This window comes from Glycine soja, chromosome 5 (genome assembly GCF_004193775.1).
Source record: "Glycine soja cultivar W05 chromosome 5, ASM419377v2, whole genome shotgun sequence".
Lineage (NCBI taxonomy): Eukaryota > Viridiplantae > Streptophyta > Magnoliopsida > Fabales > Fabaceae > Glycine > Glycine soja.
The window spans coordinates 38,455,159-38,515,296 of record NC_041006.1 but is presented as its reverse complement, the minus strand read 5'-3'; the positions used below and the strand labels follow the sequence as shown (position 1 = coordinate 38,515,296).

General features: G+C 32.4%; 7 protein-coding genes, 1 long non-coding RNA gene and 1 other non-coding gene across 15 annotated transcripts; 5 read left to right on the top strand and 4 right to left on the bottom strand.

Annotated features, from left to right (window-relative positions):
- The first annotated feature begins 4,109 nt into the window (after positions 1 to 4,109).
- On the top strand, positions 4,110 to 5,241 carry LOC114413103 (protein SENSITIVE TO PROTON RHIZOTOXICITY 2-like). Its single transcript, XM_028377310.1, has one exon. It carries the CDS (start codon positions 4,210 to 4,212, stop codon positions 5,191 to 5,193), a length of 984 nt encoding a protein of 327 aa, XP_028233111.1. The 5' UTR covers positions 4,110 to 4,209; the 3' UTR covers positions 5,194 to 5,241.
- A 6,143-nt stretch (positions 5,242 to 11,384) lies between these two features.
- LOC114413102 (probable LRR receptor-like serine/threonine-protein kinase At5g10290) lies at positions 11,385 to 18,170 on the bottom strand. Of its 3 annotated transcripts, none has more exons than XM_028377307.1 (12): positions 18,019 to 18,170; positions 16,721 to 16,854; positions 16,312 to 16,444; positions 16,085 to 16,156; positions 15,809 to 15,952; positions 15,625 to 15,696; positions 15,463 to 15,528; positions 14,892 to 14,962; positions 14,648 to 14,791; positions 13,728 to 14,069; positions 12,442 to 12,836; positions 11,385 to 11,936 (listed from the first exon to the last, which is right to left on the bottom strand). In XM_028377307.1, the coding sequence occupies exons 2-12, from the start codon at positions 16,797 to 16,799 to the stop codon at positions 11,622 to 11,624; spliced, it is 1,833 nt and encodes a 610-aa protein (XP_028233108.1). In that variant the 5' UTR covers positions 16,800 to 16,854; positions 18,019 to 18,170; the 3' UTR covers positions 11,385 to 11,621. The 3 variants fall into 3 exon arrangements, with proteins under 3 accessions (XP_028233108.1, XP_028233107.1, XP_028233109.1); XM_028377306.1 differs by having other exon boundaries at positions 17,992 to 18,158; XM_028377308.1 differs by lacking the exon at positions 18,019 to 18,170 and adding an exon at positions 17,731 to 17,961.
- Positions 18,171 to 21,680: 3,510 nt separating this feature from the next.
- LOC114411554 lies at positions 21,681 to 22,199 on the top strand. The gene is made up of 2 exons (XR_003666483.1): positions 21,681 to 21,857; positions 21,948 to 22,199. It is a non-coding gene; the product is annotated as an uncharacterized LOC114411554 (long non-coding RNA).
- Positions 22,200 to 23,475: 1,276 nt separating this feature from the next.
- LOC114413099 (monoacylglycerol lipase ABHD6-like) lies at positions 23,476 to 26,335 on the top strand. Its single transcript, XM_028377301.1, has 4 exons — positions 23,476 to 24,266; positions 25,224 to 25,316; positions 25,417 to 25,484; positions 25,692 to 26,335. Exons 1-4 carry the CDS (start codon positions 23,640 to 23,642, stop codon positions 25,849 to 25,851), a joined length of 948 nt encoding a protein of 315 aa, XP_028233102.1. The 5' UTR covers positions 23,476 to 23,639; the 3' UTR covers positions 25,852 to 26,335.
- Positions 26,336 to 26,606: 271 nt separating this feature from the next.
- LOC114413100 lies at positions 26,607 to 28,683 on the bottom strand. 4 transcript variants are annotated; one of them, XM_028377302.1, is made up of 2 exons: positions 27,671 to 28,683; positions 26,607 to 26,971 (listed from the first exon to the last, which is right to left on the bottom strand). In XM_028377302.1, exons 1-2 carry the CDS (start codon positions 28,551 to 28,553, stop codon positions 26,916 to 26,918), a joined length of 939 nt encoding a protein of 312 aa, XP_028233103.1. In that variant the 5' UTR covers positions 28,554 to 28,683; the 3' UTR covers positions 26,607 to 26,915. The 4 variants fall into 4 exon arrangements, with proteins under 4 accessions (XP_028233103.1, XP_028233105.1, XP_028233106.1 ...); XM_028377304.1 differs by having other exon boundaries at positions 26,607 to 26,920; positions 27,671 to 28,682; XM_028377305.1 differs by having other exon boundaries at positions 26,607 to 26,911; positions 27,671 to 28,682.
- A 1,944-nt stretch (positions 28,684 to 30,627) lies between these two features.
- Positions 30,628 to 36,383, top strand: LOC114413098 (chaperone protein dnaJ A6, chloroplastic-like). Of its 2 annotated transcripts, XM_028377300.1 has the most exons (9): positions 30,639 to 30,783; positions 31,514 to 31,653; positions 31,836 to 31,977; positions 33,372 to 33,495; positions 33,670 to 33,727; positions 34,278 to 34,320; positions 34,868 to 34,916; positions 35,002 to 35,082; positions 35,164 to 36,383. In XM_028377300.1, exons 3-9 carry the CDS (start codon positions 31,871 to 31,873, stop codon positions 36,001 to 36,003), a joined length of 1,302 nt encoding a protein of 433 aa, XP_028233101.1. In that variant the 5' UTR covers positions 30,639 to 30,783; positions 31,514 to 31,653; positions 31,836 to 31,870; the 3' UTR covers positions 36,004 to 36,383. The 2 variants fall into 2 exon arrangements, with proteins under 2 accessions (XP_028233100.1, XP_028233101.1); XM_028377299.1 differs by lacking the exon at positions 31,514 to 31,653 and having other exon boundaries at positions 30,628 to 30,783.
- Positions 36,384 to 43,331: 6,948 nt separating this feature from the next.
- Positions 43,332 to 46,863, bottom strand: LOC114413097 (haloacid dehalogenase-like hydrolase domain-containing protein At4g39970). Its single transcript, XM_028377298.1, has 11 exons — positions 46,357 to 46,863; positions 46,177 to 46,270; positions 45,474 to 45,518; positions 45,345 to 45,395; positions 45,074 to 45,148; positions 44,964 to 44,997; positions 44,453 to 44,508; positions 44,295 to 44,354; positions 43,934 to 43,993; positions 43,747 to 43,793; positions 43,332 to 43,663 (listed from the first exon to the last, which is right to left on the bottom strand). Exons 1-11 carry the CDS (start codon positions 46,716 to 46,718, stop codon positions 43,615 to 43,617), a joined length of 933 nt encoding a protein of 310 aa, XP_028233099.1. The 5' UTR covers positions 46,719 to 46,863; the 3' UTR covers positions 43,332 to 43,614.
- A 1,164-nt stretch (positions 46,864 to 48,027) lies between these two features.
- Positions 48,028 to 49,369, bottom strand: LOC114413096. The gene has a single exon (XM_028377297.1). It carries the CDS (start codon positions 49,249 to 49,251, stop codon positions 48,271 to 48,273), a length of 981 nt encoding a protein of 326 aa, XP_028233098.1. The 5' UTR covers positions 49,252 to 49,369; the 3' UTR covers positions 48,028 to 48,270.
- Positions 49,370 to 53,115: 3,746 nt separating this feature from the next.
- On the top strand, positions 53,116 to 53,306 carry LOC114413910. The gene has a single exon (XR_003667051.1). It is a non-coding gene; the product is annotated as a U2 spliceosomal RNA (small nuclear RNA).
- Positions 53,307 to 60,138: the final 6,832 nt, after the last annotated feature.

The window sequence follows — 60,138 nt, the reverse complement described above, 5'->3', positions numbered from 1 at the left end:
CCTAAAATTAAACAAGTATGAAATTTCAATTTTACCTGGTCCTAATTATTTGACGATTTTTTAAAAATTAAAAGGAATATAATTGATCATGCCTCATTTTTTTATATAAATTGAATGGACATAATCGATTAGGTTAACCATAGTCATTCGATTATGTGCTTGTTAATTTTTTTGATTAAATTACTCGTTTGGTGTTTATAGTTTTATGATTCTTATATTTTTAGTCTCTATAGTTTGAAAGTGATCTTTTTAGTCCCTATAGTTTACATTTTAAGTTTCATTTAGTTCCTCAAGATTACAAGTGTTCTTTTAGTCCCTGTAATTTACATTTTAATTCTTTTTAGTTCCTCTAATTTGAAAAAATATAGGAATTAAAATAGTAAGAATTATGAAACTATAAAGACTAAAAAGATCATTTTCAAACCTATATGAATTAGAACTAAAAAAAAATTAAAATGTAAATTATAGAGATTAAAAAAGTAAGAATAATGAAATTATATGAATCAAATGAGTAATTTAACCTAATTTTTTTTAAAAATGTTTTAAATTGCATTTGAAATGTGCTTCTGAAAGTTTTCACAGATCTCACAGTGACTATATCACGAGAGTCACAAGCATGTAATGAAGGGCAATGTTAGAATGTTAATTTTTACAATACATTACAGTTTGGCAGTTGCTTTCACCTCATTTTTAAGATGAAAATATTTTGAGTGGACCCCATATCTCTTGGCCTACTTTCTGCTGAGCTTTCAGCTGCATCATCCAAACAACACAATTGAAAAGCTTTCATCAGCTCATTTCACTGATGATCAGCTTTTAGTTGCTGGCTTTCATACGTCTCAAACAAGCTGCATGTAAATGAGTGAAACTGAATAGAGTATTTAAAGTTTAGGTTTGATTTGTAAAAAATGAATTATTTAATATTTTATTTAAATGAGTCCATCTAAAGTTTATAACTTAATCATCAGTTGTCTATGTTCTATCAATGAAATGCCTTATACACTAATCAATTAAAATTCATTTCAAGTATAATTTTTGAAACTCAACAATCATAATATATAATAATTAATTTGCGAATGGATGATTATAATTTTTTATGCTAATTTTATATATAAAAATACTTGCCACTTAAGATCATCCTAACACATAAGAATATTAAAAAAATACCAACAATATACTCATTTACCGTGTTAAGTGTTAACAGTTCCATCTTCATTTCGAAAAAGAAAAGAAAAAAACAGTTCCATCTTAAAAATATATCAGCCTTTGCATATGCATTATGCATGCATGCAGCACTTCCATTAATTTACTTTTATTGGACATTTAATATTTATTTAAGCAAAAGCAAGTGTTATTGTAAGCTTTATATATGATACTATTCTTACGAATAAAAAAAATAGATGAATACATGCACTTAATATTTGTTTAAATAAAAAAAGTATATATTGTAAAGGAGCAAGAAACATACCTAATAAGGCAAAAGTTGGCCGTCAGTTATGACTAAATCTCCTCGAAGAAGTGAGAAAGCGAGTCCTCAACTTGATTTTGATCATTGAGGTTTCGTTCATAATATAATATTGCAGAGCAGAAATCTGGGAGCACATTGTCGAGCTTAAGCTTAATTTTTAATCAAATTATACGTTACCATTAACTTTTAAAAAATGTAACCACTTTACAATTATTGGTTTTTTTGATGGTGGCCGGTTTGGATACTTTTTTCTAACTTTGAAATTTCATTGCACGATTCATGCGTCAAATTAACATAGGACTGACTGTAATCATTTCTACGTACTATTGTCTATTTTTTACTCGGTCAAAAAAAAATATTATAATCGTTTTAATTTAATAATTATATTTATATATATTATCGATGTACAAAAATTTACATTATCAATGAAATAAAATTTATGATAATTTTTTTATGATGATATTATATAATTTAATAAATTTACTATAAATAAATTAATAACAATTTACTATATATGTGTGTAAGACTATAACTTAGTTGTCATATCATTGATACACTATCATATCGTGTGACGCTAATGGAGGAGTGGCAAAGTGAAGACAATCGCCCAATTGATACATCTGACTGGAAGATCAAACTTGCACAATTAGAATTTAAAAAATCAAAATTTTAGAATTATAATATAACTGAGAGGTCAAATACACATACAATTAAGTCTAAAATTAAAATAAAATATTAAAGTCATTTTACTTAATAGAATCCATGTAAATTTCATACAATAATACAAACTATATTAAAACATATATATACTCCATTTTTATTCATTTTGATTTGGATTTGGATTAAGATTATAAGAAAATTTGATTTGCTATACAAAATATAACATAAAAGACTGCGTGTGTTCCTGATGGGCGATGTCATGGATAAGATTGAAAAAATAGAACTCACGGTTAAGAATTAATAATTCAGATATGGCTGCGGGCGCTGACAGTATAAGATTGAAAGGTCGATGGTCTTTTAAGAATATGTTCTATTATGAAAATATTTTATTAATTAAATTCGAATAAAAAATATTCGTGTGCATATAAGTTTAATTAGAATATATTAGTAATATAATTTTTTTAATGTCATTTAGTCATAAATTATTATATAACCAAGGAAATATTAATTTAATATTTATTTAAAAGTTATAAGATCTTTACAGTAACACAATATATCAAAACTGAACTCTATTTCTCTGATCTCTATATATATTTAAACCATAAATAATAATTATTTCTATATGTAATAAACGTAGATTTTTTAATAATAAATAATGAACTTATAAATGAATAACTTATATTTTTTTATCAGAGCATCCTCCTATAAATTATTATTAATACAAAATCAATCCTACTACCAATTGCCAAAACTAACTTGCAAAGGTTTTTTGAATTAGTTGACGCACACATATGGAGAGAAGAAGGACCAATTCAGTTCAAGTTGATTAACAAACAATCCTGTATAAACGATTAATTAATAATACAAAATCGTTACAAGTACTATAAAAGTCTAAAACTAACTTACAAAATTTTATTTTTTGTGTTTTTTTTATACTTATTTAACAGATTTATTGACGTGTGCCTGTATAGACACATACATGAAGAAAGATTAACTTATATATTTTATAAAAATTGATATTATTTATCTTTTGTATAAATGTTGTGTGTAGACTATTTTCTTGTTCTCACTGAAAAACAAAAATTGGATCCACCACTGTATATCACATTGTAATTTGCAAGAATGAATAAAAAGGTATAGATGAATAAAATAATATTGTAAATTGTAAATGAAGTAACCAGCCATCTATATTTGTATGTCAACATTGATAGCACTATGTATATAGTTTACCAACATAAATTAGATTTGGCGGAAAGAATTGATCTCCTACAATATAATTGAATCAAGATTTTCAAGTCTCACTAAAAAAAAATGTCTACTTTTCTAATGATAATCTTAACTACTTTTTTAAATAATAGAATATTAATTTTAGTATACAATAGTTGTACAATAATTAAAATCTATAATCTTACGTATACTATCCAAATATTTCACCTCAAGACCAATTCTCTTGGGTTAGAGAGTAGAATGTTTATCTATAGACAAATGATTCTTGTATAATAAAATGTGCAATTCAGTGTTGGAGTTTAAAATGTAATAAATGATAAATTGTAGCGGTGAGATAAATACTTAGTGTTGTATAACTTTTATTTATAATGATTCTGATTTCTTGCAATCCTGTGTGTTTTTTCTTCAAAATTTCTAACGACACTCACAAAAAATTTATGAAATAATAAAATACAATTGACATTTCCATGACTTTTCGTGTAACAACTAATAATAAAAAAATACTAATAGTAATTAAAATGAAGTCAAAAAAGTTGCAAGACCAGTGCTGTTTTGTTTTGTGTCAATTGACATAACGTAATCAACACGTGCAGCATGTATCGACAAAAGCAACTTTCCCTTATATTTTCAAGTTTGTACAACAATTATGATTCACAGTTATTTCAAAACCTATTTGTGAAAATAAATATTTATTTTAAAATTATTAAGCTCACCCCATGTCATACCACATATATAAGTAGTATATATTTGCTGGATCATCTTACTCATGAAATCACTGAGTCTCACACCAACCAACAATCAACAACAAGAACTTAGCCACATACATACAGAATACAGATTAATAACCCAACCACATGCCAAACACCACTGAAGAATTCCATAACAACAACTGCTTCGAGTCTCTCCATGTTTCCCTTCGCAACCTCTCCCAACTCAGCACCCGAATGGATTCCCTTCAAAGCTTCCTGTCCCATTCCATCCAATCCCACACTCTCCTCACTCACCACCAAATGAGCACAGTCTCCAACGAGATCCTAACCGCCATTCGCCACGTCATCACCAACAGCGCCGCCCTCGTCGCCGCCTCGGGAAACGTGCTTCCTCTCTCGGAGACTCCGACTTTGGACTCTCCGAACCTCAACAACAACAACAGCAACGACAACGTGGTGGAGCTCGACGCGATGGAGCTGCTGGCGAAGCACCTTCACTTCTGCGAGGTGTGCGGGAAAGGCTTCACGCGCGACGCGAATCTGAGAATGCACATGCGCGCGCACGGGGACGAGTTCAAGACCCCGGAGGCACTCGCCAACAAGGCGCGTGGGGAGACGCGCCTCAAGGCGGCGCGGTTTTCGTGCCCCTTGGAGGGGTGCAACCGTAACAAGACGCACAAGAAGTTCAGGCCGTTGAAGTCGGTGTTCTGTCTGAGGAACCACTTCAAGAGGAGCCACTGTCCCAAAACGCTGTCGTGCCAGCGGTGTCGGAAGAAGAGCTTCGCGGTGCTGTCGGACTTGAGGAGCCACGTCAAGCAGTGTCGGGGAGAGGCCACGTGGAAGTGCTCATGCGGGACTACGTTTTCGAGGAAGGACAAGCTGTTGGGACACGTGGCGCTGTTCGAGGGGCATTCGCCGATGCTTGAAGAGGAGGCCCCAGTGGCAGTGGCGGTGAAGGAAAGTGAGGGTGGTTTGGATGGGTTACCTGAAGGGTTCTTTGATGGTTTGGATGAATTTGGATTTGGATCCATTCAAAACAACTGTTCACATGCAGGAGCAAGCTTAGCCTTAGGGCTTCCCTCAAATAATTTATATGCATGGGAACTCTCTTTTTCTAATTTAATCTAGAAGCTAAATAATCAAATTCAACACTGAAAAGTGTGATATAATGTAATCAATTCTTTATAAATTTAATTTATAAATATATTAAAAATGTGATAGATTAGCTTTATTATTAAATTTGTGAGACTTCTCATCATTAATTTATAATGTTTAAGAATTATTTTAATAATAAAATAAAATAAATTTTTTTTATCATATGTCAGATTAGACTAATTTGGTATTTTTTATATATTTAAAGATTAAATTTAAATTTTTTATCATTTAAAAATAAATTTATTAGCGTCTGTTACTTTTTGTTATACTATAAAAATATTTAATTATTAACTTTTAAAATAATAACAGTCTAATTTCAAAGCAAATATTTGAAATATGACTTTTAAATAAATATTATAAGATGAGTGTTAACTATGTGAATTCAAAATTTCATTACTAACGTGAGGATTTTGTAGATAATTTATAAGTACTCTTTTATTCTTGAAGTAGGTCTTAATTATGGCGAATCAAGATTTAACTCATTTTAATTTTTAACACCTCAAATGAAAATATTAGATTGTTAGCATTTTACTTATTGGGAAAGTCAACAATATATATAACCATACTTAAGTTTTTAACCAGATGACAATGTTAACAGTTTTACATGATGTATTTATATTAGATCTAAAATGACTAAAATATGGTTGAAAAAAAAACACAACAAGATTTTATACTTTTTGTGATTAAATTTTCAAATCTTATGATATAATTAGAAAACTAATAAGTATTTTGTGGACAAATTATCATAAGTTATTTTTATAAATTTTTCAATCATATTAACTACATAACACTTAATCTTAATATGGTCGACCTGATATTGTTTTGTTTCAAAAATACATGAAATAATCACACTTAAAATAATATAAATGAAGAAAAACATAACACTTAATCTTAATATGTTTAAAACCATTACAAGATATTTTAAAATTTTTTTAAAGAAGATCTTCTTTGTTTCTGTACAAACAACTCCATAACTATGGAATGTATTAACTAATGATGAATTACTTGAATAATTTATTGTTTATAGGATTTGATCAGCTGTGTCACATTCAAGTAAATTTGTAAGAATATACTGAATTAATTTGTGAAACTTTTGCATATATTAGGAGATAATTTAGGAGCTAAATAATATAATAAAATTATATATATTTCAGTGCAGCATATGAATAAAAGGTAGAAATTTATCTTAATTGTACTCTGATTAGTTCACATATTTTACCTTAGAAGTTATTTCAATCTTTCTAACTTTAATTACTCATTTAATTTTTTAAATATTTAATTAAGCTCTCCCCTTAAAAAATTTAATCGACAATTAGTATAAATATAACAAAAATGTGGATATCACTAATTTATATAAAGTGGCAAAGAGAAAATATATAAATAAATAAATAAAATGTTATGAAAACAATATGTGAGGTGCAGAATACAATAATTATAGTCTGGGTATCATTCACAACTTCATAATCGACACTTGTTCTATCCCACATATTTCAATTTACATTTACATATTACGTATGTTGAACTTTGAAACATGGCAGCTTCCGAAAGGCACACATCAATGGTCCAGTTTTCTATTTTCTTGTTTGGAGGAACTAGTCCTCATCCTGCAACGTACGTGCCAGCATCACTATCAATAATGCATGTGAAATCCATTAAAAAAAACAATTTCATTTGTTATCGCAGCACTCTTAATTTTGGAGTGCGTTTGAATTGAGTCAATTGTTGCCCCTGCAGCCATATCTCAAACCCCGGTGTCATCGTCAGCTTTCAAAATTGAATAAGAGCATCTTTGAAAATCATATGGAAAATAACTTAGGTAAAAAGACTTTTTGCATAAAAGGATTAGAATATTTATTTTTGCTTTTATTCATTAAAATTACATTGGAATATGCATATATGGTAACAATTTCAAGTATAAACCAATCATATATTAACGGTTTTGGAGGATATCCCACCTTCAATCCGGTTTTAACCCTTTTATTTCGAATATTTGTATTGGATACCTATCAATTTCAAATATTTTATCATTACATTTCAATTACTTATCTTTTTATCTCTCTCAAAGTGGAAACATCTAAGAGAGTTTTCAAGAATATTTTTCTTTTATTTCAGAACTGTAGTGTATGGGTTGAGCTAGCCCCTAGTTATTACATTATATGGGATAGAGATGCCTAAAAATATTATATGGGACACTTTATGGGTTTAAGACTGAATTAGCAGTTCTACCTATATAATAAAATAAGTTTAAACAAGTTATATATAAATAAGTTCAAACTCATCATATATAATATATAAATTTTTAGGTGTCAAATAAAACGTGTGTCTTGATGCATCATTATTGTTGACTAATGCCAGAAAAGTGATGGTAATAAAAGGATCTAATGGTGTGCTGACGGCCACGAAACGGAGGGTATTGAACGCGCTAATATATGATGGTGTGCTGACGCCTGACGGCCACAAAATGGATGGGAATTTGGAGGGTATAGAACGCGCTCCTATCTTTTACACCAGAGTGAGAGAATTCATAACAAAAATAATATTTAGACACGCAAAATCATAATTGACACCTAATGAAAAATATGTATAAATATAATGAAGGATATGATGTAATAAAGAGAGATAAAAAAAAATAATAAATATTACTTAGATGTTTTAAAAAATAGAATATTTCAAAAATATTGTTCAATTCACCAACTAAACAACTCATATAAGTTATTTTTTTTATTGATAAATATTAATCATTAAAATGTTACTTTTATTAGCAAAGGAAATTAAACCTGAGATATTTTTCTATTCCTTTTCTTTTTTACCCATTCAATCCATCTTTTATCACCCTCTCATAATCTAGTTGTGTAGTTTGTGAATTCAACAATGTTTTTGGAATATCTTGAGGCATCTAATTTCTTCATTAACAATCATCAATTATTTATGTATTTTTTTATCGCATTATATCACTTATAATACTTATATTTTTGTTTCTTTTATCTCTTTAAGTGCCAAAGGCTGTTGAGTGTTAAAAATCGTTTTGCTTTCAAAAACAGTCATACATACGGTCTCACTAGACCCACTTCCAACACGATGTTATCTGATTTAGGAAACGATATACTTGTGAGCTTGTAGTGTATATATCCCCAACACGTACACACGAAAGAAAATAACTTTAGACATTAATTCAGAGTTCCGTATTATAAATTATTCTCAATGGCAATAGTGTTACACTCTCGAGACATTCATGATAGGTACTTATCCCTCCAACTCGACTTTCAGATGTCAAATTCACCTTTGAAGAATAGTCTCGAGATGTAAAATTGAGGTCAGGAATGGAGCTAATTAATTTGCACCGCTACCTGCCTCAATTATCCATATATGTCATGTGATTCATCAGCATAATCAAACTTGAAGCTTGATCTCCAAGCAATATTCCGCACCCGATTGCATTTAATTTATACAACCACGTGAAATGTATTGAGGGCACAAAGTGCTCTACCTATATCTTTATAAATTGTTGTGCACAAACTTCACATCACATCACATCACTACATATGCTTTAGTAAACTACAACAAATTGTTTCTAGGTACGTAGTGTTGTCAAGTGACAATGTCGATTTCTTTAGAGGCTTTGGCGATGGCAGGCGCAAGTAATGTCCAATTTGCCATGGATATTGAAGAATGGGAACTTAGAGATTCGGAGCAGAATCCACCACCCCATTTGCTGACTGAAGAATATTACAACGAAGAATACTTTGTCACCTTCACAAATCATCAAGAAAAGGTAGATAGGACTGGGGAAACGAGGAAACGAAAATGCATGAGGTCAATAAAAACAGCACTGCAAGCACTTGTAACATCATGCGTGATCATGAGTGATATATGCGTAGGTGGTTCACGTCCTAGTAGGCAGAAGCATTAATATTAATAATTTGAGGTATAATATGTTTATTGGGAAACAGGGATGGCAATGGCACTTAGGGTCAAGGCCAATTATGGGGACCCAAAAATTTCTGGTACTGGTTAGACAAGCTATATATCCCTGTTGAGAAATGGAAACGAATGGCAGGCTTTTCTTTCTTTCATTGGCAACATTAGGTATTGAATTCTTGTATTCAAAATAATGATTTTGGTACCCACAAATTGTGGCACAAGTAGTCAGTGGCTTGGGTCCTTTTAGCAATGGTCAGCAGTTTGATTCCTGATCATGTGAATAGAACAATACTCACTATTTTTTGTTATTCCCATCTCAGGGTAGGCAGCTGTGAAAATTCGAGTGAAGATAGGTTTAATCAATTTTGGTATCTACGTTTGTGTCTTCACAGGCCACTAAGAAAAATGATAAGAAAAATCAAATGAAAACCACTCAGAAAAATGGTAGATTCACTAAAAATATAGGATATGGAACCAATTATTTTACCGACTTTTGTGCTTTAGCTAAGGTACCTAGCTGACCTTGAACTACATTCCAAGAACACAGTTTCTCTTTCAGAAAGGCCAACTAAAATTTAGGGTTTTTTTTTATACCGAAAAGTGTTTTTTTTTTTCGTTTTTTTTAAATGAGGGTTGTTTTTGAATTATTTACCTAAAAGGGGTAAGTCATAATAGGTGTTACGACTTCTGAATTAGAAATCGTAACATGTGTTACGATTTCTGAATTAGAAGTCATAACATGTGTTACGACTTTAATTTTTTTTAACTAAAGTCATAAAATTATTTACGATTTTAGTGTAATTTTTTTTATTTTACAAATTTCTTTTTGGTATTATGACTTCAAAGTTGTAATACTTATTTTTTAATTTTGAAGTGCATGAAGGTGAAGTCGTGAGCTTAGCTACGACTTCATTGTGTTTTTTTTTTCAAATTTTATGATATTATATATTATTTTATAAGATTAAGAATTTTTTAGACATTTTCTTATTTTATTTTGTTTTGTTTTCAATTTTTTTAAAATTGCTAACAAAATTTGTTTATTTAATTATTAAATAAATAATTTTAATTTTACTTATTATTAATTTTATTTAATATGTTATATATTTTTGCAATATTTTATTATTTAAAATATATTATTTTATTTAAATATTTTTGTCGTAACACTTGTTACGACCGGTGAATAACTCAAAAATAACTCCATCTAGAATAAACAAAAAAATACTCCTTTTATGTAAAATATCCCTTTTTTAAATTTTATAATATTATATATTATATATTATATATTAGAATATTGTAGCTCATATTATTATTTTAAGGTTTAATGTGTTAATAAGTTATAAAAATCTTAAATAAAAGATTATCTGAATTTTAATTAGACAAAAATATTTAAATAAAATAATATTAAAAAGAAATAATATATTCTAAATAGTAAAACATTACAAAAATATATAACATATTAAATAAAAATATAAAAAAATACAACATATTAAATAAAATTAATAATAAGTAAAATTAAAATTATTTATTTAATAATTACTTAAATAAATTCTGTTAGCAATTTTAAAAAAATTGAAAACAAAACAAAATACAATAAAAAATATCTAAAAAATTCTTAATATTATAAAATAATATATAATATCATAAAATTTGAAAAAAAAAACACAGTCATAGCCAAGCTCACGACTTCCAAATTAAAAAATAAGTATTACAACTTCAAAGTCGTAATACCAAAAATAAAAACTTTTGTAAAATAAAAAAATTAGACTAAAGTTGTAAATAATTTTACAACTTCAGTTTTTTTTTTAAAAGGTTAGTACTTCAAAATTGTAAAATAAAAAAAATTTACACTTAAGTCCATAAATAAGTTTACAACTTTAATTAAAAATAAATAATCGTGGCATGTTATCACTTTTAATTCAAAAGTCGTAATACCTGTTAAGTAAATAATTTACATCATTTAAGTAAATAATTCAAAAACAACCCCATTTAAAAAAAATGAAGAAAAAATATCCCTTTTTGGTAAAAAGAAGCCTATAATTTACACCACTTTGCACATCTTGTCCAGCGTCCCAGGTTTTGTTATTCCTGATACAGCAATACTTTGATATTCGAGTTTTAGCAAATGTACGCCGAAAAAAGTTTTATGCCCATCTACTAGAAAAATCTACTACCGCACCAGGAATATTTTGAGATTCAGACAGCATCCTTCCTTAAAGTGCCAAATCATTGTTGACAAGTCGCAAGTGTTGAAAATTGTAATTGATAGGTACCCCGTAATGGGATCAGATCACAGCTGAAATCTCAACAAACAGATTTTTCAAATAAATTCCTGATTTATCCACAAAAAAAGAGCAGAACAAAAACACGTTGGAACATCAAAATTTTACAACTATTTCCCCCTTTTTACAGTTTTTACAGTTGGAAAACAAGGAAAATTACATTTCTAGATCCTCTCATAATTTAATAATGTATAGATCCTCTCATCTCCCACCAGACAACTCAATGGCATCTTGATTATAGACCGAATCTTCTCCCCAATCAAATCTTCTTTGTAATCTCTCGTATTCTTGCCTCCGATTGACCTCCACATGCTGCCATTCCTCCCACCTTTCAGCCAACCCTTCTCCTTCTAGCATTCTTACAACCTCGGACATTGGTGGACGATCCTCTGGTGTTGCTTGCGTACAGAGTAATGCAACTTGTATCATCATTTCTACCTCTTGTATGTTGTAATTTTTATTTAGGTTGCGGTCAACAATTGCTTCTAGTCTTTTCTCCCGTTCTAATTTCTTAACCTGTAGAGCACAAAAATACAGGCAAAAACAGTAACCAACAAGTATAAACTGATAAATCACGTCAGACAAGAAAAAAGTATAAACCGATAAATGGTAGATTTTGGATTTTGAATAATAACACAAGTACCATGAAGGCAAAGGCAGAACTCTATAAAACACTGCAGTTCACCTTTTTCTTTATCAATATTGTCATATAAACAACACACTTCAACTTATCTACAGCTTAATAAAAATGCAGAGGTACAGTTATAACTACATGAACTTCCTTGGCTCACTGCAACCATTACTCCTGTAAAGAGGGGTTAGGATACTCTTTAGGTGGAGCAACTATGACGGGCTGATCCTTATTTTATGTGATGAAATACTAAAAGTGAAAAGTGATATCACCATTCACCAAACCACCGAAGAGGGACACACAAGTTCTAAGCATGCTACACAAACAAGAAACAGACCAAAAAACACAGAATCAAACAAAGAGGCTATGATGTTAGAAAAGAGATCTTACATGGTCAAGTAGCAGCACATCATCTTCCTCTTCTAAACGTGAAAAGTCAATTGCTCGTTGACCTGTAACAAGCTCCAAAAGCATAATCCCATAACCAAAAACATCAGTTCTTTCTGAAGACTTTCCAGTGGACAAATACTCTGGAGCTATGTGGCCCATTGTTCCACGAACTTGAGTTGTCACATTAGTTTTTCGAACATCGACTAACTTTGCCAAGCCAAAATCACCAACAACAGCTTCAAAATCTTCATCTAGTAATACATTAGCTGCCTTCACATCCCGATGAATAATCTTAGGATTGCAATGCTCATGAAGATATTCTAAGCCACGGGCTGTTCCCAGCGCCACTCGTTTTCTTGTAGGCCAGTCTAGAACAGGTTCACCAGGTTTGAGTTCTGCATCAGTATTAGTAAAACATCACTGGAAAAGATGCCAGATTTTACATGCAAATAAGATATGGAAATCCAACCTACCCAAACATATTAAACAAAGTATACAAAAATCATATCTATATTGTTAATCATTTAATATCCATGTTAATTTATGCTTATGATATTATGATGGCAGTGTTGGTGATGAAACACATCTGACTCAACTTTCACAAGTAATTTACAACAAAAGAATTTTCTTTTGAACAGATCAACCGGACAGGTGGAACCACTAAAAGCAACCCATACATTAGAGGGTTGAACAGTCAAACTACCCTGGCATTCACAAAACAAGTGAAAAGCAGCAAAAAAAAAAGGAGAACTAGATTGGTTTACAAAACCAGTTCAGCAAAACTAAAATTAGGACTTGGTTGGATCAGAAATCAAGTCAGGATAAGGGTTTGGTTCTCAACGTTTTCAATGGTTTGTGGATTTTCAGTTGAGTTTAAAATCATACAAATAAATAGAGGAAAAATAGAAATACGGTTATCTAATTCTTTGATGTTATTCTTTCCTGTCATTTTGAAGCTTCCATTTGCTGATAATCTACATGCATACATATATGCACTTTTGTATATATATTATATAATTTATCTAATTAAGTTCAAATGTATTTATGACTTGCCTGGTTCAACCACCAAAATACCCTTTTATCTAGTTCTCCAGTTAAACAATTCTTCAAATCCTAAAAATTGTTGGCATATATCCTAAAATGTGTAGTTTAAATTTCTTCAGCCAATTAATCTCTATCCAGTTCCAGTTACAAAATAAAGAATACTTTCTATTTTGTAGCAAATCAAATTGAATACTTAGCATACCAGTGATGCCAAAATGCATTGTAAGTTTGTAACAATTTACCTCGAAGACGATAGGCTACACTTAAGTTCTGCATAAAGGGATAAACTAAGAGGCGCTCGGTTGGGGTAGTACAAAATCCAATCAGCCGTAACAGGTTCCTATGCACGGCTACACTTATCATCTCAACCTCACGCTGGAAAGCTGCATCACCCCCAGGACTTTCATAATCAGTTAACCTTTTGACAGCAACTTTTGTGTTATCAGCAAGAACACCTTTATAAACCTTTCCAAAGCCTCCCTGTCCTAAAACATTTTTCTCACTGAAGTTGTCTGTAGCTATCTGTAGTTCTCTCCATGCAAATCTTCTTAGTTGGCCAAATGCAATTCGCCGATCAACTTCACCTGATGAAACAAGAAAAAAAGATAATGATAAAATAGTAATTTATAGTTAGCATTGACTATTTTAAAAAGGAGGAAGTTCACATTTATCTCAATTTTAGTGTAGCTAGCTATTACATTATTTCAACAAGCATTCACAATTAAAAGATTACAGAATACGTTCAACCAGTAAATTCTCTTCTATCACTCCAAAATTTGATCATATCCCACATTCATTGGACATGTAAGGTTTAGAGTAATAGAGATACACAGCTATATTCCAATGTTTAGTTTTAAGCAACAGTTATCCAAAATCCAAATGCATAACATAAGAGGGGAGCCAAGATTGGTATTAAATCCCTAACATCTAGCAATAAGGTCCTGGAGGCCACAGGAGGTAAAGACACTAAAAAGTGGGAAAACCATAACAAAAACATATTCACAATAAAAGGAGAAAGTTACTTGAAGAAGAATGCATAGGTAGAGTTTATAAATCAATATTTTTAAATGCTACAACTACAGTCATATTAATGTCTATATCCACATTTCACTTAAGAGAAACCTAATACAATAACATTGCAATCTAAAAAAGAAACTCAAACCTGCAACATCTACAAAAACTTCACGTCTGTAGCTCTTGTGTCTACCCTTGCACCAAAAGAACAGCAGACCACCAAGGAAAAGGATAACAACTAACCCTATCACAATGCCAACTATGAGGCCAGTTTTAGGTTTATGGGATGAACCTGCCAATAGTAGGAAAATTAGTATTCAGCTTGTACAGAGGAAGTGGGGAATAGATAACAGCACATCAAAAGGATGGAATAAATATTCCCATCAAGTAACCTTGATCTGCATTATCAGTTTCACAAGGTTGATGATAACTCGCACCACAATTCAAATTATTTCCAGTGAAACTGCAATAAGGAGCACAGTTAAAATAGTGAAATGTAACGGTATAAAATACATGTTAAAATTTGAAAAATATCTCATTCACCTAAATTCAAATAATTTTCTATCCAAGGACTTCATAGACAACATGACATATGGTCACGCCAGATAATAGGGGAAATGTAAAGGTAAAAGCTCTGTATTTTAACCACCACCAAACAATATAATGAAGCATTTTTTTTATCATTATTGCTCCAATTTGTTGCACTTATGATGTTGAGTTCCTAAACATGGTATTGGATCCACATTGAACAAGCGGTTGAGATTAGAATCATCTACTACCGGTTGATTGGAATAGGTTAGTAATTGTTAAATGAAATTCTATATCTGGACTCTTTGGATGTATGTCACCACTATTTTAGTGTTTCATGGGAATACATTGTCCTTGTAGTCAGGGTTAGAAAGACAAGTTTAATTGGTGCTTTAAATGCATCATATACTAATTTTATGGTTTTACCATCCATACTTGTATTTAGGAACCTTAAATAACTGCTCTGGGATTTGGCCACTCAGATTATTTGAATCTAGCAGACTGCAAAAGAGAAGTTTGAATAATCAATCAGATACTAAATTAATGAAATATACTTTAAAAAAATGGCAAAGTTCTAGAAACCATTATTTTACATACACATTGATTAAGATTGGAAGACTGGCAAGTGATTCAGGAATAGTCCCACTGAGATTGTTTTGGCTCAATGTTCTGGTAGCAGGACAAGAAACAGACACTTTTAAACATTGCACAAAAAATACATGCTAAGGCCTAAGACTCATTATATATATGTAGAACCTAGCAAACAGAATGCCATACTTACAAGAATTGAAGCCTTTTAAGATTACCAAGGGAGGAGGGTATTTCTCCAGTTAATTTGTTGCTTTCCAAATCCAACCTGCTCAAGCTTGTCAGGTTTCCTAACTCTTTTGGTATGTTGCCAGTGATTCCATTCCCTTGCAAAGATCTAATACAAGTATAATATGCATCAATTTACTTTCCCGTCATCAAAATTTGAGTTAGTTAGAATGCAAAAATAATTTTTAGTATTATGGAGTTGACCAAGATTGTGTGGATTTTTTGTGATAGAAATCCTTACAGAGCTGTAAGATATTTTAGAACTCCTATTATTGGGGTCAAGTATCCTGTGAATCCCATATATGCTAGTGATCTGCAATGAAGCAATTTATATATTACACAGCAAGCAGGAATTCAAGATTTAAAAATGTGAAATATAACACTTTCTACAATGAGTAATGACAGCCAACATCTTCAGCAAATCAAATAAATTAGAAAACAACAACATAAAATATTAAAATATCTTACACTTGCATGACATTGTTGTTTGAGTCACAGTAAACACGTGACCAAGTACAAGGATTCACTTGATTTTGATTCCAGTCAGTAAGCTGGTGAGCTGAAGCATTCAATGATATCTTCAATGCAAATAGTGCATCTCCTGAAATGAACAAGAACATTTACACACCTACTAGAACCAACAGCAAAAGTCCAAAACCCTAGCAGTTTTGGAAAATATGAGGCATCCATTTAATTCTGTAATAAACAGTTGTATGTGTCTATGGATTCCTCAGAAATGAATTGGAAATTAAAGTTTGAAAAGCTGTGTTTTATCCCCATAAAAAGATAATCAATGTATGTGCATTTAGCAGTTAAATTTTACATAGGTTATACGATTTACTAATGGGTTGAGTGCCATAAGAACAAAGGAATGTACCTTGCGTATCAGGCAACACAAAAGAACATAAGCAACACAATAGCAATAGCACAAATATGAAGTCCATTTCTACTGGCATGAACCACTGACACAATGTCCATGAAAATCAATTAACATACAAGCAACTTCCATCTCTGCAGCACAGAATCATCAAAACCATTAAGCTGTGAAAATTGAAAAAAAGTGGTAAATGCCATACAAAGACAAACAATGCAGAACAAATTACTAGAGTGATGAAAACAATCTTATTGCAGAACAAGGTATCTTATGATCAACCATGAAGCTATGCCTGATCAAGGAAATAGGAAGAGTAATTTTCATAGCCATCATTAGAATGTGGGTCACAAGATATGGAGTTCTATTTTATGTCTAGTTCCAAGGTAAAAAGAACAAAACCTTTTTGTTTCATTCTGTTCTGTACATACACTAAGTCTTATTGCAATACAAAGCATACTTCAAAAACTAACTGTGCAGACCTAGACAGCCGCAGCTAAACTATCTGTTTCACCCACTCACCAGTCTAACCCCCTGAAAAGGAAAGACGGTCTATAAAAATCAACCACTCTGAATGTAACAACCAATCTAGACAGTAGTTAATTGACACTTTTCAATTCTCTTCTCACCACCCTGTAAAAGGGAAGGTCAATCGCAAGTTTTTTCAATTACTTATTTGGATTAATTGCCAACTACTGACACCTCATCTAATCCTAGAAATAAAAAAACAAATTACAGAAAATCACCAAAGGTGAAGAAATAAGCAGTCTAAACTCTCAAGACAATTCAGTGAACTTGTAATTTTATCTGGAAGTAAATAAAAAAACCACCAAAGAAATAATTGAAAATCACAATACTCCACCACTACAACTGCACACTCACAAACAAGAGTCTTAAAATAAAACACTGATGTGATCGGAAACAAAACTAATCGAAAAAGAAAAATGAGAAGACAAATTCCAGAAACTTAAATTAGATGCCGGAAAAATAAGCGAAGAGGAGGGAGAAAATCAAACCGAGTAGGCACCAAATCGCGCGCACAAAGGGACAAAGGAATGCAAATATGCCCAAAGATGGGTAAAAAAACAAAAGGCATGGGCAGAAGCAGAACAGTGAACAGTGAACAGTATACACCAACACTAACAAAGACGATTCAAATAACAGACAAAATCAAGATAACAATAATTAAAAAAAGAAAGAACTGAAATGAAAATCGGAATCAGGTAGGGGAATAGCCGGTAGTAGGAGAGGAAAGAAAGGGAAAGTTGAGTACTGACGAGGAAGGATGAGAGTGAGAACCGAACCTTCTATCCCTCTTTTCTTTCTCTTTGGTTACTTAAATGCAATACTAATAGGCTTTTGCGTTTTACTAGATTTCACTATCTCTTCCATTCCACTGCTCTGTCTCTCGCTGCCTCCTTTCCAATGGATTCAAAATCTCACCCATCATTTAATGTCCACATGTCTTCATACAAATAAATAAAGGCTGTAACGCCCATTAAGAAACTATTCAAAGACAATAATATTTATGCTATAAATTATACTAGAGAAAACGTAATGAGCAGTATAATTTTTTTTATCTTTTTAATCAAAATATTTTCATTTTAAATTTCTTCATCAATGATTAGCATTTTCTATAAATAAAATATAAACCATAAATATTAACTAGTGTCTTTGGATATTTATTAAAAAACTAAAACGATTTTTTTTTATTAGAATATGCTCATGATTTTTTTCAATGCTCTCATATCATCTCAATAATAAATATTTTTTTTAGTTTTATTAGTTAACAAGACCCATAAATAAATTACTATAATCAATTTTGTGTGTCTCTAGTATATTTTACCTTAAATATTTTTAAAAGATTATGACAGTAGTATGTTTTTGTTAAAAAATACTACTGTAGTCTGTACTAGTAGTATAAACATTAAAATCATGCTAGAATTAATCACAAATGAAATGGAATAAAATGAATTTAGTGTAGGATTTAGTCAAACTATTTATTCTAGTCTTAAAAGAGATTATGTATAATCTTATCCGGTCAGTCATAAATCGTACTAACAATTAAAAGCTAGTCAAATTTAAAGTAATCCTATTCAATGAGCTATAATGATTAATGGCCAAATTATATAAGCAAACTATTCTTATGCTTCGAATTTTATTTTGTGAACCAGTCTGTCATAAGCAATTGGGGTGGGTTACCCACTCCAAAGACGTGGGCAGGAAAATGTTGTCTAGCCCATTTATGGGTGGACTAGTAGGTTAGTATGTCAAAAATGAAATAAAATAAAAGATGTGTGTTATACATTAGAAAAACATAAATTAAAATATAATTAAAGCAGTTTGTCTCTGTATAGAAAGACTTTTGAAATATCTGTAAAACTTAGTCTTTTATGTATATAAGGTGAAAAATTAAAGAAAAAAGTATGAGAGAGAATATAAAATGAATTATGATAAAATTGAGTTGAAGAAAGTAAGAAAAAGATACTACTGCCTAACAAAAGTATCAGGTGCTGAAAATCCAAAGGAGAATTCTTCCACTCAATGTAGGGAGATGCACAAGCACAATCCTGCATGCGCCGTGTTCCAGTTGTTATTTTCAGCAAAGTGAGCAAACCACGTGATAATTGAATAATTGACAAAGGTGAATATAAAGAAAAAAATTCCGCCAAAAACACGTGCCTGCACACACAACACAGTCTTTCAAAGAATAGTATTTTGTTTTAAGTCCGATTGCACAATCACTGGGCGAAATAATTTTACAGATTAGTTATTTTAATGTTGAGAGAAATTAACCACCTTTACATTGCTAGTTTGCAATTTGGATCCAAGAAATCATGGCTATTGTAGCATGTTTGGATTAACATTCTCAACGTACTGCTAAATATTATTTTAAATAAAGAATCTATTTGTATCTTTTGCTTTGGGTGCTTTCCAAAAATAACCCAAACATGCTATAAATCGTTAGATCAATGTCTTAAATTATACTATAAATTGCCTTTCAAAAAAAATTATAAAATAAATTTGCAATTAGATTTAAATGTAATAGTAGTGCTATATAGCTGTACAGGTTCTATTACAAACTACGTGGCACAAGATCGTGTTGGTTTCTTCAATTAACAAACGATAATTAATAAACAAACAATTGGACAGAAATCATATCAAGCAATTCATGACGGGTTTCGTAGAATGTCTTTCATACCAATTATCGTTGCTCTAAATGTAATATCTATAAAATTAAAACTAATCATGTTGGTTTGCGTATAATCCAAAATACACTCCCGGATAAATGATGCTTTCATGTGAGGGAATCATGTTTTTAAGATCGAATTCTTTTTTACGTTGTTCGTGAACAATAATCAATTACTACTTGAAATTTTTTACAAAGGGTCCCGCGGCCGTGCTTTGTTACAAGTTCTGTCTTCTCGTTTAAGGTTCATCTAATCGAAACTGTATGTGTCTTTGTATTTGACATTTGGTGATTAACTAGCCACGGAAATGTATGTAGGTGAGAGCTGCTTTGTCTCTTATGCCTAATTGATAGAAAAATATTATTATTATTATTATGCTGTCTCAGACTACTATATTCTATATATAACATGTAACTAAATATAATTAGTCCTTTTTTATAAATTAAAAATTTAAATACATATCATTAATATGAGTTATAAGTTGATTTGGTGATTGAAGGAAACAAAAAAAATAATGAGTTTGAATTATTGTTATTAACAAAAATTTGATAAACTAACCATTAATATTAATATTGATCAATAAAAAAAGTATCATTAGTTAAAATTATAGACATATAAACATCTGATGATCTAAAGTACTTAATAATTTTTGCTATTGACAAGAGTATGCTATATCACATGATTGCTGAACAAGATTTTGAGAACCAAAATATAGCATGACAAAGGGTATTCAAATGATAAGGAGACTGACAATGCATGACTAAGATGGAAGGGTGAATGCATTGACTTCATAATAGCAATGGCCTTCAACTCAAATCACTCCGAGACCTGCATTACACTAGCAAAACAACGAATCAACGTGCGTGGGGTGGTGAATGGCAGACAAACAGACAAATTTTGGCAGGGTTGGAATTCTATGCCTATTAGGCTACTAGCCTACATCTAATTAACGATTAAAATAGTATTGCTACCATTTTCGTTCTTGAAGTTTATATAAAAAAATCTAGTATGTTTTTTTAACATCAGTTTAGTCTTTGAAACTTTGAAAAGAAAGTGTGATTTGACTAATTTCTAACTTTGAAGGATTAATGTAATTAATCTCAAATCCTTTTAGTTTAATGAACAAAACATCATTTTAGTCTTCACAAGATTTAGAGTCAAATATATTAGTAATTGTTAAAAGATGAAAATAACTAATTTCAATAATAAATGAAAAAGATGATTAATTTTGTTATTTTTCTGCATCAATTTTAAAATTGATATTTTTCATCTTTAAATAATGAAAAAATATTTCTTTTTTATATTTTGAAACTAATTTAATCAACTCTAAATATTTAAGAAATTAAAATCATGTTTAAATTTCATTCACTATTTTATGTTCTGCATACATTGTATTGTCTGAGATAATAAGGTGAACACAATCTCGACTAATTGAACCTTTCGACAAAAGATAAATATCTCAATGTATTATTACTTGGTCAAAGCTTACTTGTCAAACTTTAACCACTTATTTATTCAATAGGATAAAGAACTTGAATATCTACAAGTTATATATTTAATTACTTATCATAATAGAATAATTGCTTTGGATGAAGGGTTTAACTCGTATATATTTCAAAGATCCCATAAGGATATCAATCTCATCTATTTTTTTATTTTTATTTTTGTGTGTGTGTTGATATCAATATTATCTTTATAACAACTTATTCATATTTAATTACAAACCCAACATTATAAATAAACAGGTACACTAAAATAAGTAAGACTACCTTCTAACTATTTTAAAACTTTTATTGATCTTTCTCTGACTTAAACATATGGTGTGCCTTCGCAAGTACTCAATCTCGTGTGTCTTTGGAGTCTGAACGAAGACGACGATGTCTTAACCGTTAAAGGAGATTATCATCAAGCATCAGCACACACAATTACCAATTGATCCGAAAAATAGATGCGTGAGAAGTTTTTTTTTTTTTTTTTGTTATCTGCCTATGATCTTTTTTTCCTCGGACTCCTTTTTGAGTGTTTATGAAGGCTTTTTATAGGCTACCTGATAGGAAGAAGCTACAGCAGGCCCAAGAGGGCAATCAGGAGGCCCATCTACCTTGAAGGTCTTAGTACCGCTTGCAAAATCAGCTAGAGAAACTATTAATGGAATTCTGTTATTAGTGGATTAGCAATTCTGTTATGCTTTTTGTCATCTTGGGAATGGCTAAGGATCATCCTTTCTGCCTTTGTACCCGTGTAATAGCTTATAAATACTTGAAGGATCAATAAAATGAGCAAGTATTATTCTATGAGAATTTCCTTATAAGTAGAATTAAATAATTTATGGATGTTACCTTGACCTCGAATTCAAGGTCCATTTTGATCTCCAAGCCATGAGATACTCTTCCTATTTTTCTGCATATATGTGATTGTTGACAACAACATAGTGACTTTGTTAAGATTTTTCTGTTTTTCAAATCCAAGATTTTATCCTTGATAACCTCCTTGCTCACTAAGTAATTGTTTCTAACATCTATCACTCTTTTTCCTTTGACTAAGTCTTCCCTGTATTTTCCTTGATTATATTTTTCTCTCTTTTTTTCAAAAATAAAATTTCACTATTCACAGTATGTCTTACCTCAACACTTCATCTATTGCTCAGGCAAGCGATCTATGAAGAGGTAGGTATTGCCCAACATTAGCGTTAAGAAATCATCATACCACATGGAGGGAGTTCCTTTTCTCACCCGTAGTAGCTAGTAGTAACCAAGAAGAGTGATGTCTTTTTACTGAATATTTTATCCATTTTTAATAAAGGTAGATAAAATAGATATTTTTTTTTTGCTATTTTATATTCTTGTAAATATTTTGGCCATCTATTCATATTCTCTTGTGATTTATATATGTCATTTCTGCTAACAGGTACACAATTTTTTCATAATCTTTTATTTGATTACATAAATTGGAAACACAAAAATAAATGGTAAAAATGAAATATCAAATATAAATTTGTTAAATGTTAGGAGATGTAAGTATAGTTTATTTTAAAACTTATTTTTTCGAATTTTTTAATTATGAAATATATATATATATATATATATATATATATAATAATTATTAAATTTATCAATTCTGGGTAAGTATTGTTTTAAAAAAATAATATTTTTTTTACTTTCAAAATAGTATAAGAAAATAAAACTATTATAATATATATTTTTTATATAAACCGAAAAAATTTCCTCCAAATTTACCATAGTTACAGTCTAATTTTATAATAATAGATCATAGAAGTAGAACTATATAATATATAATAAAATTTTAAATTTTAATTTTAATCTGTTATAAATTTGAATAGAATATATGTTAGTGTTATAAGTTAAAACGCGATGATAAAAAATATTTATTTATGATAATAAAAAATGACCATAATTATAAAATCAAGATCAAGATCTAATGATTTAATTGATTAATTTAATCAAAATATATATAGGCGAGAAAAATAATATACTTTCATGAATTAATTATATAAAATTAATTCTTACCTCTCTCTCCTCAGTAGAATAAGAAAGCATCTTCTTATCTGAAGACTTTTGTGTTTCTTACACACTCACTTGTCCTGTGTCCTCTAGTATCTCTCATAGTCTGCACAACACTTTCCTTTACTTCATTCCATCATCAACCAATCATTGATCACACACAACACAACCCCCAATCCACTTAACCTTAACCTTAACCTTAACCTTAAAAAAATGGCGGCGGGGTGCATCAGCTTCACTGCCACGCGCGACCGCTGCTTCCGCTTCTCCTTCTCCAACGCGGGCCTCAAATCCGTGACGACGGACCTCGGCGATGGCACCATCATGCACTGCTGGGCCCCCAAGGCCCACAAGGACTCCAAGCCCAACCTCCTCCTCATCCACGGCTTCGGGGCCAACGCAATGTGGCAGTGGAACGACTTCCTTTCGCCCCTCACGCGCCGCTTCAACGTCTACGTCCCGGACCTCCTCTTCTTCGGAGACTCCCACACGACCCGCCCCGACCGCTCTGAAGCCTTCCAGGCCCAGTGCGTCGCGGCCCTCCTCCAGGCCCACGGACTCCAGAGAACCAGCGTTGTGGGTATAAGCTACGGCGGCTTCGTGGCGTACAGTCTCGCGGCACAGTTCCCGGAGCGCGTGGAGAAGGTGGTGCTATGCTGCGCCGGGGTGTGCTTGGAAGATAAAGACTTGGACGAAGGGATGTTCCAGGTGAAGACTGTGGATGAGGCTGCGGATATTTTGCTGCCGCAGACGCCGGAAAAGTTGAGGCAGCTCGTGCAGCTCGCGTTTGCCAAGCCTGTCAAAACCATGCCCACTTGCTTTCTCAATGATTACATTAACGTGAGTATGTTAATTTGATGCTTCAAGCCCTCGATTTTTTTTTTGTTTCTCTTATGTGTTGATGTTCTTGATTCATACAATTCGTGGATTTGGCTTAAAAAGCGCAAGTTCTGTTTTCCTTCCTGATATTTTTTGGGTCTGCTTCTTCCTGATTCTATTGTATGATGGTTGATTATATATGTTTATGTTTATGTGTCTTCTTGGATTTTACCCCCATGGTTCTGAATAGGGTAAAATTATTGTTAACGAAGAAAGGGAAAAAAAGTTAGAAGAACAATAATAGAAATCGGAACATTGGGAACTGGCAGGGCTAGTGTGTGTGATCTAAACGTTTCCCCGCGGTATAGTGCATGTTTGGTTTGCAGTTAAATATGTTGTGGTGCATTCCTAATCGGTTGGCAAATTTTTTTTGCCTAAAAGGTAATTTTGCAACGGATACGCATAGGTGCTCAATTGCTGTTTTCAGACTAAATTTTGTCGTCAATGTCATTATTGATGCTTGGAAAGTTCAACTGGTTTTTTGGGCAATTCTCTGTGCACTAGATGGTTCAAGTGTATTTTCCATTTGATTTTTGACATTTGTACTGGAGATTATCTATTCAGCAATAATGGTTGGACACCTAACAGTGCAAATACCCCATTAATAGACATTTTATTCTCTTTTTGTTACGTCGTATCTATACACTCAGAATGGCATTCGGAGGTCCATGCATCATTTACCTATCTCTCTTCTATAGTCCTTTTATTGAGGAAAAGACACAAATCTAATAAGCATGATATGAAACTCTTTAGTAGTATTTGTTATAAATTGTCTTTCTCTCTTTAATTCCAACTATACATGATTACTCAAAAATAAGAGAGGATTCAAACTTGCGATTGGCTATCCCTTGACGTGAATACACAAGCACGGATTGCCAATTTACCAAATTTCATTACTGAAACTGGTTTTACTTGCAGGTGATGTGTACTGATAACCGCCAAGAGAGGAAAGAACTAATCGAAACATTACATAAGGATAGAAAATTATCTAATCTTCCTAAGATAACCCAGGTTTGTTATTCTCTTCTGACTTAACATTAATGTGTTAATTTCACCATGTTTGCAATCCTTCTCTGAACTTCTCAAATGGCACAACTTTTCGATGATGCAGCCTACGTTAATAATCTGGGGAGAAAAGGACCTGGTCTTCCCTATGGAATTAGCTCATAGGCTACAAAGGTAATTTCAAATAATTTTAGAGCACTATTAATTTTATCTTCAAAGCATCTCTAATGCCTTCAGCAAGCTTATGCCTTCAAGTTTTGGGAAAGATACCAAATGGAATAATGGCAATTCAGATATCAGTATAACATGAAAGCATAAACCATATATTTTTATGATGTTTTACTAACTTAAAATCTCATTTTTTCCCCCCCTGATGTTTAGACATTTGGGAGAGAACGCTCAACTAGTGGTCATTAAGAATGCAGGGCATGCTCTCAATGTAGAGAAGCCCAAGGAGATGTACAAGAATTTAAAATCCTTCCTCCTTGATCCCGCTACTCCAACTCCAACTGCGCAAAAAAACCACAGTAACGGTAGCTAAGTGGATTAGCAGAGAAATGGAAGAGATTTATTTTTCGGCATTGTTTGTGAATATGCTTGTGTATCTATTTGTTTATACGCTGTTATCAGCCACGCGGTAGTTTTCGGCACGGATAGGACGAGAAGGGATAGTCGTGAAACTGGTTCTTTATAGAGTAAAAGAAGAGCGTATCTGCTGCCAATTTAAAGTATGCGGATGAGCATCTGAAAAGAAATTTTACAGATCATCCACTGTAAACTCATATATCAGGAAACTTGGCTACGGATAGAATCTGATTCAGAGGAATTTGTTGCTAAGGATACAGGAATTGCATATGAAATATCATGAGCTGGTGTGGGTATTTCAACTCTTCTATGCCTATGCTTTTCAGGTGTGCATATATATATGTGTGTGTGTGTGTGTATATAGTTGTGTATTTGTGTCTCCCTGCTTTAGTGTTCCATTTTATTTTGGAAAAATAAATAAATAAGTTATATTGATATTACAGTGGCTGCCAATGACTAATTAGTCACTGTCCTATTTGGCAGTTTAGAAGGGAGAGAAAAAGAAAGGAAACGTAACCATTAATAGGAGAAGGGAGAAGAAACAAGGAATAAAGTGGAGGGTTAATAAAGATTAAAGAAAGAACCCCTTTGGGCCTTTGCCTTCCTTTATGCACATTCTTACCCATCCAATCCAACCACTGTGACATTCTCCATTTTTTTTATCCGTCCTTTTTTCGGGTTTGAGTCGGGTAAGTTCACCAAAGCCAAAAATAGTAAAGAATGCATAATAAAATATATTGCCTGCGTTTTACTAGAACATATTTTAGTCCAAAGTAATTGAGTTCTTCTAGTTACTGAAAATCCACAAACACTACGGATGAAGGTAGGGTTATTCTCCCCTGCTTCTTTGATCATAAACTATTTTAATAGAGAAAAACGAATCCACAAAGACTACGATATAGGAATGGATGCGGAATGCCTTTATTCTTCCTTTTGAGTAAATCCACTTTTCTGAAGCAACTTTTGCTAATTAAAAAAGGTTGATGATTGCCTCCATTGAATGGCTCCCCTGAATCCTGATCAAACTAAGCAGAAAATAAAACCAGCCAAAATAGGACTCCAAACATGCCAAGCTGCTAAACATTCACACAGAACAGATGATTAATGATACGGGCATGCATAACTATATTTTTTTCTTTGCTAGAGAGAAGATTATTATAAAGCGTTGTACTTTCGCATCCTATTCCTTCTGCCTATACATGAATAAATTTACTCATTACTTTGGTCATACTAGTTTTACACCACCATTTAGTTTTAAGTAATAAAATAAATAAATAAATAAAACATATTTCCTAATACGTTTTTTCTTCTTTTTTCCTCCCCACCCAAATGAGAATATTTAAGTGTAAAAAAGAATAATCTTCACTGAATATATATTATAACGAATGATTTCAAGAACATACAAAATGATTAAATGGTTGTTTATCTTCAATAAGAACTTGAACCAAACAAGACAAGTACTATTAGTTATTATTATTATTATTATTATTATTATTATTATTATTATGTGTGTGAAGAGGTACGTACGTACGTAGGAAGAAGATTATTTTCATACCAAAATAACAGGAATAATTACTCGTTCAACCTTACAATTTCATACTTATATAAGAAAATCACTGACTATTCACTATACCCATCTGAGAGTGACAGTCATTTTCCTTGCGTATGCGTGTAGGAATATATGAAAGGTGAAAAGAGTTAAGAACACGAAGAAACGAGACAACATTTTGACATTGTTTGCAAAACTAAATAAAAAGAAGGAAAAAATGACTTACAAGTGAAGAAGATGTGATTCGCAGAGGAAGAGTCCCAAACGTAGTCCTGGTTCTGGTTGAAAGTAGTGGAGCAATCCAAGCTGGTGTTATAGCCTCCTTTACAAACACACACAAACCCATTCCCAGGCGGCGCAAAGCCGCACACACCGCCGCTACTCTCACACCCACTGCACTTGGTAGTGCCATAGTTATTATCCAAAGCCCCACCAAAAGAGTACTTCAAGGCCACTCCATAGACCCAGTGAGTGGGGTCCGTAGGGTTATCCCCGAGCGATACAACAGAAGCATAGGCACCACACTTCATGGCTTTCAAGTCGAGCTCCCCTTTGCCGTCGAGGTTGGCGGGGGAGTAGACGCAGCAGGTGTTGCTGGGCGGGAAGAGGGGAAGGCCGAGGGCGACGACGGCGGGACACGAGTAGAGTGATGCGCAGAGGTAATCGAAGGAAGGGTCACAGATGGGTGAGGATAGGGAAGTGGTGGGGGGTTGGCAGGAGAGGAGGAGGAAGGTGGAGGAGGCGATTTGGAAGGGGGAGGTCCAGTCTAGGCCGAAGTTGGTGGATGAAGGGTGCATGGAGCTGCAGGTGGACATGGAAGGTGGACTGAGGGTGATGGTGGAGGTGGTGTAGGAGATCGAACTCACCGGGTAGGAGCCGGTGTGGCTTTTCAGGAACAGTTGGTCGCCGGTGCCGTTGGAGCCGCAGGTTACGTAGGGGCTGAACAGAGGGGAGCCGCAACCGTGGCCGGTGCCGAAGGGGTACTTCACCTGCGTTGAGCCGCACGTGTCGCGGCATGCTGTGGTTGTGGGTGGGGCCGATGTAGAAGAGGAGAATACGGAGAGAAGGGTGGTGAGGAGGAGAGTAGGAAGAGGAGGTGGTGGCGCCATGCTTTGAGCCTTGCTCTCTTTCTCTTTCGGGAATGGAATGGTGGATGAAAGAATTAATAGATTCCCCACCTGGCTACACACTCAGCTTCACATGCACATGTAATAAAGATAAAAAAAAAAAAAAACTTTCATCAATGAAAGACATAAGCACTAATTCGAAGTTGAAGTTGAAGTTGAAGTTGGATTATATGGAAAGTCTGAATTATTTTCTTCAAGTATCAAATTCTATTATTATTTGAATTATTCAACAACTTTAACTTTACTATATTAACTCATGGTGTGTATAATCACTTGATTTGTAATAAGAATAGAATAATAGTGCACAAATCTCTTTTTATTTTGAACATTCCATTAACACTTTTTATTTTTTATAAATTTTATTATACTTATTATTTTTTTTATGCTCTCTAGGTATTAAATACCATATTGGGTGTGTATCAAATATTTTTCAATAAGAATATAAGAATTTTTTTAACATGTGTATCGATATCTCAATAATACTTGTTTTAGTGTACTATGAGTATAAAAAAGACAAACAATTCGAGGAAGACCCAAAAAGACTATAAGAGAGGTTATAAAAAAGGATCTCGAAATTAATGGTTTGGATAGAAGTATGGTACTTGATAGAACATTATGGCGGAAGTTGATCCATGTAGCCGATCCCACCTAATGGGATAAGTTGTTGTTGTTGTTGATGAGTATAAAAAAAATTTAATAAATAAAATGTTTTAAAAAAATAAGTATATATAGTACAAATGTTTAATTTGTACGATAAAAGATTATGTACATTCAATTAATATTAACGCATTCAATTGTTTGATTAATAAAGTATAATATATTTAAAAAGTTATTGAAAAGAGAGTAAATTTACTGAGACATATAGTTATTTATAATTCATTTTGAGTATGAGAAAATAGGTTGTATGCTGATATTATAAAGTAATTTTTCTTATAGTGTCACTCAATTATTATAAAGTATCATGTATAATAAATTTATTAAATATTATAATATTTTTTTTAAAGTTATGTTAATAGTAATTTATGAATAATTTATGATGTAATTTTTTTACATTTAAAATGCATCACGATTAAACTCTTAGATTATTCATATAAAATTTAATCCAATTTAGTTGTTAAAAAAAATACTTGAACCAAGTTGAGTAATAGTCAGTGTAATTAAATTTGTTTTTCTTTTAATAACTAAGAGCATTGTGAATAGATAGATAACGACCTAAAGATTAGATAAAATCTGAATAAATGAACTTAATTTTAACGGAAAAAATAATATTTTAATAATCAAAGGGTTATTTCTATTCATTTTTTATGCTTAACTTCTTACGGTCATTGTCTGTACGAAGAAATTATTAAATGCAAAAAATAATTTATGAATCACATACGTGGGTTATAATGGACTTATCACAACAAATGAAAAAGGTTAAAAGAAAGTGGAAAAATTGTTGGAAAATGCTTAGTATTCCCTTAATTGTATTGATTGAGTAACTTAGACTAAAAATGTTTTTACTGAGAACAGAAAAATTATATTTTCTATGTCATTTAATTTAATTGACCACATGTTGTTAATTAATTGCCGAAAATTTAGTATTTTATCATGAACAACATGTGGAAGCCACGAAAAACTCCAACCTGCCGAATTAGAACAACTGATAGGAATAAAATAGTTTATCATTTATTCAAAGTGAAATATTCTTATTGTTTTTTTATATAAATCACACGACTCTTCTTTTTAAACTAGTTATATAATTACGAACTCGAAAACAAACTCAAGATAGTGATTAAGTTAGAATAAATGTAGTAATTGGTGGTACAAATATATTAATTTTTTAAGATTGGTAATTTCTCATTTAAATGAATGATAAGATATTTTTGCTTTAAGGATCTTACATTAACTTTTTAGGAAATTAAATAAGTTTGTAAAACTTAAAAGTAATTGAAAAGAAATATGTTAAGCATATTAAATTTCAGTCTTTATGGTTAGGAAAATTAGAATGGAGCAAGGAAGGAAATAAGTTAGGGGCGAGGCTGGCATTTTAATTTTAATAACCACAATAAATCAAACGGCGAGGAAGAACCCAAGGGAGAAAAGCAATATTAGGGTGTCCATCATCAAATATCAAATTATCAATTGCAAAGCAATAGCCTCATCCTCTTCAACTAAGTGTTCACTGCGCTCTCTCTCAGGTTAATAAAAAGGGAACCACAACTACCACCAGGTTTCTCTCTCTCCAACCAAAAATGTTAACTCTTCACTGCTAATTGTCTGTCACGCTTACATATTTTGATTCTTTCACTCACTTTGTTGTTGCCTAGGCTAGATTTCACTGTTATCGTTTCTACTCTTTATTTTAATGCAGATTATTGTTGTAGTTCTTGTGTTTGGAATTTTAATTTTATTTCTTATGCCATGTGATTTTCGGTGCTTTATTGGTTTCTGGTGTATGAAACTTGAACAGTTGAATAGTTTGCAATTCATTCCTAGGTTCACTTGGCAATTCGATAGTGTTTTGTTTCTGGTGGTCTGGTATTCTTTTTTTTAATATCTTGTTCCTTCTTTGAACTTGCCGAACTCTTACGTTTTTTTTTTTGTTTTTTGTATACTCTAGAGGTTAGATTTAGTGTTTAACTTTATCTGGTAATTGACTTTATTTAGATATCGGTTTGCATTTGGTGGTAATTGATTTTTTCAGTGTTTGAATAGTTAGGAAATAGGTTTCATTTGATTTAGAAAAATGATTTCCATGTTCGAGATCTTTATAAGAAATAGGATTTCAATTGGTGTTCCATAGTTGTCAATCCTGGATAGTGGCGTGTATCTGTCAACCCCATAATAAATGCTATAGCAGTATAGTGTATGGCACGATGACCTGATATTTAAAACTATAAAGTATAAACAATAAATGCTGGAAAATTAAACAAATTACTCAAAATTCATGAAACATGCAGTTAGCAATGAAGTCATAGGTCTTCAAATCTGCATGGTGTGCAAGTCTCCCGGGATGTGACAAGTCTTTCCTGATAGTAGGGTAATAGGAGTGACAAGTTGTTAGTGATAGTAACTCAGGCCCTCGGAATCTTCAGAGAAGGTTTTTTTCCTTACATGTCTTACATCATATGCTCATTGTGTGACATGGCAACTTGAACAGTTGAATCATTTTGCCCCTCAAGTCGCATTCTAAATCTTTTTTTTCCTTAACTTGTTTGCTTCTGTTTAGATGGTCCCTTACCATGCTAGCATATTAAATTTCAGTATACATTTTTTTTCCAGCTAGCAGAAGTTCATCAGAGAAGGTTACATATTAGATGGCAATAACACCTTTTGGTAGTACATCTTCTGCACAATGGGGAATTCATCCTCAGCTATTACTAAGATCCAGTATCACAGGAAAGTTTGCACCATCCAGCCACAAGTGAGTTCTATGATTGAATATTTGTTTTGTAGAATGTTAGTAGTATAGGTGTTCCATTAATAGCAATTTATGAGGCACTCATTGCATGTAACAGCGATAAGTCTGAGGTTCACTGGTTTGCAGCCCTAAAAATCCTTTTCATGATTCATGTTGATGCACCTGCATTGCTCTGTGGGAAAGGAATATATTACTCTTTAAGTTTTAACATTGTTTTCTCTATCATATCGACCAGCAGTGATATGTAATCATAAGTTAGGTGTAATTTGTGATTTTGTTACTTTAATTGTCATTGACCATAATTTTATTGTTTGGATATGGTCTGAATTTCTCAAAAACTAGTGAATGCTTTCCATCCTATCTGTCTTTGAGTATTGTTGGATTTAGAGGGGGAGGAAGAAAGGGAAAGTGAGAAAAAAATAATCTAGAGAGAATTTAGAGAAGGGAAATGCTTTCTTATTACATAGTTTATGCAAAACATCCATATGTATAGGATTTTAATAGACTTGGTGGAGACTTTTTCCTAGGTTAATATCAATCATAGTTATCAATCTCAAATAGCAGCACATAGTGGCTAGCTTTGAAACGGGGGATGGCTGTTATTTTAAATATTATAATACAAACTAAATAGTTTATACTATACATATAAGTACTCAAAAACAAAAGAAAAACCCAAAATTAAAGAAATGCATGATAAATCATAAGAGTAGCAGTTTACACAAACAATCACCATCAATCTAGGAGCAAGAAGAACATAGTAATGACATCAAAAAATGAAATATGATGGTGAAATTAATAGGAAAACAAATAACAAGTTAACTAAAAATTAATAGAATGTGAAATAGAAAGTTTAAGGAAGAAGAAAGAATGGAACACACGGAAAAAATAGTCCTGTAAAGTGTGAAGGAACAGTGGTCAAAACAGGAATTTTTTTATGTGAAATGGTCAAGGAAGAAGGGTTTCAAATCCTACCATTGAAGCAAAAAGTGCATTAAAAATGGGAGAGAAATCACAATTTATCCCCCCAAAAGCTAAACAATGTTGTTTCAGGGTAAAAAAAGGGTTTTTGAAGCATATATCGTGATAGTACTGCTATTTGAATCCTGTTGCAATCAAGGACCACTTCATTCTGCTACTTCGTGCTGCTATAGCATGATATTAACTACTGTGATATTAATTGAGTGTGACTTCGTAGACATTAATACCCATGAGTACTAAATGCATTTTATCGTCTGATACATGAATCTACTATTTCCTAGGTACATTAAATACTATTTCCAACAAATGTTAATATTCTTTAGCATCCTACACAGCAGCTATACTTAATTTTCAGCCTAGTTCATCGTGCTGGATTTTGTAATTTCTTTAACTCACCTTTTTTGCATTGTTACCGGCAGGGTAAGCTTTATGACTGCAACAAGTTCAAGCTTTTTTTCTCGAGATTCCACACTGCTCAATGTGGGTGCGCCCCAAACTTTTAATCGTCGCAAGGGATCGAGGTTGATTGTTAGAGCTAATGCTGTAAGTTTAAAATGCACTCTTCAGCAGTGATGAGTTCCTTTTGTGTGCGTGTGTTTTAAATATATGATTTTACTTTGTGAAAGGATGCCTCATTGCCTCTTATTTCAACTGTATAAAGCCCATGTGAATTATTCAATATATTTTACTGAATATCCTTTATTTGTCAACATGCAGGATTATTATTCTGTCCTTGGGGTTTCAAGAAATGCTAGTAAATCTGAAATTAAGAGCGGTATTTTCTATTTGTTCCCTTATCTGTTACATGATAATACCTCCATTATTAATTTATTATAAGTTGAAATGCTTGAATACAGTGTATTCATTTGCTAATAACCTTTTTTTCATAGCCATCTCTATGTAAGCAAAATAATTATCACAGTAACTTTAGTCTGTTGATTATTAATGATTACCCACTTTTTTGTAACTCTTTCTGCTTCCTTTGACCTTTGAGAAATTAAAATAATTTTACTCTAGGTGTGAAGGTGCATATATATATAAAGCATTATGTCCAAGTGTTTATTAACACATCAAATAGTTGACTTCACCTAGTGAGATAAGGTTTTTGCTGTTGTTTATATAACACATCACGATTGTATCAGTGAAGTATGTCTCAGTTTTCTCTTTTCCATCTAATACCTAAACTTGAACAATTGTGATTGAGAAATTGTCATTAATCAGAATCTGCATATTATTTGCTTGGTTGTGCATATTCTTTTATTGTGATTAGTGACCTAGTGTGTCTGTCATAGCAATATCAAAGCTCTTTACTTTTGATATTTCAGCATATCGGAAGCTTGCCCGGAATTATCATCCAGATGTCAACAAGTGAGTTAAATTCTTTTCCTGATTTCACATATTGGACTGTCTTTTTTCTGATTCATTCCTTTCCCTTGTCAACCCCCCTCCCCCCCCTGGTTGTTGTAAAAAAAAAACACTACTGCTGTGGTCAATGGTTTGGCTATCTCAGATTATGTTGATTGTCTTGTGGGTTTCATTCACATCATATTTTGAACATTGGTTGATATTGCTTTCTCTGTGAATTGATTTCTTTGTTTATTATTGTTTCTTAATATATTATATACTAAACAATAATGCTTATTTTGTTACTGTGATTTGCATATATAGTAATTTACTGGCAAGCAAAATGACAATGTTTGTTCAAATTCAGGGGGGCGGCGTGGAGGACTTAAGTTACAAAAAATGCAATTCCAATTGAGCTTCATTTTTCAAAAATATAAAAACAGCTGAAATTAAGAAAAATAAGCTGTCTCAAACACAATTTTGCTAGTTGCATAATTTTCTGGTGTCATCTGAATCGTTTTATAACTGTTGCTTATTGTTAAACCATTGTCTGCATTTTCTTGTGTTTCAGAGAACCTGGAGCTGAACAAAAATTTAAGGAAATTAGTAACGCATATGAGGTAAAACTGCAGATTATTAAACTCAGTTTGCCCTTATGCATATGTTTAACAATAACTTGTCTTCTGCGAATAAATTCCATTGCAGGTGTTATCAGATGATGAGAAACGATCCATATATGACAGATTTGGAGAGGCTGGGCTTAAAGGTTCTGGAATGGGGATGGGGGTAAGTTACCTCTGATGGTGATGTATAATTTTATTTTGTTATTCTTGTTTCTCAATGAATGATTTCTTTCTGTCATGCCAGGATTTCAGCAATCCATTTGATCTGTTTGAATCACTGTTTGAGGGCATGAATCGCGGTGCAGGTTCCAGAGGTTCTTGGAATGGAGCAATTGATGGTGAAGATGAGTATTACAGTCTTGTTTTGAATTTTAAAGAAGCAGTTTTTGGCATAGAAAAAGAGATAGAGATAAGCCGATTAGAGAGCTGTGGAACTTGCAATGGTTCAGGGGCTAAACCAGGGACTACACCATCCAGATGTAGCACTTGTGGAGGTCAAGGCCGGGTTGTCTCATCAACAAGAACTCCATTAGGCATCTTCCAGCAGTCAATGACATGTTCTTCATGCAATGGGACTGGAGAAATTTCAACACCTTGCAATACATGTTCTGGGGATGGTCGGCTGAGGAAATCAAAACGGATAAGCCTGAAGGTCCCAGCTGGTGTGGACTCTGGTAGTCGTCTGAGGGTCCGGAATGAGGGGAATGCTGGAAGGAGAGGTGGTTCCCCTGGTGACCTCTTTGTAGTTATTGAGGTTATCCCAGATCCTGTCCTTAAACGTGATGACACCAACATTTTATACACCTGCAAGGTTTCGTATATTGATGCAATCCTGGGGACTACAATTAAGGTTCCTACTGTAGACGGAACAGTCGATTTGAAAATTCCTGCTGGGACACAACCGAACACAACACTTGTTATGGCTAAGAAAGGTGTTCCCTTCCTGAATAAAGACAATATGAGGGGTGATCAATTGGTTCGTGTGCAAGTTGAAATTCCTAAAAGACTGAGCAATGATGAGAGAAAGCTTATTGAGGAACTTGCTGATTTAAGCAAAGGCAAGACTGCCACGGGTAGGAGATAAGATTTTGTTGGAAGCTGTGTATCTATCCAAATATTTCTACTTCTTCAAATATTCTTCTTTCTCGGATGCGTCATTCTTGATTACACATTTACTGAGGACAGCTTAACAGCTATTTTACTCTGGGAGGGATTAAATTGTGTTGGTGGAGGTTGTTTATTTGTCCTTGGAAACAGGAGATGAAGAGCAGAAGAACTTAGAGATCTTTTTCTTCGTTGGAACTTAAACTCTTTTTGTAATTTATTTTGGGGTGGGGTGATATTGAATTATGCTTTAGGTTCAATGCTATCTTTATTTCCAAAAAAATAGATGCTCTGAGAACAAAGCAAATAATTATTATTTAATCCCATATATCGAAAGATTATATATTCCTTGTTACCACACATGCACTATTGGAAGTTGAGGACAGTTGCAGATGTTGAGGGATGCTCTTATTAACCGTAGGTGGCAACTTTTTTTTACTTTTTCTTTCTTCTTTGTTGGGGGAATGTTGCTAGTGTAAGTTGCAATCATATCATAAATGGTTACTATTCCATTAGTGTAAGTTGCAATCGTATGATAAGCTCAAACTATATTGAGGTTGTTACTACTCCATACTAAGTGTGTGTTAGTGTTGGCGTCTTTTTGACACAATGGGAAAGCAACAACCTTGTTGCTTCAGGTTTTTGTAATAAAATGTGTAATTTCCACGTTCAACGTGGTGAAACGAGTATCCGAACACAATCTAAATGGTTAAAGAATTACCTTTTTCCTTTTATACCTGTACAGGAAAAGAGCAATGTTAATATCACTTTTAACATTTTTTTTCTTCCAAGTACTGAATTTTAAAAGAATTTATCAATATTCTTAGTTGCACTATGTAATTTTGGTTTTCATTATTTTAATTGCACAAATCCGGTTATCATACTTTTTAGGATTTTTAATTCGGGTCCCTTTCTCCATTTTCCATCTGATAATTAACAGTAGGCTAATAGATTTGTTGACACTACACAAACAAAAGATTAAATCTTTCACCCAATTTTATGATTTTAATATATTAAAAAGTATGAAGACAAACTTCGAATTTTCCTACGACCTTATTGTTAAAACTAGGCAGGATGAACAGACCCAACTCTCATGAGAACCATGAAAAAGATCAGGGGAAAGAACAAAAACGAAGTCTATTATAGATTGAAAAAGATAAAGCTTGGGGTGAGAGAGGCCAGAACTATCGACCTCAGGATAACTCAGAAGCTATGCCACATATGCGTTAGCCAACTGCATCACCATCCCCATTTCATTATGAATGCCTTTAATCAGTAATTAACCTAAATATTGTGTTGCTCATTGTCGGACTATAACTGTTTTTTCCTTGTTATTTTCTCTTATCCTAAAATTAAAATGTTTAGTTTTTTTTTATTAACTTTCATTTAATAAAAATTACTGTTGATATTTTCCCCCCTAAATTTTGTGTTGCCCATTGTGAGAATGTTTAAAAATAAAATTTACACTAAATAATACTATTTTGTTGGGATAAATATTCTGGCGCACGGATTAAAAGTCCTTTCAATCATAACTTTTGTCTCCTTGTTATTTTCTCTTATCTGAAAACTAAAATGTTTAGTTTTTTTTTCCAGTCAAATATATAATTATTGGTCATATACATGATAGTGTAACTTTCATTTAATAAAAAATTATTGTTGATATTTATTTCCCTAAATGTTGTGTTGCCACCGTTGTACGAATATGTTTAAAAGTGAAATTTACAATAAATAATACTATTTTGTTGGGGTAATTACTTGAGCGCAAGGATTAAAAGTCCTTCCAACTATAACTATTTTTTTCTTGTTATTTTCTCTTATCCTAAAACTAAAATGTGTAGTTTTTTCCCTATCAAATAAAAAATTTAATGGTCATATACATGATAGTGTAACTTTCATTTAATAAAAAATTAATATTGATATTTTTTCCCTAAATGTTGTGTTGCCCATTGTGAGAATATATTTAAAAATAAAATTTACAATAAATAATACTATTTTTTTGGGGTAAATACTCCCACGCATGGATTAAAAGTCCTTCCAACTATATTTGTTTTCTCCTTGTTATTTTCTCTTGTCCTAAAACTAAAATGTTTAATTTTTTTTCACTATCAAATAAAGAATTTAATGGTCATATACATGATAGTGTAACTTTTATTTAATAAAAAATTATTATTGATATTTTTTCCCTAAAAGTTGTGTTGCCCATTGTGAGAATATGATTAAAAGTGGAATTTACAATAAATAATACTATTTTGTTGGAATAAATTCTCCCGCGTATGGATTAAAAGTCCCTCCAACTATAAATGTTTTCTCCTTGTTATTTTCTCTTATTCTAAAACTAAAATGTTTAGTTTTTTCGCTATCAAATAAAGAATTTAGTGGTCATATATGTGACACCCTCTACCCCTCACATATATATTAATAAAGGAATAAAAATTCAAATATTAATTAAAAGTATTTTTAAAACATTTTTAAATATAAGCTTTTCAAATGGGTAAAAGGCTCACATTCACTTTCTTCTACATCATATTCAAACTTGTCCAAATAAATAATAAAGTCATCTCGACTCAAAGAAAGTCATATAAGTCTCATACAATTAATATAGAACCTATATCCTAATGTCACATCCTATCAGAGCGTGGTGTTCCCGTGTCCTCTAGCATGAAGTTCTTCATAGTCATCCACCTATTCGTCTGCTCCCCCGAACACAAGTTCAAGATCATCACAGGATTCAAACAAAACAACACACAGGGAGTGAGTTATCACATTCCTAGCTAATAGAGAAACAAGACAATTAAATATACATATTATATAAATGAGATACCACTTGCTTAAACATAGCTCACGTAACTTCACCACTTCGTCATTCAAAATTCACTTTTCAATTATCAATCACATTACACAAGAATCCCACACTTCGATCAAGATATAATAACACATCAATTAGCAAGCATATGCAATAGTTATGCTAAGACTCAATTCTATATGCAATGTGGTACCATGTCAGTGAAAAACCACCCTGGGGCGCTTAGGAGTACATAACAAGACACACCACACAATGGGTTTGTCAGGTCACTCTCACTAAGTAAGATCATAGGGAGACCAGTCAGGGTCACGATGTTTTGCGAGAATGCTCCAACCATATGAGATCAGCATAGGCTTAAAGGAGCACTCAAACCCGGTGACCCCCAAGGCCTACACTCCGAAGAGTCCGTCAGGGCCTCTCCCTCCTGATTCAGGTCCAACCCCTAAAATAATTTTTTTTACATGCAGACACTGCTCATGAATTATACAATACCCACGACCTTACACTCGTGTTTTAAACACGTTCAACACAATTGCGCTACGATTTAACACTGGTTCCTAAATAGGAAACCTACATTTTCTCTTTAACACTGCGCATCAACGCTTTTCTCAAGATAACGCTGGTCGGGTATTGTACAATTCATAGCTTACAACACAAGTAATTTCACATCAAGTGTTAACTACACACTTATCCACAACTAGAACTCATTCACAATTTCACATCTCATAGTGTCACAATCCACCATCACATGTTTACAAGTATCTCACAAATTAACACATGTTCAACTTTACACTTATACTCAATCTCAATAACAATATTATAATCTCAAAGCAACATGTTCTTCTACAATTCATCACATACTCACAATTTGAATCATCATTTCATATCCTCAATATAACAATTTATATAAAACACTATCACATTAGGACTAAAACCCCTTAACTAATATTACACAATTATATCAAAATCATAGGTCAAAATATACAAATATCAAGAGCACAATTTATCAAGCAATTTTCATTAGGACATCAATATTTTATTTATAATCATAAAGGAAAAATTGCAATTTAACAAACATCCCAAAATAAAATCCTAATTTAATCCTCTAAGGATCCCTACACATGTTCTCACTAATCCCCAACTGTGAATAACTCATCCCTTACCTCTAAGCGGGCTCACGTGTCTTCAGCCAGCGATAGCAACACCTCTAGCGGTTCCCGGAAATTCTTTCAATTATTCATCCGACTGCTCCGATAGAATTCTCAAACGTCAGAGAGACGGAGAAGAGATTGAAACCTCCACTTGTACTGTCTTCATACGATTCCTTTTTCTCCCTCCACGAATATTATCTCGCAAATCCCAACGGTGGAAGCGTGCGGAATTGAATTTCGAACAACATATCCAAATTTCACAATAATCCAACGGTTAACGAAACCGGGATCGTAGTTTTACCAAGACAGCTCTGGGTTTCTGCGGGAAAGAAAAAGGCTACAATGCGAAGGGTTTTTCTCTCAGTTCAGACATGATATCGAAATTCCCAACGGTGAGAATGCTCGGAATTGTGTTGCGAACATGATACTCAAATTTCACGACGATCCAACGGTGAACGGGTTTGAGATCGTCGTTTTTCTGAGACTGGTTTGGTGGGCTGCGGGAAAAAGAAAGGGTTTTGAGAGGAGAAAGGGAAAAACGGAAATGAGGCCAAAAGGAGGCAGCTGACTTAACATAACTATTTATACCTAGGGTACTCAGCCTATTATTTGCTCTATATTTATTTATTTATTTATTTATTACTAAAAAGCTTTTTAAATTTATTTACGAAAAATTGGGATGTACGTCATAGTGTAACTTTCATTTAAGAAAAAATTATTGTTGATATTTTTTTCCCTAAATGTTGTGTTGCCCATTGTGAGAATATGTTTAAAAATGAAATTTACGGTTAATAATACTATTTTGTTGGGTAAATACTCCCATGCACAGATTAAAAATTCTTCCAACTATAATTATTTTCTCCTTATTATTTTCTCTTATCTTAAAACTAAAATGTTTAGTTTTTCCCCCTATCAAATAAAGAATTTAATGGTCATACATGATAGTGTAACCTTTAATTAATAAAAAATTATTGTTGATATTTTTTCCCCTAAATGTTGTGTTTTCCATTGTGAGAATATTTTTAAAAATGAAATTTACTATAAATAATACTATTTTGTTAGGGTAAATACTCCTGAGCACGGATTAAAAGTCCTTCCAACTATACCTGTTTTTTCCTTGTTATTTTCTTTTATCCTAAAATAAAATATTTAGTTTTTTTTTCGCTATCAAATAAAGAATTTAATGGTCATATACATGATAGTGTAACTTTCATTTAATAAAAAATTATTGTTGATATTTTTTTTCCCTAAATGTTGTGTTTCTCATTGTGAGAATATGTTTAAAAATGAAATTTACACTCAATAATACTATTTTGTTGGAGTAAATACTCTAGCGCACGAATTAAAGTCCTTCCAAGAATAATTATTTTCTCTTTAATGTTTAGTTTTTTTTCCTATCAAATAAAGAATTTAATGGTCATATACATGATAGTGTAACTTTCATTTAATAAAAAATTATTGTTGATATTTTTTCCCCTAAATGTTGTGTTGCCCATTGTGAGAATATGTCTAAAAATAAAATTCACAGTAACTAATACTATTTTGTTGGGGTAAATACTCCATCGTCCCGCTTAAAAGTCTTTTCAACTATAACTATTTTCTCCTTGTTATTTTCTCTTATCCTAAAACTAAAATGTTTAGTTTTTTTTCCTATCAAATAAAGAATTTAATGATCATATACATGATAGTGTAACTTTCATTTAATAAAAAATTATTTTTGATATTTTTTATAAAGTATTTATTATAAAAATTAATAAATTTATCATGAATGAGAATTGTGATTGAATGACATTTAGACTATTATTTCATGGCCATTAAATTCAAAAGTAAAAATATGTTTGCAAGAAATAAAATTTAGAAAAGTTTGCATCATTCTTTGATCAGTATGTGATGTTTATTTTCTTACCCTATTTACAATTTTAAATTATAAAAACCTGATAATTAACTATCTAGATTTTAGATGATGAAGAAGTTCTAGTGTTGTGATTGAAGACAATTATCATCAATCATCTTTAAAGAGTCATAATCATTCTAGTCATGATTATCACTATCATTAGCATTACCACAATAGTCATCATCATTCTAATCACCATCATTATTTGTTAATATTTATGACCATCATGACCATCACCATTATCTTTGTCATATTGTCAATGTATTTATTATCACAAATTTATCGTGAGTGTTATTATGTTTTCCTCCTCTTTTGTTTTGCTTCCATCATTAGCATTACCATTATCATTAGCATTACCACAATAGTCATCATCATTCTAATCACCATCATTATTTGTTAATATTTATGACCATCGTGACCATCACCATTATCTTTGTCATATTGTCAATGTATTTATTATCACAAATTTATCGTGAGTGTTATTATGTTTTCCTCCTCTTTTGTTTTGCTTCCATCATTACCTTTATTACCAATTAAACTTAATATTTTATATTAAATTTAAAATTTAAAACAAAAAAATTGAAGCTAAAAATTAAAAAAAAATGATTTTTTTTATAATTTTCAAAAATTTAAAACTAACAATTATAATGAAGAGTTTTTTTTTTCACACAAAGAGAAGACAAATGAAAAGAACAAAAATACAATTTCAAATAAGGATGCCATAAGAGTCTAATCCATATTAGTGATCGATATTTTTTTTTAAAGAATGCATCAAAATGAAATACAACTGTCTCTATGTTGAAAATACTAAAAAAATGAAACTGTGCACTACTGCAATTGTCCGATAAACAAAATTACATGACATTTCTGTTTTTTTTTTTAAAAAAATTATTTATCATAGTATAATTTTATATGTGGCACTTATACGGTTAATTGTGAAAATTACTAAAGGTTAACTATAATTAAGCTCACTTCCATAAAAACGGGTGGTGGCACAGTTGGCTAGCGCGTAGGTTTCATAGCTACCGAGTTATCCTGAGGTTAGTTCTCGAGCCTTTATATGTTTAAAATTTTGGGAGAATTAATTTATTATTTAGAAAACAAGGAAATATACTAAACTATTACGACGGTTTTAAATACATCTTCTGAATAAAACAACTTTTTTTTTCTTAATAAATATGTAGACTCTTCAAACTTCAAACAAACTTTCCATTGCAATGCTACTAGCATTCAGCATATCAGTCCTTCCACTAACGATGACAAATTAATCCATAACTTTTGTTATTAGATGATTGAGACTTGAGAGTCCGAAAGACACTTACATTCGGAACCCATTAAAATTGAGGGTGAACATCCATATTAAGTTCTTTGCTGATTTTTCCTTCCGTTCTTATTTTTATGGCGAAAACAAACTTATCCTAACTAAAATATCGCAATTTTCTTGCATTGAACATAATGAATTGTCAAAGGAAATATCTGGCAAGCATTACAATTTAATGAGAAAAACACAAACAATAGATTCTGATCTTTAATACATCTTGCAAAGAATTGTTGTCACATTTTGATTTGCACGTATACATCATCCGCTGTCAATTAATACATGGAAAAATGTTTCTTCTTTTTTTTTTTTAAGAGAGAGATCTTAACCTTGTGATAAACATCAAATATTTCAATCCATTTTCCTGATAGAAACCACTGCAGGGCAGCTAAAATAGCAATATTTCCAAGGCACAAGGAAATCTTCTATTTAGCAGCTACTACATCTTGAAGTAGTAATTCCAAATCTTTCAATCTGCATGATGGTTCACACAATTTTTATAGCTGAGTCTAAATGAAGAAAATCTAATACCTTCAGTTGTTAGCAATGCCTTATACCTTACGTTACTCAAGTCAGGGTAGATTGCTATGGCTTCTTTGAAATCCTACATTAGATCCAAAATATAATACAGGTACATCATCGTGCAGCCAGTTTAAGTGGATAGTAATTCCACTCCATGTTCAATATCAAATTAATTGGCATTTTCTTGTTGAATTTGTTTGAAAGTTAACTTAACTGCCTCACCTGTTCTGCTGTGGAAGGTGTGTAGGTAACCACGCATGACATCCCTGCTTGTGTTGCTGCCTATAGAGGTTAATTTAGATCAGATGATAGTTTCAGCATTTTTGTTAGTTAAACAACAAGATTAAATGCAATTTGGTGAATTAAGGAACAAAATGAAGATTCTGTAATTGAAATTCCATATGTCTAGGCTCATCTATTGATATTGTTATGTCTAATAATACACAAAGACAATTCCTTGCCCTTCAACTTTCTAACCCAAGCTCATCTAGTCCGTTTTCTTCTCTTCTTAAACAGCATATACCATATAATTAGATTGGTTATATCTCAAAATATAGAAAATTGACAGCACGAGAAAATCTACCTGCAATCCAATAACACTATCCTCTACAACCAAGCAGTCTTTCTCTGATATACCTAGCTTCTGCAATGCTCATGTAAATTATGCTCACTCGGTTAGTGCATAAAAGAAATTTAAAACTTAATGTTTCAAAGTTTTTGATCATATTGTCATAATAAAACCTTGGAAGCTGTCACGTATATTGATGGGCTAGGCTTCTTTTCCTTCACATCATCACCTGGAAGTTTAAATAAATGGACAGATGAAGAGTTATAAGATTGACTTGGTGGTTGAAGTGAGAAGAGAAGGGGGGAGGTTGTGGGTTCAAATCCTTCCCACTAACAACTAACATTTACCGATAAAAAAATAAAAATAAATGGACAGATAGATTTAAACTTAAATACCCAAAGTACTGCCACATAAAAATATCAATAAAATTTACAAGCAGAGTGGTGGATCGTGGATGTTAACAACTAGGAAAAGTGGAAAACCTTTTCTACACATGTATAATAGAATTAATATTATGAGAATGTGTTATCCAATTTTCTTATAGGATGAAAAAATAAACAGATGCAAATAAATTTTGAGTTTTGATGCTTCAGAGGGCGCTGCAGCATGGTGTAAGTTTTGTTTCACAATACTTGAGCAGAAAACATGTCTCGAATGTTATATGACCAATCAAAGGATATATACCAGCAAGGAAGCAATCAAGGCCTTGAAAGCGCTCCTACAACAGAGAAAATAACTGGGTTGAGTGCAAATTAATAAATAATTTCTACTCCCAATAGTGAGAATGGGCTTACAATTCCTATAAGGTTTTCAAGACAGAGAATAACTGAACTTTTAGTCGCTGCGGAGCAAACAGCTAGCTTTTTCCCCTGCAACAACAATTTGGCAAAAAGTGACAAACTTAAAAGATAATATCCCTAACTAACATAAAATATAAGTTATAACAATAACCGAAACAGCTCAGATTGAAGACATCCCATCAGAAGCAAAGCAAGTAATACATTAGGTAATGAAACTGAAACTAGAGATCAGTGCAGTGCTAGAACACATATATCATTATCTTACTGCATCTCTGGCCTCATCCATCAATCTCAGAACTCCAGGTCTGGGTTTTACCTGTGCCAAAATGTACGAGTATTTAACAGTAGCATACCAACAATTCAGATACCAATTTCACAGTATAGGATCCCTCACAGTTCCTGACTTGATTATTTCTTTGTATCTCTCAGTCTTCCAATCCTGCATGATCAAAACAAGGAAAATGTAATGACATCATATTCCAAATGAAATGACAATTGAAAGGGTATTTACTGGTTAAACATCAAAATATGACATTCACGCATGCATAAATTTGATTTGCCCTCCCAAAATAGTTGACAAGGAATAAGAAGCAATTCTCATGAGCATGGTTTTGCTAGTTCTCTTGTTCATTAACGAAGGAAGGAAATAAACATCTCTAGTTCTCATACTTTGGGAATCTTCTATATGCAAATTGAATAGCCAAAAAGAAAAAAAAATAATAATAATGGCAATGAACGTTAACTCCATTTTTCCACACTAGGATTGAAATGGGGTAAAATTCCATGTTCAAAAGCTTATGATTGGACGACAGTCTAAAAAGCTTCTAAATTGTTAATGCATTCTAATTAAATTCTAAACAGTAACAAGGGCAAGAGCCAAGTTCAGAAGACTGAGTGACATTCATATTATGAGAAACTTAATAACTGAATTACGAAGCACCTAAACTAACAACCACGTAATGAAGCAATGTGGGTTCTAGATTGACTTAGTGGTAAAGGGAGAAGGAGAGATAAGGAAGCTAGTGCAATATATATACACTAGCTTACTCTGAGTGCTAAAGACAGACAAGTGAAAAGGGTAAGAAAGACATAAACACCTGAAGAGTGTCAATCAACTTGGCCCGATCCACATCATTAGTGGGAGGCGTCTCGAACAACGTGGACTTAGGCCACCCGTGTTCCTTAAAGTACCTTAAACAACACAACACAATCACACGATAAGTAAGTAAACTCCAACAGCAGAACATAAAGATAAACAAAAGAACAAAAGAGAGAACCATCGCATTTTGGGTTTGCCTCCACCAATGAGGTTCTGGAGTTCGTCGTAGAATTGAACGTCCCAGTTGAGTGGGCCCGGAGAAGAAGAAGAGGGGCAGCGAACGTTGAAGTGAACAAAGGCATCGTTGTAGGCTTGGCGATGCAGGTGCTCAGACTCGAGGATCACGCCGTCGCAGTCGAATATGAGAGCCTGAAGCGAATTTGAAGTGGAAGCAGAAGCAGAAGCTGAGACGGAGAAGGAGCGGTGCTTGGAGTAGAATAACTTTATTCTGGGACATGAAAACCGGTGTTTGGTGTTGGGGAGATAGGAGTAGGATTTGGTGGAGAGGCTGAGAGTGGGAGCGAGTGTAGAAGAAGCCATGTGAAGTCCCACACCGCTGCTAACCGTTCTTCACCACATCCATCATTTTAGTGAGTCATCACTCTTTCTATTCTAGTTTGTGTGGCTCTGCATTCTCATTCTCCTACCTATTTCTTCACACCTTCTAATCTCTTTTCTTTTACCAATTTTTGTTATCGTTTCTCTGCCACTAATCACTCTTTCATACAGCTAATTTTGCTTTTTTTTTTCTTTTTAGAAAAAAAAAACAGTGCAAAGGGTGGATTGATGTTTTAAGATTAATTTGAATTAAATCAGAGATGACCTGAAATTATCTACATATTAAAACAAAATTTAAAAATGTATATGTTAAGTTTATAAATAAAATCATAAAAAACAGAGAAATATATTTTACTGTTTTTTAGCTAAAGTCTTTTTTTTTTTATATAAATATAGGGCATATTTGTATTATTGTTCAATTGTTTAAACCGACTAAGATCGGTATAGTAATAAGAGATTTGAATATTATATATAAAGTCATAAGTTCTAATCTCCTTTCTTACTTATGCATCAAAAGGATAGCCTATATATCTAAAAGCCACTTTCTCACACACTTTCTTCTGTTAAATAAAATTTGTATGGGTCACATTAAAGGTGAGTCCTGTTTCCCATTTACTAGTGCCAACATATAAGTAGAAGGGAGGAAGTAAAAGTTTTGGTTGTAAATTGGAACCATTCCGTTATAAAATGGATTGCTTCTGTTAATCTCACGTTACACATATTAATAAAAACTAAATCAGTTGAGGTTAAGTTTCGAGTTTTGGTTTGGTTATAACTGTTTGCAATCTTTTTGCTAGAGTGATTGATTCTAAAACAATTGACAAAATTTTCATGAGGTCTGGAGCATGTGAGAAGGCAGGATGGGATGTCTTGTGTACCGAGTGATTGCCAATGAACCATGGAAGGAGTCAAACCTTTATATGACATTATACTGTAGATCTTTTGTCATGAAAATGAGTTTTAAGTGATACAAAAAACCTCATTCCAAAAGAAGAATTTTGCCATTCTTCAGTTGGGAAGAAAGATAAATTGTAATATTAACAAGATGGTAGTTATGGCAGCACGTGGAATTCCACGCTTTCTTGTATCTGAGCCAATTAAGCTACTCTACGCTCAGAAACATATGGTAACATGATGCTTAATATCAAAACAAAGTGCCCCATTCTTTACCGGTCTCCAAACAAATTTTCTAGCCAAACATTCCTAGCTCTTTCTGTTTTTATTGCTTAACTAGGCCATCAGTTCCTTCATCTCTACTCAAAAATAGAAATAGAAATTTCATGCTAGAGTGTAGACAGGCAAATAAAATAGATTTATGGTAAGCTTGTCATTTGACGAAAGTTATTGTTCACAATATTTTCCTGATCAATAATTCAGATAAATAGTCCTACATTGTTCATGGCACATGGAAGTATAAAGATTTCCCACTTTACACATCTTGTACATTATTCAAATTCTCAACACTAACTCTACATAAAAACAAATTCATCAGTATTTCCCAGCAAATTATCTCCAAGTTCCATTCTTCCATGAATCATTTTGCAAGATCTTTTCCTGATTCCTCATCAACTTTCTTCTCCATTTTCCTCTCCTTGCAATCAGAAAAGTAAATCATGCACGACACCCATTTAAGTGTATTTAACACAGTGAGGAGCCCAATTTGTACAAATATCCCGTACCCTCCTTTATAGCATTCAAGGGAGACACATGACAACCTTAAACAAAGTCCCAAAGCGAAGAAAACAAGCATCAAAAGTAGTCCTCTCTTCTGATTACCAGTGCTGAGGTAATACGAAACTCGCAAAGCCCCAATACCATATATACCATCCACAACTGATATCACAAAACTCATATTCCAAATAGCACTCCATTCCAAATATACCATCAATAGCTTTGCAAGTGCTACATAGCAAATTACTGCAAATAATATGTAGAAACCAAAACCCCTGAAGAAAATATAACAGTTATTTACTGTCCATGGGAATGCAATCAAGAGACAAGATGACCAAAAGAGCATATACAAAGAAGTTATAAATGTGCCTTTCATTATTGATATGTCAATGGATCTTTTAAACATATCCTTGAGACTAATGTTATTCTCTTCTGAGCGCAGCTTTGAAGCCGAATCCATAGTTACAACCGCAGAGCAGAGCCCTAGAACATGAAGAGGCACCAAGTAAATGAATCCAAGTTGAATCAAAACAGGCAAATAATCCTCACTAAAACTTTTACCAGGTGTGTCGACGACCCCATAAATGTGAGGATGATATGCAAAATGGTAATATAGATAATTTTGTTCCTTAAAAGGTAGAAGTGATATAATTTCTGGGGTCTCAACCATAGTTTGCTGGAACAAAGTTTCAAAGTAAACCATGACAAAAAAGAAAGGAAGGGAAGTGAGAAAGGTGAAGATGATGAAGTTGATGTTGCTGGCATAAAATGTTACAGCTTCCTTGAGGATATCCAAGACCCCCAGCTTCTGCTTATCTTGCTTGCTTTCACTCTCCATATTCATCACTAACTTTAATTCTAACTGATCCCCTCATGCTCACTGCATGTTCTCAATATAAATAGATCTTTTCACTAGACTCTACTTTCCTGGAAATACACCGTTTGCAGAAGACGTTGACTTCAGACCTTATCTATTTTACACCTGAATAATTAAAATGAAATGGCTCTTTATTCTCACACCTTTGCCAGCCTTATTTTGTCATTTTTTGTGACATGAAACAGTAAGTTTTTTTTTTTTTTTTTTGAAGAGCAAGTTATTTATACAATAAGTTTTTATAATAGAACTTAATTTTAAACGTATTAAAAAAATATTGTATTTACTGTTTTATTTTCTTTTACTTAGAATACTTAATTAGTTAATGAGAAGATTACATAAGTTGACTCAAGTTCAATAATGTATAAAGTGTTAGGAACCTTACGCAGGAGTGGATAACGATTTTTCCTACACCCAACGTGACAAAGACGCCATGGCCAGTGGTCATATCTTCAATCAAACATTGAGAAAGTGTTAGGAACCTTATACAAGACCGGGAAGGAACAACGCTTTTTCCTACACCCAACGTTTACAAAGATGCCATGGTCATATCTTCCAACAAACAATTTGAGTTGACCTATAATCGTCTATTTTTGCAACTTAACCGACCATTGGATGCGTTCTGCAATTCATGATAAGGTATCATACATTTATTCAAGAAAAATGATAACCATACACTTATATATGGATTTTTTTTCACGGACATACAAGAATTTTTTTATTTTTTTTATCAAAACATACAATTTTCCCCATTATTTATCTGTACATATATATTTACACTGTGTTTTTGTTTTTAAAACCCGTTCAAAATTTGAGTCACTCCAACTCGAATTCTAGGTGTGATTTTTAATTTTTTAAAATATTTTTAAAAAAATAAAAAAATAAAATTATAGAATATTATGATATAATTTTTTTAGTTACTACTTAAATAGATTGCAAGTTTAAAGTAGTTAAATATGTTGTGAATTATTCTAAAGTCAAATTAATTAAAAAATGAAAAATTAATTAGTAGTCTTAATAATTATTACATTTAAATTATATAATACGTATAAATTAAAACAATATGGTGATTGAGATGAGAGACAAACATAACATAATAAAATGAGAATAAGAAAACATATTAAAAAATACAATTGAAACATAAAAATGACAAAATTAATGATAAATAGTTTGAAAGATGAGAGAGAAATAAGAAAGATTGATCAAAATAAAAAAAAAAGTACGAATTAATATGGATGAGAAAGAAAGATGACATTCATTCAAATTCAAAGAATAGGTATGTCTCCGAAATTCTAGTCAAACAAATTAAATTTCTTTTTTTATTTACTATGAATGTATTTTATTTCATATTATATATAAATTTTAAAAAATTCTCCAATGATATTATTTTTAACTTTATTATCATCTTTAATTTTCTTTACTTTTATTTTTTTAAATCTTTTAAAAAGTTAATTTTCTAAAATGAATAAAAATAAAAATCACATTAAGAATTCGGGTTGGGGAACCCAAATTCTCAAGGATTTAAAAAAAATTCAAAAAATGCAGTGTAAATTGAGTTCCCCAACCCAAATTTACATTATGAATATTAAACATGTATGTATTTATAAATATGTTATGATAATTTTTTTTTCGTGTATGTCCGTGAAAAAGAAATCGTTATATATGCACACACCAAGTGAAAGATAGAAAGAGAAAATGAAATAAAAATATAATACTGTATGTGATGTAATCTAACCCAAAAAAGTAGAAAAATAAGATAAAAAGGTAGAAAAAAAGATTAAGCATAAGAATATCATCATTATTTAAGTAAAACTCAGTTACGCCATATTTTCTTGTTATTAATTCATTTCAAAAGTAAATTGTCTCACCAACTAAATTGTCATTTTAATCCGTTAAAAATGTATAATAAAATACTATAACATTTGTTGAGACGGAAAATTTGATTCAATATGAAGATGACAAATTTATTGGGAACAAAAGAACGGGGTAAGTTGATACACTAGTACCCGGGTACGAAACTTCAATTATCAGCCACGAATCAGCCTTTCAAAGTTTCCCACAATGTACAAAGTTAGTGGAATGTAAATTGAATAAATTGAAGACAGAATTATTCGAAAGAAAAGAGCTAACAGTCTGAAAATGTTTAATCAAAATTATTTGTAGGCCATTTCTTTATTCAATCTTAAGACATTATTTTTCATGAACAATTTTCTATTTATTCACACCTTACAACATCAAATTTCATTCACACATCAACATCAAATGCCTATGAAAATTCAAGAGGGGTCTGCACAGTGGAAACCTATATGAAACTTTTGAGAAAGATGCTGCACTGCAACAACTATTCGACAAAATAACAAAAACGAAGGAAACAAAACATAAAATTAAATTAACATAAAAGAAGGAAAATAAACATAAAGCCAAATTAACATAAAATAACGAAACAATGAAATTCTTTGGCATCAATTTGAACTCATGATTATTGAATCTTTATGTGATCTCACCTAGTTTCGCTTGTTGAAGTTTTCTCTCCAAATGAGTTCTCAGGTAAGTCATAATATGTAAATATACAACAGATCATGTGACCATTTCTATACTAGCTCCGTTGATGAGTCATAGATTATGTTAACAAATATATGGAACTAAGTTCATATTCTGATTTGCTTGGGCAAAAAAATTGTTCTTCTATTGAAACCTTAGTCGGTAGCCTAATTAAGCATCGATCCTCATCTCGAGAACTAGCTTGCACCAACTTCACATTTGTCATATTTTTGGGACCAACCTCAAAGTGCAAAAAACAGTTCAAGTACCCGAAGAAGACAACAAAAATTCAGTTTAACTAAACTCAGAATGCTCGAATGCTTAAATTGGGTAAGTTAGAAACTTCTCTTGGCGGTTTCCTTCTCTTCCCTGGCCCTCTACATTTTGATCCTCAGTGTATGAGATTAAATAAGTGAACTGATTAATTCATTCAAACACTGAAGCATCTCTTATTATTTTATAGTATAACGTAATCCTTCTAACAAACAGCAAAAAAAAGTAAATGAGGTTCTCTATCCTCAAATGTTTATCTTATTCTGCGATTTTATTTTGCAATGGTCAAAATTTTTGCAAACATGACTCGGCTCAGCAGAAGGAGCATGAAATCCACCTTCCAAATTCCAGCTCAGCATTATAATTCGCTTTCCGAAAGATAAAATGAATACCAACACCCCAATTTGAAAAAATTGACAAACATCCAACAGGATAGCACTATAAGTATGAGTATAATAGCTGCATGTTCAATGAAGTTAATGGATTTTTAGAGAATATTATTGTCCAGCACAATTCTTTCAAAATGTAGTTGTACAGGAGGTTCCATCTATTAGTTAGTAAATTTGGATTCAGAGGGTCTAAAGATTTTTCTCTGGAAAACTTGAAGATTCAAAGCAACTATAATTTATTTTACAGACCCTGTCACAATTGAGAGATCAATTTCTGGTCTTTGCCGAAGTGGCTTTGTTCCTGTCTACTATGCACAGTCTCAAGACTCAATATGTTGTGATGATGTTGTCCCTTTTCATTCAAACTCATCTGTCAAAATGACCAGTATTATGCATTAAGCAACAAGCTTGAACCAAGCTATCCCAACTTCATTAATTGTGGATGATGGCATCCATTATCCGTGGTATTTGTTAGACTTGGATGGTTGCTGGTCGACCAAACAAATACTGTCCTGAGGACTACAAAAACAAGAAGACTGACAGTGCAACAAAGTATCACATCATTCAAGAGAAATAACAAGCGCTAAAGACTAAACTTTAAAAAAAAATGCATTATTCCATTGTTCAAAGCATACCTTTCTCGGCCTTTTGGCTAAGATCAAATGTAGTATCTGTTCTTATCCGTTTAATATCTGATATGTGGGTCATTGGTTCACACGATAATAAATTTATTTTTTGAGGGGAGGGTCTGCTACAATAGCTTGCTATGCTCTCATTTGTCGTCCAAGCGTTGCAATACTGCACGGGCATGGCACACCCCACCAAACCAGTTTCTAGTATTTTGAAGAGTATTGCATTTCTTACAACTTGGTAGACTAGCTGTGGGAATGTCAATAAGCATGGTAACTTGTGTTTTCATTTTGGTATTAGGTGTGGTTCTGCCAAGCATTTTCGTAAGGAAATGTTCACCGAAGGTTGCGTTTTTTCTAATAGAAAGCTGTATCTAAATTGCATTACGAAAATATACAGAGGACGTGACGTATGTATTTCTAGGCACCAACAACTTGAGTAGTGACTTGCACCCCATTTGTAATAATTTTGGGACACATGTCTGCTAAATTTCAGTTTAATCAAAATTCAGAATGCCTAAAATAGATACTAACTTGCAGATATCCCAGTTGGCCTAAAACACGGGAAACCGTCCTTGAAACTAGAAAGAAATTGTTCCTAAACCTGTATAAAGGACAATTACAACATCGATGTGGGACTTTCTAGTCGAGTAGAGTAAATTTTGTGTTTAAATTATTAAGTTAACTGACATGGAACTACCAATAAACATTTTAAAACCATTTGACAATCTTGAACTGAAAGTAGCTCCGTCGACTGGCATCATACAGAGATTTGCCGTCAAATGTAACATTTCGTTTTTAAAAAAATTAAAAATTAATAGAATTTTTAGAAATTAAATAAATGAGAAAAAAAGTTTTTGTTAATTGAAATAAGGGTTTCATAATTGAAATAAAATGATGTTTTAAAAAATAAAAGAATGTTTTAATTGGTTATTTATTTGATGAAAAAATAAAATATAGTTCTTTTTATAAAATAATAAAATAAAAAGTAGAGTAAATAATAAACTTCTAACTATAAATATAGACATATTAGGATACAATTCTAGACTCTCTCTTCCTTTTAAATTCGTTCTCCATTTTTCCTCTCTGAATTATTTTTTCTGCATACATCCAAACCTGTTTGCGTAAAACTAAGATCTCAGACTCCTGAAATTTGGACATCATCTTTGGAAATCATTTTCTCACATTTCCATAGTTGGGATTTGCAAAATAATATCTTTAGAGAGAGAAATTCCCCTTTCATGGAGACAGTGAAATTAAGGCTCCAATCCATTTTTCTTCTCTCTAACGCTTGAAAACCCTAGCAGAGCAACCAAAGGAAAAGTTTGGGAAATCTTAGAGATGTCTCTATTACTATCGTACTACACACAAGTGTTCGCTTAAAGGTAAGAGATGAATTTATCGCAATTGGGGTTAGAGTGAACATGCGTAGGAATCCTTAGAGGATCAAATTAGGATTAATTTTTGGAGTGTTTTATGCATTTTAATTTTGTCTGTACAATGATAACTATGAATTGATCATGTTTGACGGGTCAATTGGTGTCCTGATGCAAATGGAATGGTTTAATCGAGTGTTTGGCTTTGAATGTTAGAAACCTAGAATTTTGGAAATTCTTGATTCTTACATGTTTTCTTGAAATTGATTGAGAGGTTTTGTTCCTCATAATGTGATTACATGTTCTGTGTTATTCATTTTGAATTTGGGTGTGTTTTGAGGTCTGAATTGTGCCTCTTTTACTTCACGAAACGAAGGTTTTTAGCGAAGCACGACCGTGCCTGATGAAAGTATGTCCATGTTTGGTGAAAATCAATTGTTTTAAGCCCGTGCCATTTTCCTGACAACGCGAATTAACTTGTAACCTAAAAATGTCTAAGAAAATGATTGAATTAGGTTTTGTGGTCTTCATGAAAGTTGTAGCCCTGGATGTTAGCTCGTTTGTTCCACCCAATTCAAAGTTATATAGCCCCTACAGAGTCAAATTACTGAGCAAAGGTCGAGCTGTCAGGATTAAGCAATGATCCAATGTTTACCTTAGATTTAGACATAATTAATGGTCAAATTAGTTTTTTTTTATCAACATAAGAGTTGTAGATAAATGTCTTAGATTTTAAAACAAGATAAGTATGAACTTAATAGGATTAATACATCCCCTGTACTAGTAATTTTACTCTACAAAGGTCGTAGTAACTTTGGAGGAAATGTAAGGATATATTTATTTACTATACATGTACGTGTGCTTGCTATTAATTGAAAGAATAAGTGAACGACTATATGCCTTAAATGTTGGAAGATTGATATTGTGTGATATGTGTGTGTTCTGTTCCATGTAAATATTACTACCGTGTGATGTGTATATGATTCTTGAAGCGTAATGACATGTCATTTTGGATTGTGATTAAGATTGAGTATAAGTGACAAGTTGAGTATATGTTAAATTGTGATATCACAAGTGTATTGTGATGTTGTGTGTAACATCCCAATTTTTCGTAAATAAATTTAAAAAACTTTTTAGTAATAAATAAACAAATAAATAAATATAGAGCAAATAATAGGCTGAGTACCCTAGGTATAAATAGTTATGTTAAGTCAGCTGCCTCCTTTTGGCCTCATTTTCGTTTTTCCCCTTCTCCTCTCAAAACCCTTTCTTTTTCCCGCAGTCCACCAAACCAGTCTCAGAAAAACGACGATCTCAAACCCGTTCACCGTTGGATCGTCGTGAAATTTGAGTATCATGTTCGCAACACAATTCCGAGCATTCTCACCGTTGGGAATTTTGATATCATGTCTGAACTGAGAGAAAAACCCTTCGCATTGTAGCCTTTTTCTTTTCCGCAGAAACCCAGAGCTGTCTTGGTAAAACTACGATCCCTGTTTCGTTAACCGTTGGATTATTGTGAAATTTGTATATGTTGTTCGAAATTCAATTCCGCACGCTTCCACCGTTGGGATTTGCGAGATAATATTCGGGGAGGGAGAAAAAGGAATCGTATAAAGACAGTACAAGTGGAGGTTTCAATCTCTTCTCCGTCTCTCTGACGTTTGAGAATTCTATCGGAGCAGTCGGATGAATAATTGAAAGAATTTCCGGGAACCGCTAGAGATGTTGCTATCGCTGGCTGAAGACACGTGAGCCCGCTTAGAGGTAAGGGATGAGTTATTCACAGTTGGGGATTAGTGAGAACATGTGTAGGGATCCTTAGAGGATTAAATTGGGATTTTATTTTGGGATGTTTGTTAAATTGCAATTTTTCCTTTATGATTATAAATAAAATATTGATGTCCTGATGAAAATTGTTTGATAAATTGTGCTCTTGATATTTGTATATTTGGACCTATGATTTGGATATAATTGTGTAATATTATTTGAGGGGTTTTAGTCCTCATGTTGTGATAGTCTTTTATATAAATTGTTATATTGAGGATATGAAATGATAATTCAAATTGTGAGTATGTGATGAATTGTAGAATAACATGTTGCTTTGAGATTATAATATTGTTATTGAGATTGAGTATAAGTGTAAAGTTGAACATGTGTTAATTTGTGAGATACGTGTAAACATGTGATGGTGGATTGTGACACTATGAGATGTGAAATTGTGAATGAGTTCTAGTTGTGGATAAGTGTGTAGTTAACACTTGATGTGAAATTACTTGTGTTGTAAGCTATGAATTGTACAATACCCGACCAGCGTTATCTTGAGAAAAGCGTTGATGCGCAGTGTTAAAGAGAAAATGTAGGTTTCCTATTTAGGAACCAGTGTTAAATCGTAGCGCAATTGTGTTGAACGTGTTTAAAACACGAGTGTAAGATCGTGGGTATTGTATAATTCATGAGCAGTGTCTGCATGTAAAAAAAATTATTTTAGGGGTTGGACCTGAATCAGGAGGGAGAGGCCCTGACGGACTCTTCGGAGTGTAGGCCTTGGGGGTCACCGGGTTTGAGTGCTCCTTTAAGCCTATGCTGATCTCATATGGTTGGAGCATTCTTGCAAAACATCGTGACCCTGACTGGTCTCCCTATGATCTTACTTAGTGAGAGTGACCTGACAAACTCATTGTGTGGTGTGTCTTGTTATGTACTCCTAAGCGCCCCAGGGTGGTTTTTCACTGACATGGTACCACATTGCATATAGAATTGAGTCTTAGCATAACTATTGCATATGCTTGCTAATTGATGTGTTATTATATCTTGATCGAAGTGTGGGATTCTTGTGTAATGTGATTGATAATTGAAAAGTGAATTTTGAATGACGAAGTGGTGAAGTTACGTGAGCTATGTTTAAGCAAGTGGTATCTCATTTATATAATATGTATATTTAATTGTCTTGTTTCTCTATTAGCTAGGAATGTGATAACTCACTCCCTGTGTGTTGTTTTGTTTGGATCCTGTGATGATCTTGAACTTGTGTTCGGGGGAGCAGATGAATAGGTGAATGACTATGAAGAACCTCATGCTAGAGGACACGGGAACACCATGCTCTGATAGGATGTGACATTAGGATATAGGTTCTATATTAATTGTATAAGACTTATATGACTTTCTTTGAGTCGAGATGACTTTATTATTTATTTGGACAAATTTGAATATGATGTAGAAGAAAGTGAATGTGAGCCTTTTACCCATTTGAAAAGCTTGTATTTAAAAATGTTTTAAAAATACTTTTAATTAATATTTGAATTTTTATTCCTTTATTAATATATATGTGAGGGGTAGAGGGTGTCACATTGTGTGTATTGATTTGTGAGTTATGAACTGTATAATCACACGACTGTAAAACCCTTTAAGGGCGATGAGTATTGTGATGAAATTCACTGTGGAAACCGGACAAGTTGAATCCCTTTGAGACGCGACGAGTTAAAATTATTTTGAGAACAATTGAGGAGTTATGTGTTTTGTATAATTCATAGATAGAGTCTGTGTGTTAAAATATTTTCAGGGTTGAATCTGAATCAGGAGGGAGAGGTCCTCACGGACTCTTCGGAGTCTAGACCTTAGGGGTAAATACATCCGGTTTGAGTGTTTATTTAAGCCTATACTGATCTCATATGGTTGGAGCATTCTCACAAATTTGCGTAATCCTAATTGGTCTCCCTATGATTTTACCTAGTGTGTGGTATATCTTGTCATGTACTTCTAGGCGTTCGATGAGGTTTTTCACTGACATAGTATCACATGGGACATAAGATTGAGTCTTGGTGTATCTATTGCGTAATGCATGTGTAATGATCATTGTGACTTGTTATGTGATGGTCGATAATGAGTTGTGTGAGATGTTGTGTTATACTTGAAAAGTATTGTTCTGAACACATAATTAATGTGAAGGTGTGAAATGTGATTTTATGATTAAATCATTGAACAAGTGATGTTACGCAATAAGTGATAAAATAATGTGAATTGTGCTAAGTTGAGTTTGTTACACTTATATTATATATATATATATATGTCTATGTGTGCGTACTTTCGTTTATCTCTATTTGTTTAGGGATGTGAAAACTCATTCCCTGTATACTGTTTGTTTGGATCCTATGATGATTTTGAACCTTGTGTTCGTGGAAGCAAATGGTTAGGTGAATGACTTCAAAAAACCTTGTGCTAGAGAACATTGAGACATAATACTCTGATAGGATTTGACATTTGAGCATGAGTTTATGTATTAATTGCATGAAGTTTTAGACATGTAATTTTTATCGTTTTTGTTTCACATACTGAGTTTTTTGTTTATTTTTTGAAATTTTGGACGACATTGTTTTAAGTTAGAAATGTTTTCACACCATTAATTAATAAGTTTTTAATTTTACCATTAATGTGGATGTGAACATTTTATGCCTGTGAATTTTTTTATGTTTATTGAATAAAATCATTTTATATAATTACTCATTTTTATATGTGGAGTAGAAGGTGTCAAAATCAGTTCTCAAGACTCGCCCTTTCGAAAGACAACTCTGATGCAACTCTCAAACACATGGCTTCACCCTCCTTAGTTTCGTAGCAGAAACTGTATAGCATTATTGCAGCTGCCAGAATTTCTTCGTAAAATGCATTCGAATCGTGTACCTTGCCCAGCGTGGACAGAAGCATGCATATTCGCCTCTGTATTTGGCTGAGGTGGTTCCAATCTAACGTTGGCTTTTTTTGTTTCTTAATAGCCATTGGTTGCGTCTGTACCGTTAGCTGCCTTGTGAAGACTTGGTACAAATATTTGATTTGCCTAAAATTTAGTGTGTGAACATTGAGTTAATATCAAAATATGTCATGGTTGAATTAATAAATTTAATATATAAAATATCTATTAAAATAATTAACTTTATTATGACTTCTATGAGTTTTTTTTTTCTTTATGAATTGTCTGAGCAAGAAACACCCCAGACAGAGTTATTTCTATGGTACATAATCCTTTATGTTTAATATATATATATATATATATATATATAATTTAGGTATTTCATTCAAAGAGAGGTATTTGATAAAAAAACATTAATGATCTATTTGGTATAATAGAAAAAAAAGACAAAATATATTTTTAGGTGTTATACTTTCTTCTAATCTTATTTTTAGTTTTCAAATTTGTATATCTTATAATTTAGTCATTAAATTTTATGAAAAAAACGTGTTTTTTATAATCTCCTTAAGGGTTAATTGCTAATTAAGTCCCACAATGTAAAATTCCCCTTCTCACATGGGAAGAAAGCAGCAGAAATACTAAACTCCTTCACTCTCCTTGCTGCAAGCCTGCATACATGCCTCCACATTACTTAACCGATTATGTAACAACCATAATAGGTTATGCCCCTGTAATTTTTGTATAATAACAACAATAGTAATATTTTTTAAAAATAATTATAACTAATAAAAATTATAATAATAAATATAAGGCTAAAGTATAATTTTTATCTTCCTATTTTTTTCAATTTATGATTTTAGTTTTTTTATTTCTTAATTCAAATATTCGTCTCTCATTTTTTAAAATCTATGATTTTAATCTCTCCATTTTTAATTGAGGCATTTTATCTCTCACTTTTAAAA

Excerpts from the sequence above, each read along its gene's own strand:
- LOC114413103 (XM_028377310.1), top strand. The coding sequence starts at position 4,210 with ATGCCAAACACCACTGAAGAATTCCATAACAACAACTGCTTCGAGTCT.
- LOC114413102 (XM_028377307.1), bottom strand. The coding sequence starts at position 16,799 with ATGCCAGTAGAAATGGACTTCATATTTGTGCTATTGCTATTGTGTTGC. Across the intron at positions 15,953-16,084 it reads CTAAAATATCTTACAGCTCT|ATCTTTGCAAGGGAATGGAA; the intron begins GTAAGGATTTCT and ends TACTTGTATTAG. Across the intron at positions 15,697-15,808 it reads CTTAAAAGGCTTCAATTCTT|AACATTGAGCCAAAACAATC; the intron begins GTAAGTATGGCA and ends TCCTGCTACCAG.
- LOC114413099 (XM_028377301.1), top strand. The coding sequence starts at position 23,640 with ATGGCGGCGGGGTGCATCAGCTTCACTGCCACGCGCGACCGCTGCTTC. Across the intron at positions 25,317-25,416 it reads ATCTTCCTAAGATAACCCAG|CCTACGTTAATAATCTGGGG; the intron begins GTTTGTTATTCT and ends TCGATGATGCAG. Across the intron at positions 25,485-25,691 it reads TTAGCTCATAGGCTACAAAG|ACATTTGGGAGAGAACGCTC; the intron begins GTAATTTCAAAT and ends CCTGATGTTTAG.
- LOC114413100 (XM_028377302.1), bottom strand. The coding sequence starts at position 28,553 with ATGGCGCCACCACCTCCTCTTCCTACTCTCCTCCTCACCACCCTTCTC. Across the intron at positions 26,972-27,670 it reads GAATCACATCTTCTTCACTT|CAGCTTGGCATGTTTGGAGT; the intron begins GTAAGTCATTTT and ends GTGAATGTTTAG.
- LOC114413098 (XM_028377299.1), top strand. The coding sequence starts at position 31,871 with ATGGCAATAACACCTTTTGGTAGTACATCTTCTGCACAATGGGGAATT. Across the intron at positions 34,917-35,001 it reads AAATTAGTAACGCATATGAG|GTGTTATCAGATGATGAGAA; the intron begins GTAAAACTGCAG and ends ATTCCATTGCAG. Across the intron at positions 35,083-35,163 it reads GTTCTGGAATGGGGATGGGG|GATTTCAGCAATCCATTTGA; the intron begins GTAAGTTACCTC and ends CTGTCATGCCAG.
- LOC114413097 (XM_028377298.1), bottom strand. The coding sequence starts at position 46,718 with ATGGCTTCTTCTACACTCGCTCCCACTCTCAGCCTCTCCACCAAATCC. Across the intron at positions 45,396-45,473 it reads AAATAATCAAGTCAGGAACT|GTAAAACCCAGACCTGGAGT; the intron begins GTGAGGGATCCT and ends ATTTTGGCACAG. Across the intron at positions 43,664-43,746 it reads CCTGACTTGAGTAACGTAAG|ATTGAAAGATTTGGAATTAC; the intron begins GTATAAGGCATT and ends ACCATCATGCAG.
- LOC114413096 (XM_028377297.1), bottom strand. The coding sequence starts at position 49,251 with ATGAATATGGAGAGTGAAAGCAAGCAAGATAAGCAGAAGCTGGGGGTC.